Source organism: Pinus tabuliformis, chromosome 4_2 (genome assembly GCF_031772625.1).
Source record: "Pinus tabuliformis cultivar Carrire ecotype Pingquan chromosome 4_2, CPIR1, whole genome shotgun sequence".
Lineage (NCBI taxonomy): Eukaryota > Viridiplantae > Streptophyta > Pinopsida > Pinales > Pinaceae > Pinus > Pinus tabuliformis.
Genome location: NC_142304.1, coordinates 523,818,950 through 523,891,038, shown reverse-complemented (window position 1 = coordinate 523,891,038; position 72,089 = coordinate 523,818,950).

Here is a 72,089-nt window from a genome sequence, read left to right as displayed (position 1 = left end):
TCAATCTGACCCTAGTTTCATGGTAATCCAAGAAATTTGATTTTTGAGCCTTTCCTAAACCCTATTTGATCACTGAGTGTTTCGGGAGCCACCTGGATCAACTCTTCTAAAAAACCACATCTCATCACATAAAAATAATGACATGACTAATGATCCTATATAAATATTAAAATACCATGTTGCCAAGGTTGGTCATGGAGACAAATGTGAAAATATCATCCAATAAGTCAATCCATGAAGAAAAGGCATGCAATATAGAAAGGGAACCAATAAATGGGCCATCCACCAATATCAAAGCACCAAAGAGCATGTTATCACTATCCATATGAGAACCAAGTGCAACCATGAAGAGAGAAACATGCACCAAGACAATCCACGATATAAACCATCAAGCTAGTGTGTAGAATCCCACACATCACCATGATAAAGTAAGACGATCTATACAACATCTCAATTAAAGATAAAACATGTATATTTTAGGTTCATCATCATCTAAATGTCATCCATGAAAAACCTTGCCATGTTATGAATATCAAAAGTTTACCTCTAATTCAATATATGGGGTAACACATCCTAAGTTTTAATCTCTTCCTCACTACTTCTTGTCATTCATTGTCTCATTCCCCATTCATATATCAAGATTGCAATGAGTGATAATGACAAAATAGCTAGAACAATACCAATTGACTATCAGTAGCAGAGCAACCAAAGTACCAATTTCAATTCGATTTTTTGGTTGCTCAAGAACTTATAGTTTTTATTACCAAAGAAGTAATCAAACAATGCAATGGGGTTATTTTCCATTCTTGACTACATAATCGATGAAAACTTAGTAGTAATGATATTATTGGAAAAATATTCTTATCACCTTCATTTCGATTACATGGGAGATGATTTTATGCATGCATGTTGGTCAGTAGCTTAGGAGGAGGTTGTTAAGGAACTAGGAGCACAAAATGAAAAAGTAGCAATTAAAAAGCTAGTAATTTATGTGGTTGTATGCCTATCTTTATAGTAATCACTAGCAATAATAGAAGACAAATAAACTAATAATAATTGGCAATGATGAAGATAAACATGTTCGTATTTTTTAATCAATCGCTATCTCACCTTTATCATCTAGCTAGGAGATTTATTCCTCCATCAACTTCATAAATAGATAATGGATACTTTGCAAGAAACCTACTATGGTAGTGATTCATAAAAACTATGTACAATATTTGAAACTGTAATCATGAACTTTTTCATTTCACATGCTATCCATGCATCCACAATTTGATGAATGATTGTGTCGGCAATGTTTAGCTAAAGCTAGATATTTTCCAATAAATTCCAAAATTTCAACTTCAAGTACAATTTGTTTTCTATCAATGGTTAGAGTTGGTGTATGATCGAATTAATGCTCTACTATATTATGTTTTTTTATGTTAATTATAACATATAAAAATAGTGATATTCCAAAATTATTAGGTGTTAATAGTTTTGTTGATAAATAATTTTATTTATTTATTTATTCATTCATTTTATTTATTTATTTATTTCTTTAAACCAGAGAGATTATTTATATTATAAAAATATAAATATAAATATAAATATTATTTTTATAAAAATATGTGTTTGGCTAGTGGTAAATGTATCAAAAATTACATACCAACTTTGTCAAAATTTCTATCATTTTTCTCTTATCCACAAAATATATAATAGCTAAATTGAGCACATAATTACTTTAACTCGGTAAATTGTTATTGTTTTATGTTTTCATCCAAACATGAAAAGTGATTATTTAGGTCAATAATTGTACAAGCTTGGAATGGAGCTTTTTGGCCCCTCTCAAGTGATGTGTGGCTTGACACACAAATTGTCCTTTGAATTGGAACTATGTAGCCCCTCTCAAGCCATTTGTGGCTTGGCAAAGCAGAGTGTGACTATTTCATGTTTTAATGAAAACATGAAAAGTGATTATTAATATAATTATTGGATAGGATGGGAATGGAACTCTGACCTCTTTCAACCGATGAAAAAAATCTCCAGCTTGAGACTGACAACTATATTTATATGTCAAAAAAAATTGAATATGCTACACGCCAGTACCCACTTTACTACCAATTTGTTGCTTGGGCATCGTTTAAATTCACACCTCAACACTAATTTACATTTTCATTTAATGCTAAGTGCAAATTGGATTGTTATTCAACAAACGCTAATCCACAATATGCTCATCTCTACTATGTATTGATTCATTTTATGTCATGAATTGCCATCTCTATCGGTGCTGCTTATCTACAATCCCATTTCCACTACTTCGAAGTAATTATATATTATTTTTAAAAAGAATACAATTTTAAGAAATATTAAAATATAGTATTAGTCATTATATATTATTTTCAAAAGAATACAATTTTAAGAAATATCAAAATATATAGTTTGAGTGGGTGTAATGGCTAAGTGCATGTGCTTTTACTTAAAAGAATCACAAGTTCAAATGAAATAGAGTATGTATGCCTCTTTAGAATTTAGCCTTTAACAATCACATCAATTCATTTTTGAAAGAATTACAACTCTTGAAGTCATAGATTAATCCCAGTAGAATTGTGTAACATAACTGGGAGTGAATAGAGTGAATAATGGTCTCTAACATTCTTCCTTATACTAAAGACCTTATAACAAAGGCAAGAGCGAATGATGGTTTCCAATATTCTTCCTTTCTATATTCTATTGATATGAACAAAATATTGGTGTAGGCTACTTTTTCTATGTTTTGGAGCTTTTTGAGGCATATTTTTGGGTTGAATTTGTTCGAAATCCAATAAAAATTTGTTGAAATCACAAGTTTGAGTTGCAAATTCTCTACAATCTAGAAGTTTTTTTGGCACCTAAATACATTTATCTCTTTAAAAACACATTTTAAACAACAAAAACTTATAATCTAACCAAAAATTGTTTCAGCTAAAAACTCCAAAATGTAGAACAATTAGACAACACCTTTAGCGACCCCTTTCTGTACTTGACTTGGTTGATCCCAATTTTACTAATGAATTTATTTCCCAAGGCTTGGTAGAGTGTGTATGCCTTCGTAAACTTTATCGTTTAACAATCACATCAATCCAAAAAAATTCTTAGAAAAGCATTACAACTCTTAGAGTCATGGATTGAATGAAGCACCTCATAATTGCGAGCCATTAAATTGAATTGAAGGACAAATTCATGTTGAATGGCATGGGTTGTGTAAGCACCTCATAATAGAGCCAAGAGTGAATAATGTTTCCAAGATTCTCCCTTTCTATACTAATCACCTCATAATGGAGCAAGGAGTGAATGATGGTTTCCAAGATTCTTCCTTTCAATATTTTATTTATACAAACAATACTTTATTCATACAAACAAAAGATTTCACTAGTCTACTTATCCTACCTTTTGGAGTTCTTTCGGGTATATTTTTGGTTGAATTTGTAAGAAATATAACAAAAATTTGTTGAAATTACAAGTTTGAGTTGTGAAATCTCCACAATCTAAGTGCTCCAAAAGTTTTTGAGGCACTAAAGCTATTTATGCCTTTAAAAACACATTTTAAATAATAAAGAAATTTACAAACTAACCAAAAAAAATTTCCACCCCATCCTAACAAATACTCCAATTAGACAATGCCTTCAATTTCCCCTTTTCGTACATGACCTGGTTGATTCTAATTTCACCAGCGAGTTTAGTTCCAAGCTTTACCCTTTGTGTATTTGTTGTGATTGATTCCAATTTCACCGATTAGTTTATGCCTCTACCTCCCATATTGATCTTGACCTTCGGTCACTAGCTTAGAAGTACTCTACCTTCCTTCAGTATCTTATCATTGTGTTGACGATGTTGGACCCGCCAACATGTCAAGGGGATCTCCCCAGTAAGAAGTCCCAATTAGACCTTAGACCATTTGGTGTAGGAGTCCCAGTAATGGGTCATAAGGTAATGCCTTGACCGCGATGTCACACAGAGGCAAGTAAGATAACTCTGTCAGTAGCAAGGGTGTGATTGATGTAGTGAGTCAAGGAAGGTGTATGAGAGGTTCCAACACTTCGAAGGGAGAGGAAGGTGAAGGTGAGTTCTAGGTTGAAAGGGATCAGTCCCAACTCAGCTAGGAACACACCACACAAAGGACATGCATAGCTTCCAGCAAAGCAGTCCACTCGGATGCGACTTTCACATCATACAAGGTAAGATAACACAAACAACACTCATGAATCAGTCTGAGACGAGTGTGATGGTTGTTATAGCAAGGTTCAAGTGAAATGTATGTCTGATGTCTGACAGAGCAGTCGACACGGACAGTGACAACAATAAAAGCGTATGCAACACATTAACAACAAGAGTCATATAATTGCATGTGAATCAGTTCATACACAAGTACGTAAGTTAAACAACACATATCATTAAAGCAACTGGGGCATTCCAACTACAATAACAACATATGCATGAAAATGTGTTGGATCTTATTATGTAAAGAAGTGTAAGTCACAATCATACAATACATCCATGTAAACCTGGTAGCCCCAATAGTGGAACGTTACAGCCACATCCGCCTGCTCCTCCAAACAGATGTACTAGCTCCATGCAGTGGAGAAGCCAAGGCACATTACAATACTGTCCAAGTCTTCTTCAAGATAGTCTTAGTAGAAGCTTGGTTGACTAAAAGCCTATACAATGAGTTATGAGGGACTATTTATAAAAAAGGGTGGGATGACCCTCGACATTCCCCTTTGCGACCATTCAACTACCCTCATGACTCTTCACCTACTCTATGATTGTTACATCCATGCTTGACACTTGACATACACTTGACATGACTCAACATTACAATGCACATGTACCCATGTGAACAATGGCTTGGAAAAGCCAAAAATAGACATCATTTGGACTTAGACAACCATAGAAGTCCAACTGCTCAACATCCTCACGCTGATCAACAGTGACATATTGATGCCAAGATTGGTAGTCCTTGAGAGTGTATGTTTGTTCTGCTGTGACATCCATCTGAAACCTGAACCTTGCCTACATAGCATCTGGGTACACTGCTCGGGCTTCTATGTCAACCTCGTCTGTGAACATGTGCATCATTGTCTTCAGTGTGGCCAGACCAACAACATACTAGCGCATGATGTCTGCACTGATAGGAAAGTCTAGGCTGGTGGTGGTACGCATTGGCTCATCGAAGTACGAGTCAAGCTCCTGTTGGACCCGCTTCTTGGTCTTCGCTTGAGTGAGGGTCCACAGTGATGGGATCACATGAGTGTGCACTATAACCTCCATGCTTTTGAATACTCATGCATGGGAAGCTTGTATGCTAGTGATTAGTTGTGGTAGCTCTTCATAGTTCTGGACCTGACTCCAGATACGTGCTTGCAGCTCAAACGCATTAGCCTTCATCATCTTTGGCAAGTGAAGCAGGGCTCCCTTGTACTTCATCATCCATGCTCGCATGTTATCAACAACAGTATGTATGTTCTTCAAGATGCACACTCTTCTTGCACATCGATGCTGCCATCCACGGAGATGAACGACTGCTTGATGAGCGATACCAAACTTGGAGTACAATGCTCGCATAACTGTGTCCAAGGACAATACTTCATTCAGTATTTCCTTCTTCAGCTTAGCTCAGGTAGACATTGTCACCAAGTCTCCTTTCTACTTGGCTACATGTAGTTCCTTTTCCATTCGCTCATTCTCAACTATGAAAAATGAACACTGGAGCTAGTGGCTTCGACATACACTCTAGTTGCATTGGCCAACGCAACTGGATGCTTGTGCACATCAGTCACGATCACTTGCTCTTCAAATTGCACAGGGGATGTTTGGTCTTCCGTAGTCGATACTCTCTGAGACTACACAACTCTGTGATGAGATTCGTCAAAGTAGATGTTGTGCATCTCTACTTTCGGTTGACCACCAAGGATCTCAGTGCCTCCTTGGTCATCCGAGACTTGTTCATCATCTGGATGCATTGAAGTAGGTGAGGCGACCTCTCTTTGGTGAGGCATGAGGTCAGTGTCCTGTTCCAACTCCTTTTGCTCCATGTCTACGTCCAACGGTTCAAGAGCATGTTCTATCTCCTGAACAAATTCTTACCCTTGCGAGGGTTCACCCTGTTGGCCTGATGCCAGTTATTCAGAAGAATCAACTACTTGTACAGGAACTGCTTCGCCTATCTACATGTGATGCGCCCCCTACTGAATCTACTGTTGCTGCGCTTCCTTCTCCAGTTGGCGCAGCTCTTGTTCTTTCTGGAATTTCACCCTCAGATCATGCAACTCCTTCTCTGCTTCTTCCATTCTCTTCTTATCCCTCTGCCTTCACTTGATTTTCTTGTCACGTTGCTACCTTTTCTGTTAAATAGCCATAGCTGCTTGCTCTATAAGTGGACCTACTCGAAACTTGCAGCTTTGTTCCTCCTCCATGCAGTTGACAATATTTCTCTTCCCTTTATCTCGCATAAGTATGCTTGGCTCTGTTGTTTCTGTTGTTGCTACTACTACTGGTGTTCTCTGTGATGCTGTTGCATGCTATTGTGCTAACCACTCTATGGTGAAACTGATCTGTTCATTGGGTCTGGAGGAATTGAAGCAATACCTCCATGAGTCCTCCTTGGCCCAATGACATGCCCCATGGATCCAATTGAACTGAACTCTCATGTATTGATCCTTCACAATGCAATGTGGGTCATACAGGTTGAAGCTTCGGAGGTCGAACAGGTGCTCCTTCATCTTTTCAGCTTCAACAACCGCTTGCTTGATGATCCGGATTTCATATAACCCAATCCGCATCAAAAGAGTGGGACAAGGTGCCTTCTTCTTCAGCTACAACCTAGCTATTAATCCCGCTGAGATATGATATGCTACTTCTTGCATGACAAGCACGTCCAACACAATCTTTGGTAGAACATGTGGAGGCTTCTCCACATTGAACACTCAGATGAACGTGTCGTCTGGTGAGGCATACCAATCTGCAATGCCTACCAATGCCTTCATCCCTTCTTTTGACATGCAGGGTGGATCATGTTCAAATATCAACCTATACACTGGGGTGAAAATATGGTTAGACAACCGTATGATCACTCCTATGAAGGTTCACCCAGACAATAACTTGAAATACGTGCTCACAACAGTGGAGACTGGTGACCATGCCCACTCTAAGCCTTGGAAATCATGTTGGGAACAGGCTGCATCTAGAATGTAGGCATACATATAAATCTCTACATGCATGCCTTCAGGTGATTGTCGAGCCTTCGTGACTTTCTCCTTCAACTGATGAGCCAGTATGCCAGACCAGTTGCATGGTCTTCCTTCTCTAGCCAGTTGGTCCAGCGCGACCACCCAACTCTGAGGGAAGGTTTCAATCCTCGCTTGGCCACTCAGTCGACATGTGAGTATGACCAAGTATTGGTATGCCTTCCTCAATATCTTCGTCTTATAGATTTGAGTGAGGGTCATCCTGAAACGAGATGGATCCTTTACCCAATCCTTGAGAATGTCTCTGGAGTGGCCTCTGCGGTTGGGCAAGTTGAACGGGGTAGTCATGATAGTCATGGGCTCGGTCATCTGATACATCTCATCGTAATCTCGTGCCCAGAAGGTTGCAAGCTTCATCCCACTGACGCTACTCAAGATCATCATCTCGGAGTCAGTGTGAGAGACGATCCAATGAATCATGTCCGCGCATGGGAACGCGGGGTATTCACATGCAATCTGGTACAAACCGGACTTATGAATGTTCATGTACACTTGACGGTCTTCAAGGTCTTCCCCAAAAGTACCTGCGAATGTTTCATTCACCTCTTTCCACTTCAATTGGATGTCCTTGTCTAGATACATCTTCATATTTTCATAGATCGACAGACCAGAGGACACCTGCTCAGCTACTACTCTAGTTGCCATACTATCAGTATCCTGAGACCCTATTCTCTTGGAAGCCATTGAGATAGATGAACACCTGAAAGATATGGAAACAAGAAACATGCATGGCAAGGAATATGTCAGTGAAAACAAAGCAAATCCGGGGAAGGACACAACACATACCTGGGAAACTGATGAGCTAGATTGCACAAATTTCACTGGGAGGCTGAGTTACTGGCTGCTAGAACTGTGCAAAAGGCAGTCTAGGTTGTCTCAGAGGCTAGACTGGCTGCTGGATCTACAAAATGCACAATCCAGTTGGGCAGCTGGCTGCTAGGATTGTGCAACGCGTAATTCCAGTTGGGAAGGACTGCTGGCCCAGGGACAAATTTGCGCAATTTCCTGGGCCAAGTAGCCACTGTCCTCCAGGAATGTGCAAAAATTCCAAGAGGCCAGTGCTGGACCAAAATATGCAAATCTGGAGGGGGAGGTAAGCCTTCCTTCTCCAGATTGCGCAATGCAGCTTTGGTGAAGGTAGAGACTGGGCCAAGGTTGGCCCGACTCGTCGATGGGCAACTGAAAGCAAGTAAGTCGATGAAATGCATGGAAACACTAAGTGATAGCAGAAGTGATAAACAATGTATGCAAAACATGAACGAAAGATTCAGCAATCAAATAAACATGCATGTGGGTGAGGCCATTCGTCGGTTGGGTGAACATCTGTGCAAAACAATTTGATGCATGCGACAGTAGTGAGATAGCAACCAAAACTGAAACAGAGCTAGGACAAGCTAGAATACATGTAAACGACAATAGGCACTCAAAGGAATCAAGCAAACAACACTCACACAAGCGAATACACAAAAAGCGACAAAAATGTTGAAACAGACAAGTTGAGGCCACTTACCCATGAATAGCTGAGCTGGATGTGTCAAAGATTCCTGGATGTGTTGTGGGATGTCAGAGCTCCAAGATCGATGTGAATGAATGAGCTCTGATGCGTCGAATAAATAAGTTTTGCCTTATGACGTGCATGCCACAAATCTACGAAAAAGCAATGCTTGGAGGGAAACTTCTAAAACAACTTTGCATGTAACCCCCGACTACTAAAAATAGGTCCCTGAATCATGGGATGCCTTTTGCATGTTATCTCTTGCTATTCCAGGAAGATCAAGTCATACATGCATGCAAGTCATGTTTCCTATGTCCCGGGTGGACCTAGTCAAGCAGACTGTTCATGCATGGAGTTGCTCAACTGCTTGGGAAAAATACACATTCTTGACCGTGAGTTGGGTTTACTGCCTAAGGGTATTGCAAAATTTTTGGGCCCAATAGCTGACTGCTGCTTAGATTTGCACAAATCCTAGGCTGAATAGCCTGTTGCTGGGAAAAATTGTGCATATCCTGCTGGGAGGGTTGGCTGGCAGGATTGTGCAATCTTGGAGCCCAACAGGCTGCCAGAGAGGATTGCGCAATTCCTGAAGGGAAGGCTAGTTGCCCTCCAAGAATGTGCAAATTTCACTAGGAAGCTGCTTAGCCTGCACCTGGACCAAGTCCAGGTGAGTAGCCTGTGAGGGGAATGGATCAACTGTGATCGATAGGCTGCCTTTGTGCGAGGAAAGAACTGAAGCTTGAGTACTTCACGAAGCAAGACAAAGTGCTATGTAAGGTTGGTAGGGAGGCTCCAAAACAGGCGAAGGAAATTTTTTTGAGGGTGGTTGTAGCTGCTACAACACTTGGTGACACACTGGTAGAACTCCAGCTCTCTGAATGGACCTTGTTCGTGAAAAACAAGTCTAACACCTCCAAAATCATTGTTCAGTGCCCAGCTCATGTTGGTTTAACACTAACTTGATTGTAAGATGTAGCATCTGCCAGACTCTTGGTCGATTCACACACATTCCAAGCCAAGGCAACACGGTTGTTTCGATTGGGGTTGAGGAGTATAAAGGTGCACAAGCAGTATAGTTGTCAGAGTCTATGTTTCATCCCTGTTATTGCTCCACTGCCAGTAGGCCTGGACAGTACCCCGGTGGAGTCACATAGGAACACAAGCATGGCTCTGCTACTAGCGAGCCTGGTGAGTACCCCGATGGAGTTACTTGCATCACCTCCCTGCGCAGGAAGCCTTTCTATTCTTTCACCTTATTCATTTTTTTATTTTGAATCTTTTGACTTTTCATTTTTCATTTTCACTGTGCATAGAACTTATTCATTTCATAGGCGGAAGAGGGATCCCGACTTATTGAGAGCAAAGGAGGTTGTTCCAGCAGAGAAGTAGTTTATTGTATCTCTGACGTGCTTGTTAAAGTTTTCCCCCTCACCTTACTCTACTTGACTGAGCTGCCAAGGGTTAACCCAAAAACAACCGACTAGAGCAGGTGACACTAGTTAGCGCACAAGCACTGTGTTTTCACCAAGGTCCACTTCAAACAGTACGCATTTTCCTTTGACGTATCATGGACTAAGAGTAACAAGCTCTTCATCCAGAGGCAAGATGACAGATAACCAAGTATTCATAGCTATACAAGCCCTCTTGTACTTTACCTAGCTTGTTTCATGAGTCACACATGGTTTCATGCGAACTAACCTAAGAACGAAACAAGAAAACGAACTAACAACGAAGCAAAGCAAGAGTAGAATCAAAAGTGAAGTCAAAGCAAGTAAACATACAAGCAAGCAAACATGTAAGCAAACAAGCATGCAAACAAACAACTGAAAGCAAACGCTACTCCTACTCCTACACTAACGGTGCATGGGCCTGGTCACGTGAAGTGATACTTCCAGTGCAACCACTGGCGCATTGGTAGACCCAGGTGGGTGAAGGCTTGGTCCACGAGTAACCCAGTCATGCGGACCAACATACAAGAAAGATATAACAGTCAAGACAGCCACACTTCGTGTTTCAATGTGCCCACGGGACATAAGTGAGTGCATGTGCATGACAGATAGTCCATGGACTTATCATGGTGTTTTGTGACACTACGTGCAACTTTGAAGCAAAAGCACACTCTTGACTGAGACATGCAAGCAAATGAAAGAAACAAAGATAACTTGCGTCACGCATGAGTGCTTGCAATGTAAGACTCCTCTAATGCATGAGAAATGGGATCGTGCAATTCGAGTGGAGGAAGTGTGATCTGTGTGTGAGATGGATCTTCAATGCATACAGATGAGTGATGAGGAGCCTTGGGTGATTGAATAGTTTCATGATCGGAAGCGAGACTAACCCCAAGAGAATGAAGCCCTGACATAACTATCAGCTTGGGTTGAAGTGCCTCGATAGTCTTGGGTGTCTGAACTTCATCATCAGGTAGATCATCATACATTGGTGGCTTCAAAAAATCAACTGTGATAAATTTGTGATCTTGATAAAAATTGGAAGCAAATGGATCACGACCACCACGATCAAAAAAATCAATGAATTCTTCAGCATCCTCATGATCAAATGAATCAAACAGAGGGGTGGATTAAAAGGGAACAAACTCATCCTCTATGTTTCTGGAACGGACAGATGAAGGATCAAGTGGATTTTCAATGAGTAACTTATCCTCTCTGTTGTCGAATGATGGACTAACATCCGGTGAGTCCTGCGAGTGATCAACAATGGGTGCATCCATGGATGAAGACACACATGCAAAATCATGGATGGCAGGTTCACCAAAGAGGCTAGGAAAGAATGGAGGAGGCTCAGATGGAAGGGAGTCATCCTTCGTCGAGTGTTGATGTTCAAGCTCCCAATCATACTCTCCATGAATGGCAATGCATGTTGGTTGTGTAACACAAAATCCATCAATGGGTTGTTCCTCGTTCACAAGTGGAGTCCGGAATGGATGAACATAAGACAACATCATCCGGAGGAACACTTGAGTGTGAAGACGGAGGTCGAAGAAAAGAACGCATATGAGAACTTGAAGGACTCACAACCAAATGTGCTTGAAAATTGAGTGGAGTGATGTTGGGAGGGCGTGAAGGTTGAACAAGTGTACAAACATGATCCTCATCATCACTGGGCGATGGTGGAACTGTTGAATGAGAGGGAGGTGGACAGTCCATTGGGACAATGTGTGCTCCCACATGGGATTATGCATTTCTATCAACGAAGAATGTTGTGAGAGGCTTGACATCAAGCTTTCTCTTGGACGAGCAGATTTATTAAGACAATACTCGAACTGGTCCTAGAGGTAAGCGAACTTCATCTGGATTGTTGGAGCTTGAAACTGTAAGTCACGGAAGCGTTGCCAAAAATCAATAACATATTCATGTGGAGCCTTCCGTTGCTGTAACAGTTTCCAGTCAAGATGGTATGGATCAAAATGATAGAATGTGTCTTCAGTAAGATCACATAAGTGCTCAAATGAGTGCAAGGTGTCAGCCGGTAGGCTGAGCACCCAACGAAATGGAGATTCACGAAGTGTGAATGCAAGCGTCAGAACAACCTATTCGTCAGTAAACTAATCTTCCTCATAAATCATGGAAAGAAATTTATGTAAGTGCTCAGGCCAGGCCACTTCGCCTTCAACATCATACGTGTGAGTGGACAAGAGATCAAAAATATTCCGTGAGATGGAGACATCTTCACGATTCGAAAAACACCTTGGGGGAAGAAGAATGCAAGACTACATGGAAGATATGCAAAGGTTCAAAATTGGATGAGAGGACACTGCTTGTCATCAGGCCCTCCTTCTAGCACCAGAAATGTTGACGGTGCTGGAACCGCCAACATGTCAAGGCGATCTCCCTGGTAAGAAGTCCCAATTAGACCTCAGACTGTTTGGTGTAGGAGTCCCAGCAGTGGTTCATAAGGTAATGCCTTGACCGTGATGTCGCACAGAGCCAAGTAAGATAACTCTATCAGTAGCAAGGGTGTGACTGATGCAGTGAGTCAAGGAAGGTGTATGAGAGGTTCCAATGCTTCGAAGGGAGAGGAAGGTGAAGGTGAGTTCTAGGTTGAAAGGGATCAGTCCCAACTCGGGTAGGAACACACCACACAAAGCACATGCACAGCTTCCGACGGAGAATTCCACTCGTATGTGGCAGTGAAATCATACAAGGTAATATAACATGAACAGCACTCACAGATCAGTCTGAGACGAGTGTGACAGTTGTTATAGAAAGGTTTAAGTGAAAGGTTTGTCTGATGTCCGGTAGAGTAGTTGACATGGACGGTGACAACATTAACAACATATGCAACAAATTAACAACAAGATTCATATAATTACATGTGAATCAGTTCATACACAAGTACGCAAGTTAAACAACACATATCATTAAAGAAACCGGAGCAGTCCAACTATAATAAAAACATATACATGAAAATGTGCTAGCTCTTATTATGTAAAGAGTGTAAGTAACAATCATACAATGCATCCATGTAAACTTGCTAGCCCCAATAGTGGAACGTTACAGCCACATCCGCCTGCTCCTCCAAACAGATGTACTAGCTCCGTGCAGTGGAGAAGCCAAGGTGCATTACAATACTGTCCAAGTCTTCTTCAAGATAGTCTTAGTAGAAGCTTGGCTAACCAAAAGCCTATACAATGAGTTATGAGGGACTATTTATAGCAAAGGGTGGGGTGACCCTTGACATTCCCCTTTGTGACCATTCAACTACCCTCATGACTCTTCACCTACTCTATGATTGTTACATCCACTCTTGACACTTGACTTACACTTGACATGACTCAACATTACAATGCACATGTACCCATGTGAACAATGGCTTGGACAAGCCAAACTAGACATCATTTGGACTTAGAAAACTATAGAAGTCCAATTGCTCAACATCCTCATGCTGATAAACAGTGACATATTGATGCCAAGATTGGTAGTTCTTGAGTGTGTTTTGCTGTGACATCCATCTGAAACCTGAACCTTGCCTCCATAGCATCTGGGTACACTACTCAGGCTCCTCTGTCCAACTCGTATGTGAGCATGTGCATCATTGTCTTCAGTGTGGCCGGACCAGCAACGTACTTGCGCATGATGTCTGCACTGATAGGCAAGTCTGGGCTGGTGGCGGTGCGCATCAGCTCGTCGAAGTATGAGTCAAGCTCCTATTGGACCTGCTTCTTGGTCTTCGCTTGAGTGAGGGTCCCAAGTGATGGGATCACATGAGTGTGCACTATAACCTCCATGCTTTTGAATACTCATGCATGGGAAGCCTATATGCTAGTGATTAGTTGCGACAGGTCTTCATAGTTCCAGACATGACTCCGGATACGTGCTTGTAGCTCGAATGCATTAGCCTTCATCATCTTTGGCAAGTAAAGTGGGGCTCCCTTGTACTTCATCGTCCATGCTTGCATGTTATAACCAACAGTACGTATGTTATTCAAGATGCACACTCTTCATGCACATCTCTGTTGCCATCTGTGAAGATGAACGACCGCTTGATGAATGGTACCAAACTAGGAGTACAATGCTCACATAACTGTGTCCAAGGACATTACTTCATCTAGTATTTGCTTCTTCGGATCAGCTTGGGCAGACATTGTCACCAAGTCTCCTCCCTACTTGGCCACCTGTAGTTCCTTTGCCATTTGCTCATTCTCAGTTATGAGAAAATGAACACTAGAGCTAGTGGCTTCGACATACACTCTATTTGCATCAGCCAACGCAGTTGGATGCTTGTGCACATAAGTCACGATCACTTGCTCTTCAAATTGTGCATGGGATGTTTGGTCTTCTGAAGTCGGAACTCTCTGAGACTGCACAACTCTGTGATGAGATTCGTTAAAGCAGATGTTGTGCATCTCTGCTTCCGATTGACCACCAAGGATCTCAGTGCCTCCTCGATCATCCGAGACTTGCTCATCGTCTGGATGCATTGAAGTAGGTGAGTCGACCTCTCTTTGGTGAGGCATGAGGTCAGTTTCCTATTCCAACTCTTGCTGCTCCATGTCTGCATCCAACTGTTCAAGAGCCTGTTCTATCTCATGAGAAAAGTCTTGCCCCTGCGAGGGTTCACCCTGTTTGCCTGATGCCAACTATTCAAAAGAATCAACTACTTGTACAGGCGCTGCTTCGTCTGTCTGCACGTGATGCGCCCCCTACTAAATCTACTACTGTTGCGGTTCCTTCTCTAGTTGGCGCAGCTCTTGTTCTTTCCGGAGTTGCTCCCTCAGCTCATGCAACTCCTTCTCTGCTTCTTCCATTCTCTTCTTATCCCTCTACCTCTGCACGATTCTCTTGTCGCGTTGTTGCCTCTTCTGTTGAATAGCCATAACTGCTTGTTCTACAAGTGGATCTGCTCGAAACTTGTAGCTTTGTTCCTCCTCCATGCAGTCGAAAATATTTCTCTTCCCTTTGTCTCGCATAGGTATGCTTGGCTTTGCTATTTTTGCTGCTGCTAATACTACTAGTGTTCTCCGTGATGCTGCTTCATGTTGCTATGTTAACCACTCTACGGTGAAACCAACCTGTTCATTTAGTCTGGAGGAATTGAAGCAATACCTCCATGAGTCCTCCTCGCCCAATGATATGCCCCATGGATCTGATTGAATTGAAATCTCATGCAATGATCCTTTACAATGCAATGTGGTTCATACAAGTTGAAGCTTCAGAGGTCGAATGGGTACTTCTTCATCTGTTCAGCTTCAACATCTGCTTGCTTGATGCTCCGGATTTTGTATAACCCAATCCGTAATGAAAGAGTGGGCCAAGGTGCCTTCTTCTTCTGCTACAGCCTAGCTGTTAATCTTGCTGAGATGTTATACACTCCTTCCTACATGACAATCACATCCACCGCAAACTTTGGTAGAAAATGTGGAGGCTTCTCCACACTGAACACTCAGATGAATGTGTCATCTGTTGAGGCATACAAATATGCAATGCCTAATAATGCCTTCATCGCTTCTTCTGACATGTAGGGTGGATCTTGTTCAAATATCAACCTGGACATTGGGGTGACAAGATGGTTAGACAATTGTATGATCACTCCTATGAATTTGCACTTAGATAATAGCTTGAAATACGTGCTCACAACAGTCTCCATCGGTGACCATGCCCACTCTGAGCCCGGGAACTCATGTCGGGCACAAACTGCATCTAGAATGTAGGCGAACATATAAAACTCTGCATGCATGCCTTTGGGTGAGTGTCGAGCCTTCGTGAGTTGCTCCTTCAGCTGATGAGCCAGTATGTCAGACTAGTTGCATGGTCTTCCTTCTCTAGCCAGTTGGTCCAGCTCGACCACCCAACTCCGAGGGAAGGTTTTAGTGCTCGCTTGGCCACTCATTCGACATTCGAATATGACCAAGTATTGGTACGCCTTCGTCAATATCTTCGTCTTATAGATCTGAGTGGGTGTCATCTTGAAACGGGCTCGCTCCTTTACCTAATCCTTCAGAATGTCTCTGGAGTGGCCTCTGTTGTTGGGAAAGTTGAACGGGGGAGTCATGACAGTCATGGGCTCGGTCATCTGATACATAACATCGTAATCTTGTTCCCAGAAGGCTGCAAGCTTCGTCCCACTAACACTGCTCAAGTTCATCGTCTCGGGGTCAGTGTGAGAGATGATCCAGGAATCATGTCCGCAGATGGGAATGCGGGGTATTTCCATGCAATCCGGTATAAGCCAGACTTAAGAATGTTCACGTACACCTAACAGTCTTTAAGGTCTTCCCCAAAAGTACCTGTGAATGTTTCATTCACCTCTTGCCACTTCAGTTTGATGTCCTTGTCTAGATACATCTTTGTATTTTCATAGATCGGTAGACCAGAGGACACCTGCTCAGCTGCTGCTCCAGCTGCCATACCATTAGTGCCTTGAGACCCTATTCTCTTAGAAGCCATTATGATAGATGAACACCTGAAAGATCTGGAAACAAGTAGCATGCATGGCAATAAATATGTCAGTGAAAACAAAGAAAATCTAGGGAAGGACACAACACATACCTGGGAAACTAATGAGCTAGATTGCGCAAATTTCTCTAGGAGGTTGAGTGACTAGCTGTCAGAATTCCAAAAAAGGCAGTCTGGGTTGTTTGGGAGGCTAGCCTGGTAGTTGGATCTGCAAAATGCGCAATCCAGTTGGGCAGCTAGCTATTGGGATTGCGCAATGCACAATTCCAGCTAGGAAGGACTATTGACTCAGGGACAGATTTGCACAATTTCCATGGCCAAGCAGCCACTGTCCTCCAGGAATACGTAAAACATTCCAGGAGGCCAATGTTGGGCCAAAATGCGCAAATCTGGAGGGGGAGGTGAGCGTTCCTTCTCCAGATTGTGCAATGCATCTTTGGTGAAGGCAGAGACGGGGCCAAGGTTGGCCCGACTCGCCGATAGGCAACTGAAATCAATTAAGTCGATGAAATGCATGGTGACACTAAGTGATAGCAGAAGTGATAAATAGTGCATGAAAAACATGAATGGAAGATTCAACAATCAGATCAACCTGCATGTGGGTGAGGTCGTTCGTCGGTTGGACAAACGTTTGTGAAAAACAGTTTGATGCATATGACAACAGTGAGATAGCAACCAAAACTGAAACAGAGCTAAGATGAGCTAGAGTACATGTAAATGACAGCAGGCGCTCAAAGAAATCAAGCAAGCAACACTCACACAAGCAAATACACAAAAAGCCACAAAAACGCTAAAACAGACAAGTTGAGGCCACTTACTCGTGAATAGTTGAGTTGGATGTGTCGAAGAGTCCTGGATGTGTTGTGGGATGTCAGAGCTCCAAGATTGATGTGAACGAATGAGCTCTGATGAATCGAATAAATAAGTTTTGCCTTATGACGCGCATGCCACAAATCTACGAAAAAGCAACACTTGGAGGGAAACTTCTAAAACAACTTTGCATGTAACCCTCAACTTCTAAAAATAGGTCCCTGAATCATGGGATGCCTTTTCTCTTGCTATTCTGGGAAGATCAAGTCATACATGCATACAAGTCATGTTTCCTTTGTCCTGGGTGGACCTGGTCAACCAGACTGTTCATGCATGTAGTTGCTCAACTGCTTGGGAAAAATACACATTCCTGACTGTGAGCTGGGTTGACTGCTCAAGGGTATTGCACAATTTTTAGGCCTAGCAGCTGACTGTTACCCAGATTTTCCCAAATCTTTGGCTGAACATCCTGTTAATGGGAAAATTTGCGCAAATCCTACTGGGAGGGTTGGCTGGCAGGATTGCGCAATCCTGGAGCCCAACAGGCTGTCAGAGAGGATTGTGCAATTCCTGGAGGGAATACTGGTTTCCCTCCAGGAATGAACAAATTTCACTGGGAAGCTGCTCAACCTGCATTTGGACCAAGTCTGGGTGAGCAGCATGTGAGGGGAATGGATCAACTGTGATCGACAGGCTGCCTTTGTGCGAGGAAAGCACTGAAGCTTGAGTACTTGATGAAGCAAGACAAAGTGTTGTGTAAGGTTGGTAGGGAGGCTCCAAAACAGGCTAAGGAAAAATTTTGGAGGGTGGTTGTAGCCACTACAACATGCTGGAGAGTTACCATTAGGAAGGCATGAAGAAGTGTTATTATCTTATCGTTGGAGAGTTAGTAACTTTTTGTTGGGAAGGAAGTGTTAGTATCTTATCACTAGAGAGTTAGTAATTTTACGCTGGGAAGTCATGACAATGTATTAAGAGAAATATAGTTTGATTGGTACAATATTTAAGAGTTCACATAGGTTATAATTTTACGTTTAGAAGGATAGAGTATATTTGTTTTTGTTCAAAATTAAATTGGAATCAAATTTAGCTAAATTGAATATGATTTTAGTCATTTTTATTTTGATTATAAACTTAAAAAATATTTTAAAATAAAATCCATATTAATTATTTGACTATCTATCATATTTTAAAATATTCTTAAAATCTGTAATCTAAATAAGTTCAATACTAGTTTCCAAATTTACTAAAGGAGAGAGTCCAATTCCCTTTATAGTTTCTCCATCAATATTTCCTTGTATACTTTTTATAAAACCACTAAATGAATTCATGATGTGAATTTCTAACTCTAATGGCAGTTATCTACATATCCATTTCATGCTAAACACTGACTTGACTCACGACGTCAATGGTTACTCCTATGAAATTAATCTACATGGTCATTTCATAGTGTACACTGATTTGATTCATAGGGTAGATTACTCATCCATTTTTCTCTATATCATAAATCCAATTTTCTTACCAAATAGTGAATGAATCAACAATCAATTTTGTGTTCTTTATTCGTCCTATCATCATCATAACCGAAATTCTGTAATATCAAAGCTCCAAGCAGTTGAAAACAATGGAAAACGTTAGAAAACACAATGCATAATAGATGATGGTTTTAGATAAACTATAAGAAATTACTTATTCCAATAAGGATGATGCACTTAAGAGGTTTAGATCAGTTGGTTTGGGTGGGGTTCAATCTTTGTTAGGTTATAGGTAAAAGCCTCACGGAAAGGGTAGAGGATGGAAGCCACTTTGAAGAAAATTAAACTTTCCAAGGATTATAAGCATCCAATGTTTAATGAGTCAAGTGCGCCATTGAGGTCCATTTGCCACTTCAAGGCAAAGAGCCAACTTAATAGATGGTAGACCCGTGTTCCAACTGCAGCTGACAATGCTATGATATTATTCTTTCTCTGTGAAATTAAATATCTTCGAATGGCAAAGTAGAATGAAAATGAAAAGCGAAGAGGAATGCACCACAATGCTACTCTCTCGATAGTTGAGCAACATCCTCAGGTTGTCACAGGAGCCTGAAAATAGGGGTTGTAAAGCGAAATGGGGGGAGAAGAAGCATTGTGATACCCAGGATTACAAACCAAGAGTGTTAGAGATATATTCCGAGCATATGTTGTTTATTTGTGCCAAATCCTTTCCCACAAAAATTCTCAGGTTTACTCCCCATTCCTAGCTGTTAAAAAAAAATTAATGTGCAAAACATACATTCAACAACTCTTCCCCTACGACCCTGTTTGCTGCACAAATTATATGCATGATCCCATTCCTATTTGCAAAATTAAAAGTACAAAACATACATTTGACAACACTTTCTCCCTACAACCTTGTTTGTTGCACAAATTATATAAGTTGTAGAAATTATGGTGTATATTTCCAACTTCTCATGAACTTTTAATCAAAATCACAAGACACAAACCTACTGTACTGTTTGCGGAGGTTAATTCACAATTTAGAACAAAAATTTCAGACATGCAATAAGAAATAACCTAAATACCCAATTCTAGTGATGTCATTGTAATAAAAAATTTCCAATTTTAAAGAAATATGTGTTTAGTATCTCATTTGCATACTTGCCTTGAGAAAAAAATAGTTCCCCATTGTGTTTCCATACTTCCAACTTGAGGAAGTAGTGCATAAGACCCATGTCCTTCATTTCAAATTCCCTTGCAAGGTCCTCCTTGAAAGATTTGATCATCTACTCATCACCAATTAAAATGAAATCATCAACATATAAGACAATAATAATCAATTTACCTTCTACCAAGATATGATAGAGGTTTGCATCTGCTTCACTTTTGGTGAAGCCCAAACTAGTGAGATAGTTATCGATCTTGCTGTACCGAGCATGGGGTGCTTGTTTGAGACCATAAAACACTCGCTTGAGTCCCCACACATGAGACTCTCGATCAAATGTCTCAAAACCTTCCAACTTCTCGATTTACACCTCCTCCTCAATAACCCCATTGAGAAATGTTGTTTTTACATCTATCTGGGGGATCTTCCAACCCATCTGCACATCCAGTGCAAGAATTAATCTAATGTATGAGTACCTTACTACAGGAACAAAAGTCTCCTCATAGTGAATTCAATTGATCTAAGGGATGAGTACCTTGCTACAGGAGTAAAGGTCTCCTCATAGTCAATTTCCTCAACTTGAGAGTACCCCTTGGCCACAAATATATCCTTATACTTCTTTATGCTTCCATTTTCTACATGATTAACCTTGAAGATCCATCTTGAACCCACAACTGATTTTTATGTCAGTCTTGGGACCACTTCCCAAACATTGTTCTTTACAAAGGATTCATATTCCTCCACCATTGCATCAACCCATATAGTTTGCTCTATTTCTTCCTTGAAAGAGGATGGCTCAGTCTCTACAAGCTTAGTCATTAGAGCCATGTAGCTAGTGTACCTTTAAGGTGACCTCCTTTTCTTGTGGAAATTTGAAGGAGCTCCCACATTCTCCCTCGAATCTGTTAGGTTCTTATATCAATAGGAGTCATAATTTTTGAATGGCTGAGATTAAACCTATAATATGTACATACCTTTGCTTTCTGCAAATGTTTTCCATATTCAAAAAATTAAAAAATGTAAAGAGCATATGTCCTAAAAGAAAAATCAAAGGACAAAAAGAATAAAAAAGGTCAAAAAAGATGAAAATATGAACCCAAAGAAAGAAAAGACCATGAAAGTGAGCAAGTCAAAATGCCACTCCTAGTTACTTTTATGCAGAATAAATGATTGTGTGTAGTTTGTAACCTATGACACAATCCATGATAGTCAAAATGTTTAAACTTGGTTATTTCATGTTTTTAATTTCATGCTTATAGATAGAGAATAAAATCTGACCAAACAGTGTAATCTTGGCAGATAAGTAGATAGGTAGAGTCAATAAAGGAGCTCAACAATTTAATTTGAGCCCTTGGATGTAATAAGGTTAGATTTATTTAGATTACCATTTTAAAAGAAAGAAAAATGTTTGATAAGGGTTTGCTAGCTCAAATGCACCCTAATAAAGAGAAGTAAAAATGGTAGGATGAGTAGATGGGTAAGTAGAAGAAAGGTTGCAAAATTGTGATGATTGTTAGACAAAAGCATATTTATCACCCTCATCATGAAAGTTCTAAGTATGAATGAGAAATTGGACTGGCATAAAGTTCACAAAGTCAAATCAATTAATTTCCCCTCACTCATTTCACCTTTTACTTAACTAATTTCCCAAAATAAGTTTCAAGTACCCAAAATCTTAAAGTCAAAGGGGCTCAGAGCATTTCTCTTATTTTTGGAGGGACCGGACCCTCGGCCCAATGACTTATAGATCTTAAGTACTAAAACCCCTCATAAACATTCACCCCCTTCAATTCATTCATTTTCCCAAACAAATCCCTTTTCCTAAGATAAAACACCATTTTTCCTAAGGAAAAGCCATTACCCCCAAGTAAACCCCTTTTCTGAAAAACCCACAAAAATAACACTTAGCCTAAGTTATAATGTGTTTATGAAAAGAAAATGAATTATAAATATACATTATACTTAGCGCTAAATCCATTTTTCACGATGTTCATATTAACTTTTAATTTTATTTATATATTAATTCCTGAAAAATAACCCTTTTCCCCTATGTATTTAATAAATCCCTTTAATATTAATACCCTGTCCCCGAAGTTTGAAATATAAACTTTATAAATACCCGAACCCGACAAATGAATTAATTAATCGATCAGCGATTAATTAAAAGTCAAATCCTCTGCCAATAAAATCACGCCCGATGCATTAATCTCACCCTAATCCCATATTAAATCCAAAACCACCGAGTTAATTGCCCGCTAGGCCCCCCCACTACCATCCATGCATTTTCATCGACCGATCACCACCTGATATTCCCCCTTCAAATCCAATGATCCACGTTGATTTTGCATGGGCCCGAAACTCGATCTTTACCTGCCTGGAATGCGTTGTTTTCCCTTGGGCCCCCGATGTGATGTGGTGCCCGATGAGTGGAATCGGGCGGCCTCCCACCAAAACCACCCATCGCTCATAAGCGGTGTGAAAAAATCCTATTGGGTAGTAGAGGGCCCGCGTAACGGTTTTGGGGCTCAAAGCCCACAATTTTGGGTAAAAGTATGGTAAAAACTCCGCGAGGTGCGTAGAGCGCGAATTGTAATGAGTCAAGTCAAAGGGTTGTCCACCCAAAAATAATGTAAGAAAATAGAAAGTGAGTCGGCCTACCCATGGTCCGCGGACCATGGAAAGGTATAAATAGAGCAAGGCTCTATGGTTAGAAGGAGAGTTTTGGTTTTGGATCTTAATGTTATGGGTTTATGAAGGCAATATTCTCTCTACGTCTGTAAGTCCGAGTCAAGGGTGTTGGTAGATAGATAGAGGCTCTGCAGCTATGTGCGCAGAGGCTTGGTAGAGTCCGCAGCTGTGTGCGCAGACCCCTGTAGTTGAGTGCGCAGGGCAGATCTAGTTGTACTGAAAAGGATATCAATAAAGATAAGAATTTCTGAATCATTGTGTGTTTTATCACGAACCTATCTGTTGCTTATGTTCTAAATTTATGCATATTTTTGCGCACACTGGGTATTATTGTTAAATGTTTGCTTAAATACCGTAAGAAGTATAATAGATCTATAATAAACTCATAATAACAAGAGTGCATTGGTGTTGATCTACGTGGAAACCTGATAATAGTACAGAGTAGCGCGAGGGCACAGAATGGTGCGCGATCCCATCCAGACAACATCAAGACATCCCAAGGGTGTGGAAACTTGGTTCCAGCACCCTCCCCTACTACCTCGGGTGAGACTTCAGTCCGCGCTCCGCGGACTGTTCCGAACCGGGTCAGGCCCTAATAAGCCAACAAAACCCGCTTACCACCGCCCGTTAAATGCCAAACTATCACATCACCCCGCTAACTACCAAAAGTACCACTATTCCCCAAACACCCGCCAAATGTTGACTTTGTTAATAAAGCCAAAAACCTCATAATATTTGTTTTATCGTGAAACTAAAGTTCCAGACCTTCATGCACGCAACTGCACGACGTCCAACTGCCAACCTACGTCCAGTCGCCAACCTGAAGAAGCCATTGAACTCATAGTCCACCCTCTAGTTCACACAGACTTTCTGCAATCAGGCACAGTCACCCGTCAACCTGTTTAGAGTCAATATTCCCAAACTTCCACATATTTTATCCAAATTCACTGGAAACCTTGTCTCATTTCTAAACCAGTTACTCGCATTTCTTGGAATTAATAAGAAATTAAGTGAAAGAACTGCACAACGACCCAAGACTACTCTGCACTAAAACCAGTTTACCCTCAAAATCATGAAAATTTACTTTCCCCCATTCTTAAATCCACAAGAACTAAGAATGTCTGCCCCTATCGCCATGGATGTTAGGCCAATTACTACTCCTCACTTGGACTTGGACCACCGTCCCCTTGCTAATAAAGATTTCCAAATCAAGGACACCTTTGTCCTTGAATCCCTTATCGAACTGTACTGCCGATATAGAGACCAATACCTAAACCAAGCTGATAAAATAGGTTTGTGGGAATCTGATTTGCCCAAGTATCAAATCCCTGAGCTGCACATTTTCCCTGAAATCATTCATTATTGCCATGCAAACTACATTCCTAGTCAAAGAGCAGTGTTGTCCCCTGACCACACCATACTCTTCACCATCACTGCTGAGTCAATCAATGAAATGCTGCAACTACAACCAGGGCAGAACTTAACCCCTATTTCAATTGGAGACCTACTAAACCAGTTTCCCAAGCTTACCACTTCCAAGATTGCTGAAATGCTTTAGACCTTCATCAGGGAGGGAAATCATGTCCCAACAGAACCTCCTGCATATGTGACTACCATTTTCCCCATTTGGTCAGGATATAGTAGCAATGATCTCTTGTGTTTTAGGTTATACCAGTAGTGAGTACATAGATGAAATCATTTTAGCCTTCATGTCCATGTTTACTCCAGGACAGCCCCCTGCTGTCATGTATGATTATGCCAAATACATAGCTGATAGGATGCATGAATAATTTTTTAGAATGAGTAATGAAATAGTGTTTAACTATTCTTCAGTTTTGTACCACCTTTTCTTATACTATCAAGCTGACAAGTTCCCATTCACTCTCCAAAATCTTGACACTAAAGGTCATCCTAGGTCAGTAATTTTTTGGACTCCTTTGATACATAAGCATGATTCCCCATATCCATACACAGATTTCATTGATATTTTTGTACATCCAGTAGTGGCCATGCTGCTAGGAAGTCCTCCTCCAAGAATCAGTTCAGATATCAAGAGGATCCTGCAGCTATCAAAACAACAAAAAGTGGGAGATTGGTACTTGTACCAAAATCACACAGAAATTAGGATCTATGGCTGTGAGTTGGCCCCATATAAACTACCCAGATACCCCCAAATGAGGTTATTTGCTCTGGAGTACTACAGGAAGATAATCAACTCAAATGAGGTACATTTTGTTAAAGCCAAAAGGAAGGCCCAGCTCAAAATCAAAGATCAACTAGGCCCCTTTGTATGCAATAACAGAGAAGCTAGAAGAGAAGCAGAAGAAATCCTTCAGAGACTCAAACTAAAACAAAGATTCGTATGGAGATATGACCCCTGTGACTTCATCTACAACAGAAGACAGAAAAATAAGATGACTCCCTACATTCACCACTGAATCCCTGAAATAGAAAAATATGCAAATCAGTTGGAATGGGTGGAGAATACTCTATTGGACAGAGATAGCACTGAAGTTGTCGTTGAAAAAGCACTAATTGATTTAGAGAAAAGGATTGATGAAGGTTCTTTCCTGTAGGTGCCAGGAGAATCTCAAGCACAAGGAGAATCGCAGGCACATAGTGAACAACATACAAAAGAAGAGTCCCAGGTGCAAGAAGAGTCAGAACAACCAGACTTATCAGAAGAACTGACTCAAACAGATACACAACAACCCAATTTTAGTACTCCCCCTAACTTGCAAAGTCCTCTAAATGAGGAGAAGAACCTCAAAAGGAATAAGGATGAGGCCACTACATCAGGCAGAGAAACCATACAAACATATGCAGAAACCAGCCTAGTCAAAAGGCAGAGGTTAAATCCTGTTTCAGAGCAAGAATTCACAGAAGGAATAGTGGGGCTACTAGTATAGAGAAAGAAAGAAGCAGGCCTACCACTCCTTCTAGGGGCACACCAGAACCTTCCACATCTCATACTCAAATGTTGGGAAGGCAACAGAATGTTGAAGTGTCCTCATTTAGGATGCAAACAGACAAATATCAAGATATCAGAGAAAGGTAAAAGGACATCAAAGCCAGGAATGAGAGGCTAAAATCCAAAACTTACTCACAATACTTAAAGATGGCACCTACCAACCAAACAAGGCTGATGTCAACCTATGATGTGAAAGAAGGCAAAATGCAAATGACATTCATGAAGCCTACCACACAACAACCAAGATCAACAGCTAACTTCCAGAAGATAGATTTTGAAGTGTTGGCAAAGGACATACATCCTATTGACCAGATTGAGTTGCACAAACAGATAGGGAAGATGATTTACTCCTCCTTGACAGGGAAATCCATCGCAACCCACCAATTGCAGAACTCCCTGAATAATATATCAGCTCAGTTCGAATTGGAGAAGGCCTCTTCACAGGCAAAAGACACCAGAATCAAGTCCTTAGAGGACTTAATCATTGAGTTGGGACATGATCCCAAAGATGTAAAGGCCACTGAAAAGTTGATAAAGAAGAAGAATGATGACATAGCTTATTTGAAGAAGCAACTCAAAATTCCACCATTGCATCATCCACAAAAACCAAAAGTCCTGGAAACACAAAAAAGACAAGAAGATCTTATGGACTTGGTCCTAAAGCTAAATGACCAATTGAAAGAAACAAAGAAAGAATTGGACACATTGATTAAGTCCAAAGAGAGTGAAATGGCCACTACTTCCACAGATGCCATTCCCACAGTAACAACTACAGTCCCTTCGACATTGGCAGCCTCTTTAGCACCAACAGCTCCACCTGCTACAACACTGCCAGTCATAACTGAGTCTACAACTTCAGGTACCTCAACAGAAAAGACAGCAAAGTTAGTGAAAGCCATGGAGGAAATTTCCATCCAAGCAATAGAGCTTAAGAGGCTTAAGGAGAAAGCGGCAAGCCTAGAAACTGATTGCAAGCTTTCCCAAATAAAGCAGGAAGAAGAAGCATAGAAATCCCTAAGGTTGAGTGAGAAGATAAAGGTCCTTGAAAAAGATTTAACTTTGCAAAAGCCCCTAGCACAGACTAAGGAGATGCTCTGGGCCAATATCATTGACTTTGTCAATGATATTTGGCCATCAATTCAAGTAATATTTGATCAAATAGAACTAGTGAAAGTGGCCACCGAAGCAACTCAAAATATAAAGGAAGACCTAGGAGACCAGCCTGAGGATGCTAATCGACTCATCCATTTCTTAAACAGCAAGAACAGGCATGAACTAGATGAGCTTGGTGTGGAGGACAGAACTGAAGCCGTCATTAAAGTCAAAAGGGTTCTTTCTAAAAGAAACCTTATGCTTAAACTGGAGGAAAAATGCCATACATGCAGGTTGGCATTGACATATTCATGGAAAAATTTCAAATTTTGAGGGAGAAAGGCCTTCCCAGTCCCATGGTCATCCATGAAAAACTTATGACCCAATTGGACTATGTTGACATATTAAAGAAATTGTCCAGGGAACAGGCAAGCACTTCAGGAGTTAACGCATTGCCAATAGGGAAAGTATTATATGATACTTTAGAAAATCCATTCTTCTTGGAGTATGAGGTGAAACATCTATTTTTCATCAAACCAAAATTTTCCAAATACACTGAGGTAGATGAGATATATAGAAGGATGCTCAAGGTAAAGTTACCTGAAGATGAATGGTGGGAAAAAATGATAGATTTACTATAAGTTACCACAGTAAATATGAAGGCAGGTGAAAGGATAGATAAACAGGGTCAAAGAGTAAGAGGTTAAAGAGTATTAGTGAAAGATTAAAGAAAAAGGTGATTCCAGCGTACAAATATCAGCCAGCCTAAAATGACTCAAGTTCAACTGCAACAGCCAGCACTACCACAATGAGAGGGACAACATGATGCGGTTTTCCATCTGTCTTTGTCTTCATGCTTGAAGATATTTTGATTTCCTAAACTAATTGTCAAACTGTTATGAGATATTTTGTAATAATTTGTTTATAAATACTTCACATTTCGAAGTATTTAGGGTGGATTCAAAGACATTTCTGTAGACATTTTTCTATCAAGTTAAAGTGTTATTGTATCAAGACTGGATTGGCTTGCTGGATCAAGGAATAAAGTAAAGACATTTCACACGCTTCTTGTGTAAAGCGGAAATCAAATAAGTATTTTCTCTCATGTGTATTATTTTTTTTCTTTATGTTTATTAATAATCATATTTGTTTCTATGAAATTTGAATGGTAAAATAGGAATGATATTTTAGAACTAGCTTTAATGCTCTCTATCTTGACTGTTTACATTCTTAATGTTTTCTGCTAGACTATCTTAGTTAGGGAATTCTTAAATGCTCCCTTACTTCCGTAGTTTCCCCTTCGGTCTATAGTAAAGGATTCTTAGTTGCCCTTTGCTCATGATCACCTCCTGCTCTTCATCTTGACCCCGACCTAAGGATTCTTCATTGCCCTTTCACCCTGGTTAGGACTATCTCATCCATTGAACATGAAGATTTGCCTTTTGCTTTGCTAGCCTACCATGTGAACACTCCCTTTAGTGATCGGGTCCAATTAAACCATCCTTTGATTGAGTCCATAGCCCAATGGCTTGAGGGCCTTGTTCCATTCATCTGTTTCTAGAATTCCACCACCCAACCAAATTCAAAACCTTATGAACACTAAGAACTAGCCTAAAATCCCACCCAAAACAAAGTTAAATTATAAAGAGAGAGCCCTCTCTGGACTTAGGTTGGCTAGAACCTGAGTCTAAAAGATTAGGTTTGTGGTTACCTCATATTATTCCTTCTTTTGATAACTTCTAGGGAAGACTTCTGAGTGATAACATAGTGGCGACCATACTGGGGAATCAAACCCTCAGTCTTAATAAACCTTTGAGAAATTTCAAATTTTTATTTCAAGCCTCTTGAAGGGTTTATTAGAAGTTATTTATAAAATTTCACAAAAAAGAAATAATTAGAAAAATCTTGAAATCTGGCTTCAAGGAGAACTCACTATACTAGGGCCAACCCTAATCCAAACCCTCCCCAAGTATTTGATAATCCTAATCTGATTTAAAGAATATCCAAAAGACAAGAAAGTTCAATCAGTCCTACACCTTCAATTAAATAAAATTCCTGCCCGAATGAGTGGTTGTTTTAAGAAGACCTCCCCTTTGACGAATCTTTTGACCTTTCCCTATTTAGAACTAGGTCTGAGATTGCACTTGATGACATAGTTCTAGATCCAGAATTTACAACAGAACTTGAAGTCCAAAGGGCAAACTTGTCAATTGATCAGTACATTCTAAATTCCCCTCAGTCATCCCTTACTAGTGTTAAGATCCCTGAGCTTTCTGAAACAGTTTCAACTTCCTTTAGTTCACCATTATTCCCTTCCCTCTCTGAAGTTCACTCCTCACCTCCATTTATACCTTCACTTCCCCACCAACCTATTATTACACATCAATCACCCATTACTCCCAGTTCCTCATCACCCCTTGTATCATCCTCGGGAACCCAAACTTCCCTTCTTAGTCCTACCCAACTTAGAGCCATGGCAAATAGATATGCCCCTCTTGTGTTACTTTCTCCACTAGGTGCCATGCCACAAGACTACCATAAAAAAATTGTCCAATTTTATGGTATAGGACCCTATACAGCACAACAACATACAAGAAAGATGACAGATTATTTTGAATTGCATGAAATTGATCTTGGAGATGTCCTAATGAGACTTTTTGCTCAGACTCTAGCTGGCGATGTAAGAACATGGTTTAGATCTTTACTTGCTAATAGTATAGATAGTTTAGAAGTATTTTACCAGCAATTTTTAAATAGATGGGAAAAGAAAAAGAATCCTCTGCAAATCCTTTCAGAATATGAAAACATAAAGAGAGGACCAAATGAAACAGTCCAGGACTACTGTACTAGATTTAACAATATATACATTGTAATACTAGTCGACCTTAGACCCCCACCTGGCTTAAATTTGATAAAATTTCCTGACGGGTTTGACACTGATATGGCATTCCAACTTAGAGAGAGAAACCCTCCAACTCTAGAATATATGTAGAGTGTAGCAGTTAGTGTTGAAGCTAACTTGCTAGCAAAAAGAGCTAGGGTTAGGAACGAAAGGAGAGCACCCTTGAAAGATGAAGCATCACATTTTGACCTTAAAATGGATGCCCTAACCAAAGGAATGGAAAAATTGATGGATAGGATGGAGAACATTGAAAGGAAACCTCACTGGGATAATCAATAGGCACCTCCAGTGAGAAATCCAAACTTTAGATAGAATCAAAATCATAACACTGGAAAAAATGGACCTGATCAGAATATTAGGCTTCCTTTTCAAGAAAACTGTGCTGAAACTTCCCATTTAGAAGACCCTGAACAAAACACCCAACTTAACTTAATGGGATTAGATGAGGAGGAAACTGTCTTTTTGACTCAAGATGATCAGGAATTACACATGCTTCAGCAATTGCAGACACAATCAGGAGAATCATTCGATTACAAGCAAGGGTATGATTTTGTTATCTTCGAAGTGCACAAACAATACAATTTGAGGAGTAAGAAGAACACTGACACTCCTGACCAAAACAAGAAAGCGGTACCAAATCAACCTAAGAAAATTAAAGCAATTGCAGTTACGAAAACTCTCCAAATCCTCTCTAGACAAAATCAGAACCCTTCTGGTCCCACCATTGTAGATATAACCAATGACTAACCCCCTGATAATCAACCATCCACCTCAATCCCCTCCAAGGAGACAGTGGAAGAAACTCCAAACATCAACTTAGAAAGTTCACTAAAAAAGACTTCAAATACAGAAAACGAAGATCTATCTGCTCCAAACCCTGCTGTTAAAATTCCAAACACTCAAACTGAGAAATCCCCTTTGCCTTTCAATTTTGGGGCAGAGCAAATTGAAAATCTCGGTTCCCTTAACAGAGCTGATTAAACGTGAAACTTACAAATCTCAAATAAGCAAATCCTTAAACTTCGTTCTGAATGAAGGCTCTGTTAACTTATTTGATGATCAGCCTGAGCTTATTTTCGGTCCTGATGTTAATGGAAAACTAGTGGAAGGAGGGATACCACCCTTTTACATTAGCCTTAACATTCACGATAAAATCCACAATGATATGCTAGACTCTAGGGCTTCACACAATCTAATGCCTAAATCTATTATGGAGAAATTGAACTTAGATATCACTAGGCCTTACAAGGACCTTCTTTCATTTGATTTAAGTCAAGTAAAGTACCTAGGAATGATCAAAGACCTATGTGTTTCCCTAGTACAATACCCTGCTAAGACTATTCTTATGGACATAGTTGTTGATGATATACCACCTAAATATGGCATGTTGTTGTCTAGATCATGGGAGGCTAAACTCCAAGGATATTTGCAGCTTGACATGTCATATGCCACAATTTTAGTCTTTGGACATCCTAAAAAACTGTACAGAAAGACCCTGATGAAGTATGTAGTGAGTAGCCAGGAGAGGCCTCAAAACTTTCCTATATATTCCATGCATTCTGACATCGATTCTTTCATTCTGTACAATGCTAAACCAAACCAAGAAAATACTTCAAACAACATTACTTCAGAACCAAAAGAAATTTCAGTTGCAGCAGAAAATCAAATTGTCCAATTTCAAGAGCTTTCAAATAAAAAAGATGATTAAGATACCTTAATCAAAGAAGACTTTGTTCCCCTAGACAGTAAGAATTATGAACATGAAATACTATGGCATCTTGAATTTGATGGATCAGTGAACAAATTAGGAGCAGGAGCAAGAGTGTGGATTTACAATTTAGAGAATAATCACTCAGAGGGTCATGCTTACAGGCTAAACTTCAAATGCACTAACAACATGGCTGAGTATGAAGCACTTCTTTTAGGTCTCAAGTTGGTTAAAAGGTTAAGAGCCATTAGATTTTCTATTATGGGAGATTCTGAGTTGGTTATTAAACAAATCAATTGTATATATGACTAGAGATCCTAGGTTAGGTTTTTATAGAGGAACAATTGTAGAAATATTGAATACCTTTTTGGAAACTAAGCTTGCAGTCATTCCAAGAAAACACAATATGCAGGTTCATAGTTTAGCAATGTTTGCCAGCACTTGTAAGTTACCATTTCAACATAACCATCAGTACATTGTTGAGGTTAGGCACAGACCTGCTATCCCAGACAACTTGAAAAATTGGCAATGTATTCACTAATGACCAAAAAATAAACAATTTTTTAACTTTAGAGGAAGAATTTGTAAATAGCAACATAGATACTGACATAACATTAGATCTTGATTTTACAGATACAATAGAAATTAACAAATTAGAATATGAAGATAGATAGATTCCATTGCACAAAGTTTACTAAATCAGATATTCAAAACCTAAAGCAAGTTGAAATTGAAGAGATAATTAACGAAGATTCTGAAATCATTAATCTCAAAGACAAATTTTTTCCCAAAGGATTATCTCCTTTAGAAGACTTGTTTGACTCAAATGATGTCCCTAGAAAACCAAAAATGGAACCCTTAAAATCTGACATAGAGCAGTGTAACATAGGCTCTGAGGAAGATTCTAAATTGATAAAACTTTCAAAGTCTTTACCTCCTGCTGAAAAAGTGAGATACATAGAACTGCTAAAGGAATTCCAAGATATCTTTGCTTGGAGTTATGAGGACCTAAAGTCCTATGACACCAGCATAGTACAACACACTATCCCCCTAAAAGAAAACCAGAAACCTTTTAAACAGAAGCTTAGAAGGATTAATCCCATTCTATTGCCTTCTATTGAAAAGGAAATCAAAAGAATGTACGAAGCCAAGATAATAGCACTAATTAGATTCTCTGATTGGGTTTCAAATTTGGTGCCCACAAGGAAAAAGACTGGTGAGATTAGACTATGTGTTGACCTTAGGAATCTCAATAAAGTTTCACTCAAGGACAACTACCCTCTCCCCAAAATGGATCACATATTACAGAGGGTAGTAGGTTCAACCAGAATCTCATTGTTGGATGGGTTTTTTGGTTATAATCAAATCTTAGTCCACCCAGATGACTAGGCTAAAACTGCATTCACTACTCCTTGGGGCACTTTCATGTATGTGAAGATTCCTTTTGGATTAAAGAATGCATGGGCCACTTTTCAAAGAGCTATGGATATAGATTTTGCTAAGGAAATCCATGACTTCCTAGTAATATACTTAGATGATATCATTGTATTCTCAAAATATGATAAACAACACCTAGATCATCTAAGGCAGGTCTTCATCAAATGTAGAAAGTATGGAATTTCTTTGAATCCTAAAAAATCTTTATTTGGGTTGGAAGAGGGAAAATTTTTAGGCCACATAATCTCTAAAGATGGTATCCGAATAGATCCTGCAAAAATTGAAGCCATCTTACAGATACAACATCCTAGGAGCATCAGAGAACTACAAGCCATTTTAGGTAAAATAAACTTTCTTAGAAGAATTATTTCTAACTTAGAAGAACTAATTAGATTATTAAATAACATGTTGAAGAAAGATTCGACTATTAAGTGGATAGTTGAGGCTAAAAGGTCTTTTGAAGATATTAAGCTAGCCTTAACACAAACACCAGTTTTGATCAGTCCAATGTTTGATAGGGATTTCATTATATTTTCTTTTGCCTCAGAACACACAATTGCTGCAGTCCTACTGCAGAAGAATGATCAGGGTTTTGAATAACCTATTGCCTTCTATAGAAAAGCCCTGAGGGATACCCCTTTAAAGTATAATATAATGGAAAAGCAAGCTTTTGCTTTAGTCAAAGCTATCAAAGATTTCAGAGTTTACATCTTATATTCTCATGTAATAGCTTATGTTCCCAATGTTGTGGTCAAACACATCCTAACTCAGGATGGTCCAGATGGAAAGAGAGGGAAGTAGATAGCTATATATTAGAATATGACCTAGAAATTAAACCTACAAAGTTGATCAAAGGCTAAGTTTTAGCCAAGCTCATGGCTGAATCAAACTGTCAGGCCTTAGACATAAATTTTATTGCAGAAATGGATAATGGAGAGGAGATGGAAACTCCACCAGTCAGCTAGGCCTTTATTGAATCACCATGGTATGCTAACATTATATATGTTTTACAAAATCTACAAGCTCCTCCTGAATTATCCAGGACTAAAAGTAGGTTTTTAAAATGAAATCTTTAAAGTTTTGCATAATTGATAATGCTTTATTTTGGAAGAACCACGAAGGCATCCTTCTTAATTGTTTATTAAAAGAAGAATCTAACAAGGTGTTACAAGAATTTCATGCAGGTGACTGTGGGGGACATCTTTACTAGAAAACCACTACTGAAAAGATTCTTAGAGCTGGTTTTGATTGTCCCACTCTGTTTTCTGATGTAAAGAAATTTGTAACCTCATGTGATAAATGTCAGATTTTTGAAGGAAAGAAAAAACTTTTACCCTTACCCTTGAAACCAATATCTGCTGAAGCACCATTTCTACAGTGGGGTATTGACTTCATTGGTGAAATCCATCCACCTTCCTCTACCCAACACAAATGGATTCTCACTGCTACAAATTACTTTACCAAATGGATAGAAGCCATACCATCAAGGCAAGCCACTGATATTGTTATAATAACCTTCCTTGAATCCAACATCCTATCCAAATTTGGGTGCCCAACCAAGATCACCATTGATAATGCAGCAACCTTCAAATCTAAGAGAATGATTGATTTATGTAATAAGTATCATATAAACCTAGGTCACTCTACAATGTATTACCCTCAAGGGAATGGACTAGCAGAGTCCTCCAACAAGAGTTTAGTGAATATCATAAAAAAATTATTGGAGGATAACAAGAAAACATGGAACAAGAAGCTAGTAAATGCCTTGTGGGCAAATAGGCTAACCACAAAGAAATCCATTGGTAGCAATCCTTATCAATTAGTTTATGGAATGGAGGTTGTTTTCCCATCTTCCTTGGGAACACTAGTGATGAAATTACTCCAAGAGGTGCAAGTTGAGCCAAATGATATTCAAAGGAGAATCAATCAGACAATTCACTTACAGCAGACTCGGGAAGAAGTGTACATCAGATCCCAAGTTGTGTAAGAAAGGATCAAGACAGATTTTGATAAAACGACCAAAGCAAACTATTTCTACCTAGGAGACAAAGTTTTGAAATGGGACTCAAGAAGAGAGGATAAAGGTAAACATGAGAATTTTGATTTCCTATGGAAAGGCCCATATATCATTTATGCTTTTAGGGGTAATAATGCTTTTTTCCTCAGAGAATTTGATGGCACAGAAGCAGAAGGAGGACCAGTTAATGGTTGAATGCTTAAACACTACATAGAACCTAGTTACTGATTTCACTAATCACTTGTACATATTATATTTTTCAAAGTCTAGAGTTGATTGGATAGTGAATTTTTGGAATTGAAGCCCGAAGACAAGGTCCTAAGTTTCAAAATTTTTACTGTCATAAATAGCAATAATGAAAAAAAGTGAAAGAGAAAAGTTGCAAGCTAAAGTCACAGAAATTCAGAAGGCCATTGATCTACAAGTTCTTGACATTTTACCAGGAAATGCCATCCCCAAGTGGAGCCACTGTTAGATTCCTATACCAATAGGAGTCATAATTTTTGAATGGCTGAGATTAAACCTATAATATGTACATACCTTTGCTTTCTTCAAATGTTTTCCATATTCAAAAAATTAAAAAATGTAAAGAGGGTATGTCCTAAAAGAAAAATCAAAGGACAAAAAGAATAAAAAAGGTAAAAAAGATATGAAAATATGAACCCCAAGAAAGAAAAGACCATGAAAGTGAGCAAGTCAAAATGCCACTCCTAGTTACTTTTATGCAGAATAAATGATTGTGTGCAGTTTGTAACCTATGCCACAATCCATGATAGTCAAAATGTTTAAACTTGGCTATTTCATGTTTTCAATTTCATGCTTATAAATAGAGAATAAAATCTGACCAAACAGTGTAATCTTGGTAGATAAGTAGATAGGTAGAGTCAATAAAGGAGCTAAATTGTTTAATCTGAGCCCTTGGATGTAATAAGGTTAGATTTAGTTAGATTACCATTGTAAAAGAAAGAAAAATGTTTGATAAGGGTTTGCTAGCTCAAATGCACCCTAATAAAGAGAAGTAAAAATGATAGGATGAGTAGATGGGTAAGTAGAAGAAAGGTTGCAGAATTGCGATGATTGCTAGACAAAAGCATATTTATCACCCACATCATGAAAGTTCTAAGTATGAATGAGAAATTGAACTAGCATAAAGTTCACAAAGTCAAATCGATTAATTTCTGCTCACTCATTTCACCTTTTACTTAACTAATTTCCCAAAATAAGTTTCAAGTACCCAAAATCTTAAAGTCAAAGGGGCTCATATCATTTCTCTGACTTTTGGAGGGATTGGACCCTCAGCCCAATCACTTATACATCTTATGTACTAAAAACCCCTCATAAACATTCACCCCCTTCAACTCATTCATTTTCCCAAACAAATCCATTTTCCTAAGATAAAATACCATTTTTCCTAAGGAAAAGCCATCACCCCCAAGTAAACCCCTTTTCCGAAAAACCCACAAAAATAACACTTAGCCTAAGTGTTGAGTTACGAAATGGGTATGTATTTACTCTTAATTCCATCACCTTTTTCCTCTTTTCTTATCTCTTTCATATCTTGATACGCTAACATATTGATGGATTATGATAAGAAATGGATGAACTACTCTTGATTAAGATTTAGCCATCGTAACTAACTCTTATTCCTTTTTATGCAGAGAAATGACGAAAGGAACAGTTGTTGTTCCCTAGAGACGGAACATCATAAACCAACAAAGGAAGAATGGGGCGCGTCGGTTGCGGTCAGGTCAGAGGACGAATCAGGAGGATCAATGCTAAATATGAAGGGTGTCAGAAGATAGCATTCAGTTGCGAATCCCTCAGGATCTCCTGATCCTGAGGGATCGCATTTATCTTTTACCTCTTTCTGAATATAAAAGAAAAATATTGTAGGACGAAAGGGGATTGATCTCTGTTTATTTCAAATTGTAATTTTAATTTACAAACTCATGCTGTTGGAGAACACGACCATATTGTAATGAGACTTGAGTTCAATGGTTAATATATAATTTATGTTGTTGTTCATTCGTATTCTCTGAAGTAGCTCAGCAGTATTCACTGGTGGCTAAGGGCCCGGCCTCTGGTGGATTAAACTGCTATCCCTTGTGTTATATATTTCTGATTCACGCAAGTTTGATTGGTTTGATATTTTTCCCATTTTCTGTGAGTTTATCTTATTTTCTATTTACCGATTTCCTATATTGAAGTTAGTACATTTTCTTTACATGTTTTGCAGCATTGTCATTTGATTCTATTTACGCTTATTGTAGATTAAATTAATTAGCCATTAAGACAGTGAATCTTATTGATTTAATCAGCTGAAAGAGTTTGGTTATCGCTATTGAACTCTCGGTTGACATCATTTCCATTTGGATTGCTTAATTGAGATTGAGTGTGATTTAGATAGAATCAGCTAGAAGAGATTGGTTAATGCTACTACGCTCTCGGTTGATGCTATTGTCAATTGAATTGCTTGTTTGAGATTTGATTACGATTTCAGCAGAGGATTAAGTCTTGATGCTTAGATGTAATATTTCCTTTAACAGTTGCAATTTGAGTTTTATAAATGCATCCGTTTACTCTTGTATCAAAGGTTTATACTTCATTTTAAGAAACATTACTCTCTGGATTCATAGCATGCACATATTGTGTACACTCTTGGAATAAAAGGACTTGCCTGGGTTGATGATTAATGTTAATTAGGAGTTTTAAAAGACACCTTTTAGCACCCAACATTTTTGGCGCCGTTTCCGGGGAGAGTGTCGCCATTTTACAAAGAGTGATGTATATCTGATAATTGTTGTTGGGAAAGAATTGGGTATTGAAAACGGAAGGTAAAAACCTACGTAACGAGAAAGTAAAGTGCTTGCTCCTCTGCCTACTTTTCAGCACTATTACAGAAAAGTGAAGTAGGTGTTTGATGTTTGTCTGCTGAGAGAGAAATGGGTATTAAAAACGGAAGGTAAGAACCTGCGTACGAAGCAAGTAAAATGCCTGCTGCCCCGCCCGCTTTCCAACAGAATTGCTAGGAATTTAAGGTAGAAATAAACATTTGAATTTTTGCATGAATGACTAAAAAGAAAGGACCAAAAAACAATACAATCCCACACCCCAAACCTGAAAAATCTAAGGGACCGGTGACCCTTGGACAATCAACTTTTATCGACGACATCTTAAGAAAAGTTGATTCTCAGCCATCAGTAGGTCCTCGAACCTTTGCTTCTAGACAAACTACTATCTCCCTTCGGGCCACAGGCTCACCATTTGTAGCCTACGCTGAGGTCCATAGTAAAACTGAAAGGATTGAACAGAGTTTTCAAGATATTGAAAATTCGCGACCAATTCCCTCACAAGAAGGGAATTATTGTAACATCCGTGAAGGAGAAGGAGAAACAGGGGAATCCGAGGAACCAAGATCCCCTGAGGTAGTAATTGAGCAGAGGACACCCAGTGTCCCAGATCAAGGGAGTGCTGTTAGGATCATTCCTGCCTCTTCTAGACATCCTAGGGATAACTCTCTAGCTCCAGAGATCCCAGAAGGGTACTGGCATATCTTTGATCAAATGGCCAATAATCCACAAACACCCCAGACCTCTACATTATAGTATCCTATTGTTGACACAGCTGTCAATGCCCCCATGAAAGCTATCCCTCTACAAAATATTCCCACCTTTCATGGACTCACTTTAGAAGATCCGGATGCGTTCCTGTTTGAGTTCGACGTCCTATGTCGAGGTTATGATTACACCACCGACCCCCAGAAACTGAAGCTGTTTCCCTCCACTTTAAAGGGAGCAGCCCTATGTTGGTTTATGGGACTGGGTGGAGGCACCATCAATGATTGGGACCAAATGAAAACTACCTTCCTTAAAAAATATCAAGATTATTGCAGATCTAGAGAACTAAAAGATGAGATATTCCAAATGGTAGCAAGGCCTAGTGAAACTTTGGAAGAGTATGTGGAGTGTTTCCAATATAACCTCCAAAGGTCTCCCTACACAAATCTGCCTGATAATGTGCTAAAAACCACGATGATTAAGGGGATGAAAGACCAGTGGATAGAGACATTAAATATCATGGGTAAAGGTGATATATATCAAGAATACTATGCTAACATTATTGATTTGTGTATCAGGTGCTCGAGGGGCAGTACAAGACTGAAACCAGCTGAACACGATATGATCACCAAGGACAACAAAATCTCTGGCGGAAGCATTACTCGTACTGAAATCGGCAACCTGTTGGAAGATTTCAAAATGGATATCCTGGGAACCTTGACAACACAATTAGACATCATGCAAGCCAAGCAGAAGCAGGTTGAAGCAGAACAAAACCTGGTTATTTTTTGCCCTTGATGCAGGAAGAAACATAGTCATAAAGAATGCCCACTGGATATGGTACAAACCTGTGCCATATGCACTAAATAACATGCCACAGAAAATTTCCCATTGCTCCCAGGATTAAAAGCGGTCTTCAAAGAGGCAGAGGAAGAAGCAGAACCAGTCTACTTGTTAAACTAGCATCGCCAATGGCAAGCATGACAAACAGGTATGCCTACCGACCCATCTTCATTCTTTCAGCCTTCACAATATAATTCTCAGCAATACACAGGAGCTACATGGAAGAACCAGCCACCTTTTCCTAATTGGTCACCACAAGCATTTTCTATGCCACCTTGGTCCAATCAGTCAAATCCGAACAATAGTTGGCCAAATTCCTCTTACTTTCCATCATTCTGGCAGAACAATCCATATCCATCTCAATGGTCCCCCTCCACTTCACAAAACCAAAAATGGAAATCAAGCTGGCAAAGACCTACGAACTAGCCAATAGGGACAATCCCCTTGCCTCAACCTACGCTACCAGCACCTTACACGTTGCAGCAAAATCCTCAACCCAATCTACGACCACAACTCCCAGCCCAGCCCAACCCAAATCCTAACAATAGACCAGTCTAGTCGGTACAAATTATTGAAGGTCTGGATCCGGAAACTGAGTTGAGAGAATGTAATGAACTCAAATTGAGGTCTGGACGAATAATCGAGCCAGAGGATGATAAAAATATACAATTGGAAGAATCACTACCTGTAGAACAAACACCTCAAAGGGAGAATACAGTCAAGTAGAAAAGCCATGAACAAACTATTACCTCTTCTTTGCCATTCCCAAAAAGATTGATTATACCTCGCCCAATTGAATATCCTAACTTCGATCTCCTGGGAGAATTAAAAAATCTTTGTGTAAAAATACCCCTCCTCGAGGCTATTCAGGACATTCCAATCTATGCAAAAACCATTAAGGAATTATGTACCAAAAAGCCTATTAGCAAAAAAAAAGTAACACCAACTGTCCACATAGTCGGAACTTTGTATGATTTATTATTAGGCAGAGAGATATCGGTGAAATATGAGGACTCGGGAAACCATATTGTCACAGTACAAATAAATGGATGCTCCTTTCCCAATGCGTTAGTCAATCTAGGGGCAGCCATTAATATTCTCACAACAACAACCTGTCAAAGACTTGGCATCACAGCCTTAGATCCAACTACGACCTTGCTGGAACTTGCTGACCATTTAGTTATTAAACCAGAAGGGACATTACATGATGTAATGGTGTCTGTAGATTCTTGGGAGTACCCAGCAGATTTCTTGATTATTAATCCTAGAAACCGGCTAGATGGACATCCTCTAATATTAGGAAGACCTTGGCTAGCGACTGCAGATGCTTATATAAGCTGTCGAATAGGCAGTATGACTATAGCCAGAGGAAATAATGTGAAGAACCTAGCTTTATACCCTCCAGCTCAGCCAAGCCTAACCATAATAAAAACTAGGAAGCAACCTGTAACATATTTAACCGAAAATATTCGATCACCACTAATTGTAATAGATGCTCTTGAATTTAAGAATCAAACAGAAGATGATATTATTAACACTTACATTAACCACCCAGCTACTGTATCTAATCTAAAATGTCACATGATTGAAGTAGCCCTGGATAATGAAATTGAAGAAGATCCTTTAAAATACATCAATGACCAAACAATACCAACAACAACTGTCTATAACAGCAAACCCATTGAAATTGAGCTAGGGAAAGTCCTTAACATTAACAAAAACCTGAGTGATGACCAGCAGCAGAAGCTTATTCAAATCCTTAGGAAATATAAAGGGGCTTTCGCTTGGGATTACCTAGATATGAAAGGGATTGACCCCCAATTATATATGCACCACATCTACACTGAAAAATATGCGAGACCCATTCGACAACCTCAACGAAGATTAAACCCTCACCTAAAGGATGTTGTTAAAGATGAACTACAGAAACTGTTAGATGTAAATTTCATCTATCCTATATCTAATAGTAAATGGGTTTCTCCATTAGTTGTGGTTCCTAAAAAGAATGGGAAATGGCGTATATGTGTCGATTACAGAGAGCTTAACAAAGCAACGCAAAAATATCATTTTCCCCTTTCGTTTATCAACCAAGTTCTAGACACATTGGTAGGTAAAAAATTCTTCTCTTTCCTGGACGGCTTCAATGGCTACAACCAAATCCAAATTGCCCCTAAAGACCAAGATAAGACTACCTTCACCTGCCCCTGGGGGACGTTTGCTTACAGGGCATTACCTTTCAGACTATGCAATGCACCTGCTACATTCTAGAGAGCCATAATTAGTATTTTTGTAGACTTGATAAATGAGGGATTAGAGGTGTACATGGGCAATTTTACACCCTATGGAGATGACTTCAAGCAGGCATTACAAACACTGGAAAAAGTCCCAGAAAGATACATTGCTACTAGGCTTTGCTTAAGCCATGAGAAATGCCACATGATGATGATCGAAGGCTTGATCTTGGGTCATTACATCTCAGCAGTTGGAATTCAGGTAGATCCAGCGAAAATTTAGGTAATCCTATTACTACCTACCCCCTGCACTCAAACAAAGGTACATAGTTTTTTGGGATTTTTTGGCTATTATCGGATATTTATAAAAAAATTCTCCCAAATTGCTGCACCATTATATGCTTTGACAGGAAATATCGATTTTATATGGACTAAAAAATGTGACATTGCCTTTGTAGAATTAAAACGGCTAGTATCAATAGCCCCAGTACTACGGGGCCCGAACTGGTATTTACCATTCCAGATTTCATCCAATGCATCAGATATGGCCAATAAAGCAGTTCTCGGCCAAGAAGAAGACAAGAAACCCTATGCGATATACTACATCAGCAAAAATTTAACTCTTGTTGAGTTAAATTACACAGTGACCAAGAAAGAGTTTCTAGCCGTAATTTATGCTATTAACAAATTCAAACACTATATAACAGGATACCCTATGGTCCTATATACTGATCACTCTACTATCAAATATTTAGCTAATAAACCTATTACAAATGGAAGAGTTAATCATTTTGCAGGAATTTGACATAACGATAAAGGATCGACCAAGAAAGGATAATCTGGTGGCAGATTTCCTCTTACGTGTGCCAAGGACAGATGACGCAGCGGCAGTAGAAGACTAGTTCCCCGATGAGCAACTATTTGCTGTGACTGTGAAAACACTGTGGTACGTAGATGTCGCAAATTACTTAGCAGTGGGAAAACTAGCCAAACACCTGACGCCCAGAGAAAGAAAATTAATAGTGCAACACAACACTTGGTTCTCCTAGATCGGAGGATACCTCTTTCACACAAGAGCCGATATGCATATCCACTGGTGTATCAGGGAAGACGAAATGTAAGATATCCTAAAAGCTTGCCATGATGGACCTTGCGGTGGACATTTTGCAGATCGCAGGACTGGACATAAAATCTTACAGATGGGATATTATTGGCCCACGATTTTTAAGGACGTCAAGAAATTTGTCCAGGCATGCGAAAACTGCCAAAGAATGGGCCGCCCTGGCCAGTCTGACGAGATGCCCCTACATCCACAGTTAGTCATTGAACCTTTTGAACACTGGGCATTAGATTTTATTGGCCCAATAAATCCATCATCTAATCAAAAGTCATATATACTGGTTGCAATGGAATATGTGACTAAATGGGTGGAGGTAGAAGCATTACCAAGGGAAACAGAGGACACAATAATCCACTTTCTTTTCCAAATTTTCGTGCGGTATGGCTTGCCTAGAGAAATAATTATGGATGGAGGGCCACAATTTGTAGGCCATAAGATTACTGCTACACTAAAAAATCATCACATTTTCACAGAATCACATCTCCATACCACCCGCAGGCAAACGGCTAGGTAGAAAGTACCAACAAAGTAATCGAGGCCATTCTAACAAAGACAGTCGCCTCGCATAGACGTGACTGGGCTACCCGATTGCCAGAAGCCCTGTGGGCATATCACACAACTTGGAGGAATACCACAGGATACTCCCCATATCAGCTAGTGTTTGGTAAGGAACCTATCTTCCCCATAGAATTTGAAATTCAGACATTGAGGATAGCCCAAGAAGTAGGGTTGGATTTGAATGAAGCACAGATTAACAAATTACAACAAATAAATGAATTGGATGAAATCTGGCTATCAGCCCTTCAACACACTGTACTTATTCAAAAGCAAAGAGCAAAATGGCATGACGCCCTCATCAAGAAAAAGATATTCCATGAAGGCGACTAGGCACTTCTGTATGATTCTAGGTTCCAGGATTTCTCGGGCAAACTCCAGACTAGATGGTTAGGTCCCTACGAGATAAAAGAGGTGCACGATAATGGCACCCTTACATTAGCCACCATTGATGGGTCTGGATACTCTTTTAAAGCAAATGGGCATCGGGTACGCCTCTACCACAAACCGCTTACAAGGGAATCCTTTTGCCAACAGATACGCGAATATTCTATGATACAAATTCTCGCTGAAGAAGGCAACTCTTTGAAAGCACCAATCCAGTAAAGAATTTATTTTTGAAACCTGTACATAAAATTGCTTTTCTGTTTTCTTTCTATTCGATTGTATTTTCTTAGAACAGTAGAGATGATTGTTTGTCGGTTTTTTTCCTGTTTTCCTTTATTGTTCCCTACAGGGAACAGCTGTTGTTCCCTATAGGGAACATCACTTTTCGTGTGCATTTTTCTTTGTTGTTCCCTACACGAAACAACCATTGTTCCTTATAGGGAACAACACTTTTCGTGTGCATTTTTCTTTGTTGTTCCCTACAGGGAACAGCTGTTGTTCCCTAAAGGAAACAACACTTTTCGTGTGCTTTTTTCTTTGTTGTTCCCTACAGGGAACAGTTGCTATTCCCTATAGGGAACATCACTTTTCGTGTACATTTTTCTTTTTTGTTCCCTACAGGGAACAAATGTTGTTCCATGTAGGGAACAACACTTTTCGCGTGCATTTTTCTTTATTGTTCCCCATAGGGAACAGTTGTTGTTCCCATAGGGAACAGTTGTTGTTCCCTATAGGGAACAACACTTTTCGTGTGCATTTTTTGCTGTTCCCTATAGGGAACAACAATTTTCGTGTGTATTTTTCTTTGTTGTTCCCTACAGGGAACAGTTGTTGTTCCCTATAGGGAACAACACTTTTTGCGTGTATTTTTTTCTTTGTTGTTCCCTACAGGGAACAACTGTTGTTCCCTATAGGGAACAACACTTTTTGCGTGTATTTTTTTCTTTGATGTTCCCTATAGGGAACAACACTTTTTTCGTGTTTTTCCTTGTCGTTCCCTACAGGGAACAACTGTTGTTCCCTAAAGGGAACAGTTGTTGTTCCCTAAAGGGAACAACACTTTTTGTGTGTGTTTTTCTTTGTTGTTCCCTACAGGGAACAACTGTTGTTCCCTATAGGAAACATCACTTTTTTCGTGTGCTTTCTTTTGCTATTCCCTTTAGGGAACAACACCTTGTGAGTATTTTTTAGAACACCCTTTCTCCCCTTGCATGATCATTCCTAGCCCATCCCAGTTCACTCTTTATGATCCTCTTTATGGCATAAAAGTATAATACATATCTAAGGACAACAAGTATGGAGTCTATTGAAGCAAGCAAATATCTTGAATATTATCATCTTTAACAATATTTCTTTGTGATGATCGAAAAAGAAAGGACACAATTATCTATATCACTTCAATGTCCTCATTTCCGCTATAAATGAAACTGATTGACTATCTTTACCATGTTGGTTCTCCCCCGTCTTGTATAGTTCTCTCTGTTTATTATCAATAAGATTATGGGTATATTTTTTTTCTATTGGTATGTTCAAACTTCTTCCGCCATCCCTACTCTTAAGGAGTACTGATCCACCCTCTATATATAAAACGAGGAGTGTTTAAATATATATATATATATATATATATATATATATATATATATATATATATATATATTCACTAACAATTTTATGATTTTTTTCCACAGATGGAGGATAGGGGGTCTCATCACGAACCAGCCTACCATGATCATAAGGAAGGAGCGAAGTGGCATTCCCACTATGGCCACCACACCAAGGATATGATCCAATGGATACATCAAGAAACAAAGTCCTTGGAACAGGAGGCCTCATCACGAGTTGGCCTGACCACTTTCGCTACTTCCCAGTGAATGGCAATGTGTTCATCTGCTTACCATGCCAGCACATTGGTCTCTACTATGGACATCATAATGCACTTCCCCCAATTATACATAGAGGACCATGGTTCCGAAGGGTTAGAAAGTAACTCTTTCAAGGTTATGGATGCCTGCAGGCAACAGAAGCTCTGCTTATGGTATTGAAGTTTTATTTTCTACATCAATAATTATTACAATGCCCTCTTCTTATGTTTCTATTTTTTCTACAGAGAGATTGTGTCCCTAACTTACCTTGAACACATTGGGGAGGATCCCTAAAGGTCGATTGGTTCCTTTATCAAAACCTGATAGATTTCTCATTTCAGGTAAAAGCGCTGGCGAACCAAGCGCTTTCCAAGCAATAGAGGAAAGGATACTCACAGATGCCCCCTCATCAATAATAGTGCCAGCCATTACCATTTTGTATATTTGAACGATAATTCTGAATGGTATGCTTGCTGGCAACCGGGGTCTGCCTAGTTGGTTCCAATCAAAGGACACAACCAGGTTGCTTGGTGGTGGGACTGAATAGACGGTCGGATATCGCTCTGACGAACTTCCTTCCTCTGATAAAGGAATGGGGACATTGCCCCCTTGTTCATCAGAGTCAGTGTTGATGAAGAGAATTTGGACGGTGTCGTCTTTATTCTCCTCTGTGATGGTATCATTCGAAGATAGAGCCTCTGAAGGCAAAACCGGGTCAACTGCCATCTCAACCTTTTGACTTTCGTCAGGCATGGATCCAGACGGTTCATCTTCAATGATAGGTGCTTCGGTTGACCACCTGGGCGGGCCAGCCGGGTTCTCAACTAGTGAAGGACTTGGCAGGAGTTTTTGATATCCAGGAGGAAGTTGCGCTCGTAAAATCGGGCGATCTTCCAGAACTCTTTTAGCCTCATCTAAGAAGGGACAACGGTGGATGGCGTGATCGCCTTCACACAGTTTGCAGGGAAATCTAGATTTCCCTCTCTGTCCTAGGACTTCACTTTCACTAGTCGACGATGAGCAGTCAACATGGCTATCAGAGGTTGATGCTACCGAATTGTGCAAACGGGGAGACCAGTCCCTTAGTATCCGAGGGATGCAGGGACAATCTCTGTGGAAATGGTCTCCCTTGCATATGACACATGGCGATTTAGGCCTTGTCAGTGCTGTGTGTGGATTTTTGTCAGACGACTCTCGTTTGCCCCCAGTCGCTTTTGGCTCCTTCTTCTTCTTCTCTTTCTTCTTCTTTTCCTTCTTCTCCTTAGGAACTTGGTTTTTTGTTTTACCAGTTCTGTCAAGCGAAGAGGAAGGAGGAGAGGAAGAGTTAGATGAAGTAGAAGGCTGGTTGGCAACCCTGGTCTGGTCTAACTGTTGACTCGACTGTTCAGGAATGGTGGTGTTCTGAACGACATTGGTTGAAAAGAGCCAAACTGGCAGGCCAATTGTCAGTCCTGGAAGCGACAATGTGGCCATGTGGGGTGCACCAACATCTCCCCAAGAGGAGAAGGGACTAGGATTTCCACCAAGGGGAATTCCTTGGTTGGTGTGCTCCATTTTTCAACCTAAAGATCAACGCAGGAATAAAGGGTGATTGTTCCGTTTAAAATAAATTTTTAACGACGCTTAGACACAACTTGCTTTTTCAATTTTAAAGAGTCGAGAAAAAGATAAAGATGACTCTAGTCTCCTTCGATGTTTTAACGAGCCCGAAGTGACAAATGCTCGGATGGACTTTTTCCGTTATAGAGTTTGAAAAAGGCCAAAAGGAACTGCTCTGGAGTTCTAGGCAGAGGGTGTGCCAAACTTTTCGCAAAACCGCAGAATACTTTTTAGGGTACGCGCGGTCGATCTTCCTGAATGCTGTGTTCAGTGCATTGCGATCAGTAGGGCGGCCGACACGGCTTCCTAAGGATAAAGGTTTTATGCCTATAGGGGTCTCCCAATATATACGCGACGTTACGTGGGAGCACAATCCGTACTGGCGCTATCGTCCCTCAGGAGGAATCACCCACCATCCACGAGATCGACAGTCACCAGGCTTAACGACGTCGGAACACGTCTCTAGCCTAGACCTCTATGTTGTGCGTTATGTTGCAAAGCATTGTTAAGTTCATTCAATTTATTTTAGGTTGATCTTTTTAGAAGTTTGCCTTTCAAGGTTCACCACGAGATGTATGATACAAATTCCTAAATGCAGTCTAAAGATGATAAGCAAGCTTTATATCTTTTCAAATTTGAAAATCCTAGCTACTAAGGGAAAAGAAAGACACCATCTTTTCTCAAAGAGCAATCAGCACGCTCTAATGCACTTTTCCTAAATCAATCATGCAAACTATCAAATGCAAATGCACAATGCAGGTGTTTGTTTTCCGCTTTCTTAGTATTGATGCCTACAAAGAAAGCTTTTTGTACAACTTCGAATTTGCTTTTAAATGACCAATACAAACAAGTTTACTTTTTCGAAATCAGAGAGGGTAGAAGAGATTACAACACTTAACGATTTTCGAAATGAATACTTGTTTTGACACTTAAAAGAGACAAATTCAAACCAATAAGCAAAAGTAAATGTATAATCAATCTGCAAACAGCCAATGAACTCTCTTCTAAGATCACAATCAACAGATCTGAATCAAGGGCTACAGGATGACTATTTCACTCATGCAAAGGAAAACTGTAAATGATGCCACAAACACATAAAAACACTCACGGTCTTTTTGTACAAAAGGAGGCGGAATCTAAGCAGAGAAAAGGAGTTATCATACTGGTACCTATGCTGGTTACAGGCTGCAAAAATCAGAGATCAAAACAAGGCAAAACAGAGCAGAGAACCCCAGCTGCACAAGGGCAAACTGGTTTAGCGCAACCTCAACACACGGGTTTTGACATTCAGCACAGGTATCCTTCACGGGACCTGCGTTGAAATGCAGAATCCCTTCATTGGGTCTGCGTTGAAGGAGAAACTCTCGTTTCCCTCAGGTTCTGGGTCACAGATTGCTACTTAATCAACTGTTTCAGGCCAAATAAAAGCAACAAGCAAGGTGTAATCAAAGGGATGCTTTGAGGGGCTACTAAGATCTATCACAAGGATCATCAAATCATTTGTGAGTCCATTGTTCAGATCATAGACAAGTCCAGCAATTGGATCAAAGCAGCAACTGTCTACTTTGCATCCCGGAAAGATGCAGTTCGATTGTTGCTGTCAAGTCTATGAAGCAAACAATGATAGAAACACAAATAAAATGGCTAAACAAATCTCCCCAGCGGAGTCGCCAATTTGTTGTGGGGAAAAATGCCTATGCAGGACGATCCTATCCACCTAAGGTGTGACAGTGCCTTAGCAACAAACGAGTACAGCTATTCTGGTTTCTTCCTTTATGAAATGTGAAAGAAGAGAGATAAATAGACTTACCGGTGTCTTCCGTTTGTCCCTCGATCCGGTCTCTCTTCTCTTTGGGAGTTCACAGCTACTTGTCTTCTTGCTTATCCAGCTTCAACTTCCTGCAAGATCACAAGAGAATAGCTACTTGCGACAAGAGAATAACACTACACAAAGACAGATATTCACATTCATAACTAGTTTAGGATTAGAAATAAACTAAACATACTAATGCATTCATACATCAAAAATACATCAGCATATAGGAGAAACCAAGATAGCTTTATTGATAAATAACAAGGTTCAGGAAGAGATACAACCCAGAAGGCTCCAATCCAGCATCTCCTTCCCAGCAAATGGAATTCCTATCTTCACCCCCTTCAAAGCATTAAGCACCCAATGATTCCAGTCTCAAACCAACAACAATTCTTTGCAATAACAAAATTCCAGCCTCTAGATCTCATGGAGGAGAGATCCATATATAGATGTTTGGAGAGAGGATGAGTCAGCTTGAGATCTGACTAGTGTCCTCTCCCTCTGTCAGTTCTTGAGTCCACTTGGAGGTTCTTGCTTCCACTTGTAGATTTGGAACCTCTTACTCATCACCAGTCGAATTCCCTGAGGCAAGTGTCATTTTGGAAGCTTCCTGGGTTTTGACACCTTGAGAAATGAGCCTGCCACATGTCCACTCTTGTTCAGCGCAGGTAGCCAGTGTTCCAGTTGACATTCAACGCAGGTAGCCAGTGTTGGCTTTGACATTCAGCGCAAACAGCTAGTGTACCCACTGAAATGATCCTGAATTGACTTGTTTTTGAGCAGTTTCTGGTGGAGAACTTTTGTGAATTGCTGTGGTTTGTTAGCCTTGTTCCTCTAGGGGTAGGAACAACATGTTTAGGGACTTTGGATCCCTTAGATTATGGACATTTCATGCTCAATGCTGTAAGGCACAAAAATGTCTATAACAGTTGCCCCCTAAAGTATGAGGCTGTTTATCAGGTGAAATGCTTTATCAGGGGGATCCGAAGTTCATCCAATGCTGAGAGGAGACCTGTAATAAGATACAATACAATACATTATTTTTCATACTGCTTTCATGATCTAGCCGAGGCGGGCATTCCCATGCTCAGCTTTATAAATTCATTTTTCTGTACATAGAACAAACAACCGTCTGATGGTAGACTGATAATTTTGATGAAATTATCATCCTTTGAGTAGGATTATTATCTGCTGCAATGATGTACATGTCAATGTCTTTATCTTTCCTGAATATATATCGCAGCCGGGATGGATGAAACTAGATCCGGGGTCTTCAAACTCGTTCGATCTTCACTCTAAGTACAAGTCGATCCATGTGAGAAATGTTCTGAAGTCGAACATGGAAAGACATCGCTTGATTACCGGTCAATGATGTAAACTGTTAACAAGCGCGAGAGGAATCACCGATAATGATAATGACCCTCAAGGTACTGCAGTACAATTCACGTGGTGTGAATAAAGGACTTGGCGTCGAACACCACGCGAAATCTTTTGGTCGAAGGTCATTGATGTATACCTGTCGCCGGAAGTGAGAAACTTGCCATTGAGGCATGCAAGCTTCAAAGTACTGAAGGGGTTGTTCCTAGATCAACTTCTTGGATAATGAGCTGATGTCGACAAGAAGTGATCCGTCAAAGGAGGGCCTTGATGAATCCCACATCAGTGACACGGAACGGAGCTAATGATTTTAATGGAGGTGAAAACGATCTGTGACATATGATTCAGGGTGGCGGTCATGAAAGGATGAAGGATAATATATGGTAGTGGATGGGACACGGTTGACTTTTTATGAACGACTTCTCTTGAACATGTGGCGACACTGATACGATGGATCAGTAGCATTACCCCAAATATGGATGGTATGGCGAGACCATGGATGATACCGGTGAATGAAACAACCCAACCCGATTGTGGTACGGAGGAAAAGTGTCATGTTCAAGAGCGACTTGCTACCATCAAAGTTTTCTTTAGTTTCTCCCAATTTTTCCCCAGTCATTGCTGACCAGTACCTCTTTATTTTTTTCAAGCTTGAGGAGGATAACATATGCTTGTTCTATAACCTGCCCTTCGGGCAAGCCCATCGCTATGTTTTAATGAGCCTAGCGATAGTGAAACTCGTTCTCGTCTAAAGACAAGTTTGTCGCTATTTAATGACTTTAACGAGTCTAACGACAAGGATAACTCGGTCCTTTTCATTTTTAGAGATTCTGAAAAGGTACATAAAGTTAACTCCAAAATTCCTTTTTCGTCATCTAATCCCTTAAGTCCGAAAAAGTATAAAACAATACAGAAGGGATGAGTTTTCGATAGTTTTAACGAGCCGAACAAAACAAGCGCTCGATCTTTTTGTGCAATAATCCCTCAGGTCCAAAAAGATTAAAATCTAGAGGAGGGATAGCTCTTCCGGTCGCTTTAACGAGCTGGAAGGCCAAAACTCGGCAATCTTTTCATATTTTACGAGTCAGTTGAAAAGAGCTTAAAGAAGACTCGTCTTTTGAAGAACGAGTGATAAACAGGGATAGCAGCTGATTCCAGGTACAGGTTGGAATTTTCCAATCACGGCAGCGTCACAAGGATGGCTAGGTGAAATCACTCTTTGCAGCTGTTCCTCAAAATGGGTAAACAAACATATGGAGGTGAACGATCGGCCAAATGAAAAGTGGAGGTGACGGTGCAAACACAACCAAGGCTTTAATGGCTGATGATATTACATTCACAGTGGTTATTTACCGGGTAGGTTCATTTTTTATTTTAAAATGAGCTTAAACGCTGGTGGAAACACTTGCTCATTGCTTATGTTTATTTTTTAACGAGCATGAAGTCCGCGTTAAAACTGCTTGGATCTTGCGTTTATTTTTTAACGAGCATGAACTTTGTGCTAAAACTGCTCGATTATACCAGTCATATGATAAGAGTGTCTCATTGAAGATGCTATTTTTTAGGGAGCTTAGATCTTACATAAGCTTTGCTCCGGATCCTTTCATTATGCAAGTTCGGAAACGACTAATCCTACGAGTTTAAAGGGTTAGAGGTCCTAAAAATTTAAAAAATAAATAGCGCCCCTTGCTTGCACTCCAAAAGGTTTGCATGCCCCCAGGTATAAAACAGAGTTTCAAGGTTACCTCTACTTCACTTCCGCCAAAACATTTGTTTTAACGAGAGAGGCTTACCTCTTTCAGGTTAACCAAAGATTGTCTCGTTAATCTTTCAAACAAAACACTTCCTCGGCAATGTCTACCGAAATAGACAAAGGTGAGCGACGATGCCCGCCAACTCACATAACTTTGACAAAAGAATCTTATTCTAGAACAACCCCTCTTCCTAGACGGACGGGGTATGGACTAGTCATATTCTCCCGCGGAAACCTACCCTACACCCAAAGTTTTCCTGCCGAAGCAGACCAGGACGCATGCCCCCTGGGTTCCAGTCATATCCTCCCGGATTACTCGCGCTCATCAGGAGGACGGACCTTGGGTTGAGACACTTCTTGCGTGAATAGACCATTTAGGGATGGTACATGACTATTCGCGATGCGTGATCCGGGAAACGAAAGTTGGTCCACGAGCTTGACCATTCTTCCTTCATGCGGAAAACACATTACTCTAAAGAGTGAGGAGACGATGGCTCCCATGCAATATATATAGTCTCATCCAAGGAGTAGGTTATAATCCAAGGGTCCTTGAACGACCATCACGTTCATTTGAACGGTCTTCCCTTTCAATGTTATGGGCACATTGGGGAGCATCCCTAAAGGTCGACTGGTTCCTTTATCAAAACCTGATAGATTTCTCATTTCAGGTAAAAGCGCTGGCGAACCAAGTGCTTTCCAAGCAATAGAGGAAAGGATACTCACAGATGCCCCCTCATCAATGATAGTGCCAGCCATTACCATTCTGTATATTTGAACGATAATTCTGAATGGTATGCTTGCTGGCAACCGGGGTCTGCCTAGTTGGTTCCAGTCAAAGGACACAACCAGGTTGCTTGGTGGTGGGACCGAATAGACGGTCGGATATCACTCTGACGAACTTCCTTCCTGCGATAAAGGAATGGGGGCATTGCCCCCTTGTTCATCAGAGTCAGTGTTGATGAAGAGAATTTGGACGGTGTCGTCTTTATTCTCCTCTGTGATGGTATCATTTGAAGATAGAGCCTCTGAAGGAAAAACCGGGTCAACTGCCGTCTCAACCTTTTGACTCTCGTCAGGCATGGATCCAGACGGTTCATCTTCAATGATAGGTGCTTCGGCTGACCACCTGGGCGGGCCAGCCGGGTTCTCAACTAGTGAAGGACTTGGCAGGAGTTTTTGATATCCAGGAGGAAGTTGCGCTCGTAAAATCGGGCGATCTTCCAGAACTCTTTTAGCCTCGTCTAAGAAGGGACAACGGTGGATGGCGTGATCGCCTTCACACAGTTTGCAGGGAAATCTAGATTTCCCTCTCTGTCCTAGGACTTCACTTTCACTAGTCGACGGTGAGCAGTTAACATGGCTATCAGAGGTTGATGCTATCGAATTGTGCAAACGGGGAGACCAGTCCCTTGGTATCCGAGGGATGCAGGGACAATCTCTGTGGAAATGGTCTCCCTTGCATATGACACATGGCGATTTAGGCCTTGTCAGTGTTGTGTGTGGATTTTTGTCAGACGACTCTCGTTGGCCCCCAGTCGCTTTTGGCTCCTTCATCTTCTTCTCTTTCTTATTCTTTTCCTTCTTCTCCTTAGGAACTTGGTTTTTTGTTTTACCAGTTCCGTCAAGCGAAGAGGAAGGAGGAGAGGAAGAGTTAGATGAAGTAGAAGGCTGGTTGGCAACCTGGTCTGGTCTAACTGTTGACTCGACTGTTCAGGAATGGTGGTGTTCTGAACGACATTGGTTGAAAAGAGCCAAACTGGCAGGCCAATTGTCAGTCCTGGAAGCGACAATGTGGCCATGTGGGGCGCACCAACATCTCCCCAAGAGGAGAAGGGACTAGGATTTCCACCAAGGGGAATTCCTTGGTTGGTGTGCTCCATTTTTCAACCTAAAGATAAACACAGGAATAAAGGGTGATTGTTCCGTTTAAAATAAATTTTTAACGATGCTTAGACACAACTTGCTTTTTCAATTTTAAAGAGTCGAGAAAAAGCTAAAGATGACTCTAGTCTCCTTCGATGTTTTAACGAGCCCGAAGTGACAAATGCTCGGATGGACTTTTTCCGTTATAGAGTCTGAAAAAGGCCAAAAGGAACTGCTCTGGAGTTCTAGGCAGAGGGTGTGCCAAACTTTTCGCAAAACCACAGAATACTTTTTAGGGTACGGGCGGTCGATCTTCCTGAATGCTGTGTTCAGTGCATTGCGATCAGTAGGGCGGCCGACACGGCTTCCTAAGGATAAAGGTTATATGCCTATAGGGGTCTCCCAATATATACACGACGGTACGTGGAAGCACAATCCGTACTGGTGCTATCGTCCCTCAGGAGGAATCACCCACCATCCACGAGATCGACAGTCACCAGGCTTAACAACGTCGGAACACGTCTCTAGCCTAGACCTCTATGTTGTGCGTTATGTTGCAAAGCGTTGTTAAGTTCATTCAATTTATTTTAGGTTGATATTTTTAGAAGTTTGCCTTTCAAGGTTCACCACGAGATGTATGATACAAATTCCTAAATGCAGTCTAAAGATGATAAGCAAGCTTTATATCTTTTCAACTTTGAAAATCCTAGCTACTAAGGGAAAAGAAAGACACCATCTTTTCTCAAAGAGCAATCAGCACACTCTAATGCACTTTTCCTAAATCAATCATGCAAACTATCAAATGCAAATGCACAATGCAGGTGTTTGTTTTCCGCTTTCTTAGTATTGATGCCTACAAAGAAAGCTTTTTGTACAACTTTGAATTTGCTTTTAAATGACCAATACAAACAAGTTTACTTTTTCGAAATCAGAGAGGGTAGAAGAGATTACAACACTTAACGATTTTCGAAATGAATACTTGTTTTGACACTTAAAAGAGACAAATTCAAACCAATAAGCAAAAGTAAATGTATAATCAATCTGCAAACAGCCAATGAACTCTCTTCTAAGATCACAATCAACAGATCTGAATCAAGGGCTACAGGATGACTATTTCACTCATGCAAAGGAAAACTGTAAATGATGCCACAAACACATAAAAACACTCACAGCCTTTTTGTACAAAAGGAGGTGGAATCTAAGCAGAGAAAAGGAGTTATCAGACTGGTACCTATGCTGGTTACAGGCTGCAAAAATCAGAGATCAAAACAAGGCAAAACAGAGTAGAGAACCCCAGCTGCACAAGGGAAAACTGGTTCAGCGCAACCTCAACACAGGGGTTTTGACATTCAGCGCAGGTAGCCTTCACGGGACCTGCGTTGAAATTCAGAATCCCTTCACTGGGTATGCGCTGAAGGAGAAACTCTCGTTTCCCTCAGGTTCTGGGTCACAGATTGCTACTTAATCAATTGTTTCAGGCCAAATAAAAGCAACAAGCAAGGTGTAATCAAAGGGATGCTTTGAGGGGCTACTAAGATCTATCACAAGGATCATCAAATCATTTGTGAGTCCATTGTTCAGATCATAGACAAGTCCAGCAATTGGATCAAAGCAGCAACTGTCTACTTTGCATCCCGGAAAGATGCAGTTCGATTGTTGTTGTCAAGTCTATGAAACAAACAATGATAGAAACACAAATAAAATGACTAAACAAATCTCCCCAGCGGAGTCGCCAATTTTTGTGGGGAAAAATGCCTATGCAGGACGATCCTATCCACCTAAGGTGTGACAGTGCCTTAGCAACAAACGAGTACAACTATTCTGGTTTCTTCCTTTATGAAATGTGAAAGAAGAGAGATCAATAGACTTACCGGTGTCTTCCGTTTGTCCCTCGATCCGGTCTCTCTTCTCTTTGGGAGTTTACAGCTACTTGTCTTCTTGCTTATCCAGCTTCAACTTCCTGCAAGATCACAAGAGAACAGCTACTTGCGACAAGAGAAGAACACTACACAAAGACAGATATTCACATTCATAACTAGTTTAGGATTAGAAATAAACTAAACATACTAATGCATTCATACATCAAAAATACATCAGCATATAGGAGAAACCAAGATAGCTTTATTGATAAATAACAAGGTTCAGGAAGAGATACAACCCAGAAGGCTCCAATCCAGCATCTCCTTCCCAGCAAATGGAATTCCTATCTTCACCCCCTTCAAATCATTAAGCACCCAATGGTTCCAGTCTCAAACCAACAACAATTCTTTGCAATAACAAAATTCCATCCTCTAGGTCTCATGGAGGAGAGATCCATATATAGATGTTTGGAGAGAGGATGAGTCAGCTTGAGATCTGACTAGTGTCCTCTCCCTCTGTCAGTTCTTGAGTCCACTTGGAGGTTCTTGCTTCCACTTGGAGATTTGGAACCTCTTACTCATCACCAGTCGAATTCCCTGAGGCAAGTGTCATTTTGGAAGCTTCCTGGGTTTTGACACCTTGAGAAATGAGCCTGCCACATGTCCACTCTCATTCAGCGCAGGTAGCCAGTGTTCCAGTTGACATTCAACGAAGGTAGCCAGTGTTGGCTTTGACATTCAGCGCAAACAGCTAGTGTAGCCACTGAAATGATCCTGAATTGACTTGTTTTTGAGCAGTTTCTGGTGGAGAACTTTTGTGAATTGCTGTGGTTTGTTAGCCTTGTTCCTCTAGGGGTAGGAACAACATGTTTAGGGACTTTGGATCCCTTAGATTATGGACATTTCATGCTCAATGCTGTAAGGCACAAAAATGTCTATAACACTATATCCTTTTATGATCCTTTCATTAATATACATACCCCGCCGCTTTCATTACCCAATCCATCACCCCTGTACTTTGCCGCCAATGTGTCATCTTTTCATCCATTCGGTCATAGGCGACCTATCATTTCGAGAGGGGGCGAGGACCTCCAGTATACTCATGCATGCGCTGTCATCTTTTCATTTGATTTTGTAGAATAATACGACATCCCATAATCACAGAGTGTGTGGCATTATAACAGTCCTCGATAACGGTATTTATGTTTATAAAGCATCACCTGATAGAGCCATTACAACCATTTGTTGTTCCATCTCTCGGCTCTGCTCGTTGTTGTGATTTCTCCACTGCACTAATTGTTTGCAGAAGTTAAGCATCATGGGAGGAAGAACAGTGCGCCGAGAACCTTTAACACTGGCTGTCTCTGATGAAGCCAGGGAAATTCTAGCTCACGTAGGATGGACAACATATTTTACAAGATTTCAACCCCCCAATGAGGAAATCACCATCGAATTTTTACAACATCTACAGAATGGAAAATCCTTGGTAAGAGGTAGACAAATCACTGTAACAAATGTTGTGATAGCAGAAGTGTCTGGGTTTCCAACAGAAGGACTAGTATGGGCTGACAAGCGATTAAGGCTGCATGACGCTATGGAGGTTTTTAGGGATGAAGGACAAGAGCTAATCAAGAAGGGTAAAGGCATTCGACCATCTTCTCTCAGAGATCCATGGGGAGAATTGGCACGAATTGTCCAGAACTATATTACCTGCGATGGGCGTAAAGACGTGGTAAGGTCGCGACAACTCAAACTTTTAGCAGTTTTAAAACAAAAATGATATGTTAATTTGCCTGCACTATTGAATTCATTATTGCATGACACTACCAAGAGGCTGAGACGGTCTCAACATCCAGAAACAGTAGTTAGCCACCATTGTCTAATCAAGTTAATATTTAGTCACAATCTTTCCCAACAACAATCAACTTGGGATGATCTCATATCGGCCCTCGAAAGAGGTGAAAACCTGTCAGCACCTAACCCTGTTCCAAAAATAAAAATGACTACCCTTTCAGGAAGCTTACCTCACAAATGCAGATGATCTATAAGGTTGAAGTCAAACTAGTGAGCGTTTGAAAATCCTCAAGGCTTATCTAGTCAACCCATAGAATTATCCAGCCCGGTAAATGTACGAGACTTACAACCAGTGTCAGGAGGACAAGATAACCCTGAACCAGAACCTAAGGAAGGAGTAGGGCATTCTGACGATGAACGAAGAAACAAAGTGGGACCTCCTCCAACACCAAATATGAGTTCTCAAGACGATCTGTTGCATGATTTCGAGACAGGGATGGCCTAGGTCCTGGCCAACATGAATGTCTACATGCAACCTGAAGAACCGCTTAATCTTAACTTAGGAGAAACCCAATCTCCAGGGAATTCTGGCTATACCAGAATTCTGTCTTCCTCAAAAGATACAAACTGTGAAGCGGAAACAGATACAGAGGCTATTCAGGAATTAGAGAACCAATCTGGTGACACGCTCCCAGTGGAAAACAGATGAAGGTCTAGACACAGAAAACATAGGCCAAGAAGAGGAAGCAGAGACAGAGATTATTCGGGAGTCTGATAATCAATCTAGAGACACGGTCTTATTGGAACAAAGCCAGGGTGAACAACCAGGCTCTTTAGAGATAGAAGCTATTAACGAGACTATTAGCAGACCAGTTACTCCTCAGAAAAGGTATAGAGCCAGAACGAAATTGAAGAAGCTAAGAAAAGAACACCAGAAGCTTCGTAAGACGGTCAAGAGGCTCCGAAGAAAAATAAAAGAAATCACAATGGGAAAGGTTCCGAACAATACCCCTGAGGTAGTAAATGTGGTCATGCAAATGGAATTATATGAAGGTAGGGCTACAAGAACTCAAACTGAGCTCATACCTACTCAAACAATCGTCACTCAAGAAGGACCGCATGCAGATTTAGTAGATGTAGCTACTCAGACAGAGGTTTGGACCTCCTACAATAAATAAGTACAAACAGAAGATATCCCCTCTTATAGCATAGGCACTCAGACGGACATACAAGCCAAAGACATTATGATGCACCATGACCCCATTCTACTAAATCTTCAGGAGGAATTGGCACAAGCCCAGCTCGCGTTGGAACGATTTGAACAAGAAACTGTTTCCCGGTAGAAATATCAAGAGCTGCAGAAACAACTTCGGGAAATGAATACAACAGAGAGCGAGACTTTTGACAGATGTAGAAAGGTGGAAGAAAAAATGGAGAAGATCAAGTTCAAGCTAGATAGAGTCATAAGTCAGACAAACACCATCTGCTCACTGTATTCGGATGTCCTGGCATGCAGGTCTCCCGCCACCAATTATGCCTTGTTTTTATTAGAATGGTACCTGTTATTGAAAATCAAAGCCGTAAGAGCTGGTAAACCAATTGAATTAGGAACAATTGAAGATTTTATAAATTGCTGCAAGCAACATGGTGTAAAGGTCCAAAGGCTTCTTTGTGAGTTTTATCTGCACAATTTTATATTAGAGAACGAGGTGGAAAAGAACCCTAACCCTTTTGTAGGAGATGTTCAATTCCAGGCTTTTATTTCGTTTGTAGTTAACCAACTCAAATGGTTTAAAGCTTATAATGCATTTCAAAGACAGGAACATGGATTGGATCTTTGGGTGAGAAGTGAACCTAAACACCCCTTACAACTGTTTGGAAACCATAAGAGTCTGATGACATGAGAAGGGGTGATTAAAACTTTAGGGCCCATACATAAGGAGATTGTCCATAAAGGAATATCATAGTTCCTCTCCATTCAAGAAAGATCTCTGACTGCATCTAAGCTCAGTTGGACGATCTCCACTAATAGTGTGAAAGATAGGGAACCATTTAATTACATAAATTTTAAAGCAGTTGTGGCCCGTATAGTCACCTATTGCAATCTTATTTTGAGAGAAGGACCTTATTGGTTAGGATGTCAGTTTTAGAGCCCCATTATTTGGTATCCCCTTGAAGGTTATCGAGCTAACTACAAATTGCCTGAAGGAAAGGAAGGGCTCTCCTTTGCGCTCCTGGCTCAACATCTTGGCTTTAGACCAATTTTCGATGCTTTCTCTCCAGCCTACACTTTAACTGCACTACATAAGAACTATTTACTTTTCATGAGGACATGAAATAGGGTAAGCAGGGGAGTATGTTGAGTTACGAAATGGGTATGTATTTACTCTTAATTCCATCAAATTTTTCCTCTTTTCTTATCTCTTTCATATCTTGATACGTTAACATATTTATGGATTACGATAAGAAATAGATGAACTACTCTCGATTAAGATTTAGCCATCGTAACTAAATTTTATTCCTTTTTATGCAGAGAAACGATGAAAGGAACAATTGTTGTTCCCTAGAGACAGAACAACATAAACCAACAAAGGAATAATGGAGCGTGTTGGTTGCGGTCAGGTCGGAGGACGAATCAGGAGGATCAACGCTAAATATGAAGGGTGTCAGAAGATAGCATTCAGTTGTGAATCCCTCAGGATCTCCCGATCTTGAGGGATCACATTTATCTTTTACCTCTTTTTTACTATAAAAGCAAAAGACTGTAGGAGGAAAGGGGATCGATCTCTGTTTATTTCAAATTGTAATTTTAATTTACAGACTCGTGTTGTTGGAGAACACGACCGTATTGTAATGAGACTTGAGTTCAATGGTTAATATATAATTTACATTGTTGTTCATTCGTATTCTCTGAAGTAGCTCAACAGTATTCGCTGGTGGCTAAGGGCCCGGCCTCTGGTGGATTAAACTGCTATCCCTTGTGTTATATATTTCTAATTCATGCAAGTTTGATTGGTTTGATATTTTTCCCATTTTCTGTGAGTTTATCTTATTTGCTATTTACCGATTTCCTATATTGAAGTTAGCACATTTTTTTACATGTTTTGCAGCATTGTCATTTGATTCTACTTACGCTTATTGTAGATTAAATTAATTAGTCATTAAGACAGTGAATCTTATTGATTTAATCAGCTAAAAGAGTTTGGTTACCGCTATTGAACTCTCGGTTGACATCATTTCCATTTGGATTGCTTAATTGAGATTGAGTATGATTTAGATAGAATTAGCTAGAAGAGATTGGTTAAGGCTACTACGCTCTTGGTTGATGCTATTGTCAATTGAATTGCTTGTTTGAGATTTGATTATGATTTCAGCAGAGGATTAAGTCTTGATGCTTGATGTAATATTTCCTTTAACAGTTGCAAATTGGAGTTTTATAAATGCATCCATTTACTCTTGTATCAAAGGTTTATACTTCATTTTAAGAAACATTACTCTCTGGATTCATAGCATGCACATATTGCGTACACTCTTGGAATAAAAGGACTTTCTCGGGTTGATGATTAATGTGAGGTAATTACGAGTTTTAAAAGACACCTTTTAGCACCCAACACTAAGTTATAATGTGTTTATGAAAAGAAAATGAATTATAAATATACATTATACTTAGCACTAAATCCATTTTTCACGATGTTCATATTAACTTTTAATTTTATTTATATATTAATTCCCAAAAAATAACCCTTTTCCCCTATGTATTTAATAAATCCCTTTAATATTAATACCCCGTCCCCGAAGTTTGAAATATAAACTTTATAAATACCTGAACCCGACAAATGAATTAATTAATCGATCAACGATTAATTAAAAGTCAAATCCTCCACCAATAAAATCACGCCCGATGCATTAATCTCACCCTAATCCCATATTAAATCCAAAACCACCGAGTTAATTGCCCGCCGGGCCCCCCCACTACCATCCGTGCATTTTCATCGACCGATCACCACCCGATCTTCCCCCTTCAAATCCAACGATCCACATTGATTTCACATGGGCCCAAAACCCAAACTTTACCCGCCCAAAATGGGTTGTTTTCCCTTGGGCCCCCAATGCAACGTGGCGCCCAATGAGTGGAATTAGGCTGCCTTCCCCCAAAACCACCCAACACTCATAAGCGGTGCGAAAAAACCCACTTACCACCACCCGCTAAACACCAAACTATCACATCACCCCGCTAACTGCCAAAAGTACCACTATTCCCCAAACACCCGCCAAATGTTGACTTTGTTAATAAAGCCAAAAACCTCATAATATTTGTTTTATCGTGAAACTAAAGTTCCATACCTTCATGCACGCAACTGCATGACGTCCAACCGCCAACCTACATCCATTCTCCAACCTGAAGAAGCCATTGAACTCACACTCCACCCTCTAGTTCACTCAGACTTTCTACAACCGGGCATAGTCGCTTGTCGACCTGTTCAGAGTCAATATTCCCAAAATTCCAGGTATTTTATCCAAATTCACTGGAAACCTTGTCTCATTTATGAACCAGTTACTTGCATTTCTTGGAATTAATAAGAAATTAAGTGAAAGAATTGCACAACGACCTAAGACTACTCTGCACTAAAACCCCATTACCCTCAAAAAACTGAAAATTTACTCTCCCCCATTCTTAAATCCACAAGAACTAAGAATGTCTGCTCATATCGCCATGGATGTCAGGCTAATTACTACTCCTCACATGGACCTGGACAACCTTCCCCTTACTGATAAAGATTTCAAAATCAAGGACACCTCTATCCTTGAATCCCCTATCAAACTGTACTACTGATACAAGGACCAATACCTAAACCAAGCTGATAAAATAGGTCTGTGTGAATCTGATTTCCCAAGTATCAATTCCCTGAGGTGCACATTTTCCCTGAAATCATTCATTATTGCCATGCAAACTACATTCCCAGTCAAAGAGAAGTGATGTCCCCTGACCACACCATACTCTTCACCATCACTGTCGAGTCAATCAATGAAATGCTGCAACTACAACCAGGGAAGAACTTAACCCCTATTTCAATTGGAGACCTATTAGACCAGTTTCCCAAGCTTACCACTACCAAGATTGTTGAAATGCTTCAGACCTTCATTAGGGAGGGAAAGCATGTCCCAACAGAACCTCCTCCATATGTGGCTACCATATTTTCCGCATTTGGTCAGGATATAGTAGCAATGATCTCTTGTGTTTTAGGCTATACCACCAGTGAGTACATAAATGAAATAATTTTAGCCTTCATGTCCATTTTTACTCTAGGACAGCCCCCTACTATCATGTATGATTATGCCAAATACATAGCTGATAGGATGCATGAACAATTTTTGAGAATGAGTAATGAAAGAGTGTTTAAGTATTCTTCAGTTTTATACCACCTTTTCTTATACTATCAAGCTGACAAGTTCCCATTCACTCTCCAAAAGCTTGACACTAAAGGCCATCCTAGGTCAGTAATTTCCTGGACTCCTTTGATACATAAACATGATTCCCCATATCCATACACAGATTTCATTGATCTTTCTGTACATCCAGTAGTGACCATGCTGCTAGGAAGTCCTCCTCCAAGAATCAATTCAGATATCAGGAGGATCTTGCAGCTATCAAAACAACACAAAGTGGGAGATTGGTACTTGTACCAAAATAACACAGAAATTAGGATCTATGGCTATGAGTTGGCCCCATATAAACTGCCCAGATACCTCCCAATGAGGTTATTTGCTCTGGAGTACTACTGGAAGATAATCAACTCAGATGAGGTACATTTTGTTAAAGCCAAAAACAAGGCCCAACTTAGAATAAAAGATCAACTAGGCCCCTTTGTATGTGTTGATGCCCCGAAAATCGTTGTATCAACATTGGGGGATAACCACCCGGTCCGGACCTTAATACAGCTCCTTTTCTGTTTGGAATGGTGGCTCCGACTGGGGATAATGGGACCAGTTTCCCAGCAATGAATAAACGGGATGAATGAATGATTGATTGACTAATCTAATGATAGGCGAATAACTTAATTTATCAGCAAAATAAAAGAATTAATACTAATCCCGGGAACTATTGTACTTTGAAGTGTAGCGCTTGATGATCTATGTTTATTAACAGGCATATAGATGACTCCATTTAATAAACATGGACATTTATTCATTCAAGGATTACTTTGCTTAAATAGTTAAACAAGGTGATTAACGCAATATTGCTACACTCATCATTTATATCATCAATACATATATGATCAAAAGAAAAGCATTACCATAAACATCCAATAGTGGAGTAAATAAAGAAATGTTGTTAAAAAACATACATATATTCGATAATAGCAAAGGCGATCAAATAACAATTCATATAAAAAGAATGGATTCAGACATAGATAATAGTACCATATGAGCTGCGAGTCACTCCCAATATCAATGGCTATTTGAGATTCTTCCTCTAACGCAGAAATACTTTCAAACAAAGACAGTAGTGCACATTTGCATAAAAGCTTCTTTGCCAAAATCAGAATGATTGGTCCAGTTTTATAAAAGAATATTCCTGAAGTACAGTAGTGCAACTTCAAGCTTTAAGTCATGTACAAAACTTTACGACCCTTTCCGAAACAATGAAAGGTTCTATATATACTGAATTAAACTAACTATCTATGAAACTGAAATCCTACTTAATTGGTATCAAATGATTTTGAATATCTCCTTCTCAGCAACCTGGCAGTCGGCGGCATGAATCATCAAGTAGGCTGTTTGCCTTTAAACTTGAGCTGACTTATCGCAAGCATTGGCTCCACTTCGAGCGATCTGTTGAGGTGAGAGTTAAGCTGGGTGGCATAGGTGGCATCCTGAATATCGGGGATAATGTACCCGATTGCATCTGTAAGGCATTTGAGGGCGGTTCTTTGACTGTGCGGTTTTACCAAGAAGAACCAATAGGCGTCCCATGTTAAACTGTTAATTCCAGCAATTAATCTCCCATTTTTCTCTAGATCTGGATAACATGACTGCTCCAATGTTTTCGCCGCTGTCAATTTACCTGGAGTGCATTGGGAAATCATGTTTGACAAATAGAGAGTATTATTAACCAATTCAACCAAATTACTTGTAGTTGATTTGCATCTTGAAATTGCCCTCTCCGCTTTCATTAACTGGGACTGCCATTCTGTAAATAGTATTTCTTTATGTGATTCTAGAATCCTTAGTAAATTTGCCGCTTGTCCCTGATCGGTATCTTTCCAGTCAAGAAATTCAGTTAATGTTTCTTCAGCTTTATCCAAGTCTATTCTAGCCTTTTCTGTTTGTTTACTTATTGATGTCGTCAAATCGCATAATGGTTCCGCCTGGGCGATTTGTTGACATAGAAGCTTGATTTGTGTTATTAATGCCTTATTTATCTGTAATGCTTCTGATTTGAATTCGGCTATCTGTGGAAGATCCTTTGTCTTCTCAAGTTGTGCTGATAGTTGAGCAATCTGCTCATCTTTTGACTTCAGCATTTGTTCATTTGCTGCCCTCAGTTGTGCCAAGGCCTCAGACAACTCTTTCTGCTTCTGGACTGCGCTGTGATCAATCCTCTGTTTCTCTTCCCGCAATTGTTGAGTTAATTGATTATTTATTTGTTGTTGTGTTAACAATTGTTGTTCTTCCTGCTCCGCTTTCTGCTGTGCTTCTCTTAGCTGTGATTGCAATAAAAAGATTTTCTGGTCTTTTGTTTTTAATAAAAGACTCACCTCTTATGCCTTGTCTATTGTTGCTGTCGAATAGGCTCCAGCATATTGTGATAGTTTTGTTAGGTCATCAGAGGGGTCAAATTCCTCCTTCCAAACCACATTGCCCATGACCGTTTGTTCTGGGAAAAGGGAAGGTTGATCAGTCCTTCTCCTCTTCCTCTGTCGTTTTACCACAGCTTTGTGCCTTGGGCTATAGAAGACATCCAAGGGAGGAATTTCTTATATCTGCAAAATAATTTGATCGAAGGGGTCCTTTGGGATTATTTCTACTTCCTTTGAACTGGGTAGGCCGCTGGTTCCACTTGGAACCTGTTTTGAAGTGGTTTCCTGTGTATCTGCCGCTTTCAAAGTTTCGGTGTCCTTTGAGCATTCAAGACTACTGATAATTGAATCAAATTGCTGCCATTCCTGGAGCAATTTGGGATCAATTTGAGTATCCACATTCACCTCTATGTTGCTCTGTTTCTGCTCTTTAGTCTGGGTTTCCTCTTGCACTTTCTCCTGTTTCTTTGTTGTAACCGGCGGTTCCTTTGAATGTTGTTGTTCAGGCTCGCTTGGTCTTATTGATGGGGTTGTTGCTAACAGATCTAGAGGTAGAGTTTGCAACCTCTGTTCTCTAAGTCTGTTGAATTCATCTAACCCTTCATCTTTGTAATCCATTATGGCCAGCGATCTAACTTGATACATTGATTCAGCTGAGGAGAACAGGTCATCAAACTTATCTTCTATATGATCAAACTTTGTCAATTTGGCCTGTTCAAGAGCATTATAGGCGACTTTGTTGGGATCAAATCGCCTGTTAGGGAGAGTCGCTAGAGTTAATGATTTCATCTTCATAGCTTCTTTTTCTGCATGTTTGAAATCATGTAAAGTGTAGACACCACATCTCAGAGGAAAGGAGGGCCAGACCTGCTTCTTATTTTTCTTTAGAGTGTGTGTAACTCCTTCGACAATAATCTGATAGGCTATCTCCCTTGCCAGCAGTTTGTCAGGTATGTACAAAGGAAGGACATGAGGTTCGGCTTGGCTGCCGAAAATTCTTACATAAGTAAATTTCTCCTCTCCGAACCATCTTCCTATTGATGTCAAATCAATCCCTGCTTGGTAAGAAATTTTGGGAGCAGGTTTATTAAAAATAGAATAATGAATGGGTAACATGAAGCCGTTGCAGACTTGGTATAAATGGTGCTTATAGGAAGTCTTCCACAATTTCTGATGGTATATGTGAATAAGCGTGGGGTCTTGTGGAGTCCACCTCCAGCCGAGTACAGGAAACTCATAATTAAAACACAGGGTATCTAGAAAATAAGCACTGTAGTAGAATGGGGGAATAAGCCTTTCAGAGACGGAAGTTTTAGTTCTAAAACTAAGAACTGCTATCGCTAGCTTATCTGACAGTATGGTTGCCCAATCCATTATCTCACTATTACACGCCGCTTCCATCAAGGGAATCATTTCTATAGTGAAATTAGCAGAATCGTGCAACCCCCACAATCTACACATCATTATCCCAGCATAACAATACGGAGAACATAGAGAATCAACAGAGTACTTACCGAAAGTTTCATGCTTGTGTTTCACCGGATTTTGCCTCCATTCCCGAATGGGTTCGGATTCAGTTTCGTTCTCATTTCGGAATTTCTCCAGAAATTCCTTGTTGTACTTCTTCTCTGGCTCAGCAAAATGATACATTTGCCTCAAATCATCAGCCTTGAATGAACCGAAGATTCTCCCATCTCTGGTGCAGAAAGTTCTGTCTGTGATTGGGATTTCCTCAATTGCCCACTTTACTACATCCGTATATGGGAGAATTTGTTCCCGAGCCGCTATCCAATGAAGGAAAGAGTCGGCTAAGTCTTTCAAAGTACCATCAGATTTTCTACTGGATCCCGCTGTAGCTTGTACTACCATCACCTTTGGTTCTTCGACTTTGATCAAATTATAGGTACTTTGCCAAGTGGTCTTGCTAAGTCCTGAACATGTAGTATCAGATATTAATCCTTTCTTTTTAGTTGCTGGATCAGCGACGGCTTGTCCTGTGGCTGGTGCAGTGGAAGCGATTGCGGTTTTCTTAGACTTTTTCCCCATTCTGCTTGAATCTATTACTTCGGAAGTATTCTGCACAGTAGTGGAAATAAGCGTAACACAGAGAATTGGTAGTGAAAACCAAATACGAGTGAGATATATTGATCAATGCATTATGAGGGATTAACTTAAAGTGGCCGCGGATACAATCTATGAGAAGATTTTTTAAGCTTACTATTTCATTAAATGGCCGTTAAAACCTGCCAATCCTTTAAATTCCCATCATATCTCTTATCGGCCGCATGATTTGTTTAAGCGTGCCTTGGACGTTTTGGCGGTTGAGCGCAGGTGAATCACTGTTTGAAAGATAAGGCCTTAAATACGAATTAATCGCAATACCTCTGCTTTAACAGTTTTTTGAAGTTTGCGCTTTTGGCTTTATCGCAATCGGGTGTCGGGGAAAACTTAAATCTTTATATTGACACCTTTTGGAATCCCCGATCGCCGATAGCGATATCGCGTCGCATCCATCGGGAGTATGGGCACTTTAAAAAGCATGCATGGTATCTCCCCGATCGCCGATAGCGATATCGCATCGCATCGGAGCGAAAGGGACGTGATCGCAATGCATCGGAGCGAAAAGCATTTGATCGCATCGCATCGGAGCAAAAAACATTTGATCGCATCGCATCGGAGCGGGAGGCACTTTTGTTATGGGAACTTATTATTGCCGATATCCGATAGCCTACTGCATGTCATCGCATCGGAGAAAACCAATGGGCCTTTAAGTTATGTCTCCTTTGTCATTGCGATATGTGATCTTGCGATCGCTTTATCGCAATGATAAAAGATTAATTATTTATATTATAAGACCAAATAATTGGTTTGTCAAAAAGGTTTTTATAATGCTTTCATTTTGTTTTTCGGACCTTTTTGAATAATACAAAGTTGATACCAATTAAAAATAAAAAGGGACCCATTTCATATTATAGTTTTATGAATAAAATGGTATGAAATGGGGGGGTTTTGTAGAGCACAACAGTATGCAATAGCAGAGAAGCTAGAAGAGAAGCAGAAGAAATCCTTCAGAGACTCAAACTAAAACAAAGCTTCATATGGAGATATGACGCCTATGACTTCATCTGCAATAGAAGACAGAAAAATAAGATGACTCCCTACATTCACCACCGAATCCCTGAAATAGAGAAATATGCAAATCAGTTGGAATGGGTGGAGAATAATCTAGTGGACAAAGATATCACTGAAGTTGTTGTTGAAAATGCACTTATTGATGTAGAGAAAAGGCTTGATGAAGTTTATTTCCTGTAGGTGCAGGAGAATCACAGGCACATAGTGAACAACATACAGAAGAAGAGTCCCAGGTGCAAGAAGAGTCAAAACAACCAGACTTATCAGAAGAACTGACTCAAACAGATACAAAACAACCCAATATGAGTACTCCCCCTAACTTGCAAACTCCTCTAAATGAGGAGAAGAACCTCAAAAGGAATAGGTATGAGGCCACTACATCAGGCATAGCAACCATACAAACATATGCAGAAACTAGCCTAGTCAAAAGGCAGAGGTTAAATCCTGTTTCGGAGCAAGAATTCACAAAAGAAACAGTGGGGGCTACCAGTATAGAGAAAGAAATAAGCATGTCTGCCACTCCTTCTGGGAGCACACCAGAACCTTCCACATCTCATACTCAGATGTTAGAAAGGCAACAAAATGTTGAAGTGTCCTCATTTAGGATGCCAGCAGACAAATATCAAGATATCAGAGAAATGTATAAGGACATCAAAGCCAGGAATGAGAGGCTAAAAGCCCAAACTTACTCACAATACTTAAAGATGGTACCTACCAACCAAACAAGGTTGATGTTAGCCTATGATGTGAAAGAAGGCAAAATGCAAATGACATTCATGAAGCCTACCACACAACAACCAAGATCAGCAGCTGACTTCCAAAAGATAGATTTTGAAGTGCTGGCAAAGGACATACATCCTATTGACCAGATTGAGTTGCACAAACAGACAGGGGAGATGATTTACTCCTCCTTAACAGGGAAAACCATCGCAACCCACCAATTTCTGAACTCCCTAAATAATATATCAGCTCAGTTCCAATTGGAGAGGGCCTCTTCACAGGAAAAAGACACCAGAATCAAGTCCTTAGAGGACTTAATCATTGAGTTGGGGCACAGTCCCAAAGATGTAAAGGCCACTGAAAAGTTGATAAAGAAAAAGAATTATGACATAGCTACTTTGAAGAAGCAACTCAAAATTCCACCATTGCATCATCCACAAATAGCAGAAGTCCTGGAAACACAAAAAGGAAAAGAAGAGCTTATGGACTTGGTCTTAAAGCTAAATGACCAATTGAAAGAAACAAAGAAAGAATTGGACACATTGATTCAGTCCAAACAGAGTGAAATGGCCACTACTTCCACAGTTTCCATTCCCAGTAACAACTGCAGTCCCTTCGACATTGGCAGCCTCTTTAGCACCAATAGCTCCACCTGCTACAGCACTGTCAGTCATAACTAAGTCTACAACTTCAGGTACCTCAACAGAAAAGACAGCAGAGTTAGTGAAAGCCATGGAGGAAATGTCCATCCAGAAAATAGAGCTTAAGAGGCTTAAGGAGAAAGTGGCAAGCCTAGAAGCTGACTGCAAGCTTGCCCAAATAAAACAGAAAGAAGAAGCACAGAAATCCCTAAGGATGGGTGAGAAGATAAAGGTCCTTGAAAAAGATTTAACTTTGCAAAAGCCACTAGGACAAACTAAGGAGATGCTTTGGGCCAATTCAAGTAATATTTGAGCAAACAGAACTGGTGAAAGTGGCCACCAAAGCAATTCAAAATATAAAGGAAGACGTAGGAGACCAGCTTGAGGATGCTGATCGACTCATCCATTTCTTAAACAGGAAGAACAGGCATGAACTAAATGAGCTTGGTGTGGAGGACAGAATTGAAGCCATCATTAAAGTCAAAAGGGTTCTTTCTAAAAGAAACCTTATGCTTAAACTGCAGGAAAAATTTCATAACATGCAGGTTGGCATTGACAAATTCATGGAAAAATTTCAAATTTTGAGGGAGAAAGGCCTTCCCAGTCCCATGGTCATCAATGACAAACTTATGACCCAATTGGACTATGTTGACATATTAAAGAAATTGTCCAAGGCACAAGCAAGCACTTCAGGAGTTAAAGCATTGCCAACAAGGAAAGTATTATATGATACTTTAGAAAATCTATTCTTCCTGGAGTATGAGGTGAAACATCTATTTGTCATCAAACCAAAATTTTCCAAATGCACTGAGGTAGACGCTCAAGGTAAAGTTACCTGAAGATGAATGGTGGGAAAAAATGACAGATTTACTATAAGTTACCATAGTAAATATGAAGGCAGGTGAAAGGACAGATAAACAGGGTCAAAGAGTAACAGGTTAAAGAGTATCAGTGAAATATTAAAGACAAAGGTGATTCCAGCGTACAAATATTAGCCAGCCTAAAAGGGCTCAAGTTCAACTACAATAGCCAGCACTACCACAATAAGAGGGACAGCATGATGCAGTTTTCCAATCTGTCTCTATCTTCATGCTTGAAGATATTTTGATTTCCTAGATTAATTCTCAAACTATTATCAGATATTTTGTCAATTTTTTGTATAAATACTTCACATTTCGAAGTATTTAGGGTGGATTCAAAGACATTTCTGTAGACATTTTCCTATCAAGTTAAAGTGCTATTGTATCAAGACTGGATTGGCTTGCTGGATCAAGGAATAAAGTAAAGACATTTCACAGGATTCTTGTGTAAAGAGGAAATCAAATAAGTATTTTCTCTCATGTGTATTATTGTTTTTCTTTATGTTTATTAATAATCATATTTGTTTCTATGAAATCTGAATGGTAAACTAGGAATGATATTTCAGAACTGGCTTTAATGCTCTCTGTCTTGACTGTTTACATTCTTAATGTTTTCTGCTAAACTATCTTAGTTAGGGAATTCTTAAATGTTATGCTCTTGACCTGCAAGAAGATACCATAATACCAAATATGTGAAGAAATATACCCAGAACACAAAATAATAAGAAATAATAGCAAGTATTTTATTATTCAGAAAGGAAAGTAATGTTCACTTGCCTCTTCGAGGCGGAAACCTCCAATAGAGCTGGGCTCAATTAAAAAATAAGACACGATGCTCCTCGAGGGGAGTCTCTATCCTTTATATAGGATTCATACATGCAATACCATGGGTCAATACCATGGTTCTTATTAATACCGTCTATCTAATACCATGGCCCATTAGCAACTAACTGTGGTCCCTTCTTTAAATGCAGGTCAACCACTTACAATTATTAATATGGGCTTTATTGACTCTTTACTTAACTATACTCTGACTCGACCTTATTACATAAATAAGGGGGTTAGGGTGGGACCCTTACATGCCCTCCCCCATAAAATTAGCCTTGTCCTCAAGGCTGAAGCTGCGGAAACTACTGAAGGATAGTGGCTGGTTCCCATGTCGCATCTTCTGGAGAGGTGTCTTTCCACTTGACGAGGACTTCCTTGATCATGCGGCCGCGCAGGTGCCGTTCTCGCTTGTCAAGAACCTGTTCAGGTTGGAGCCAGATTGAACCTTCTTCATCCAATTCTGATAGACTGGTTTGAATTCAGAAATGGTTCCCAATCACTTTCTTGAGGCATGAGACATGGAAGACTAGATGGATTTTTGCCATGGGT